The sequence below is a fragment of the Amblyomma maculatum genome, chromosome 1, assembly GCF_055883805.1.
Source record: "Amblyomma maculatum isolate TAMU_Amacu chromosome 1, ASM5588380v1, whole genome shotgun sequence".
Classification (NCBI taxonomy): domain Eukaryota; kingdom Metazoa; phylum Arthropoda; class Arachnida; order Ixodida; family Ixodidae; genus Amblyomma; species Amblyomma maculatum.
Window position 1 is genome coordinate 466,826,849 of NC_139344.1, and position 72,089 is coordinate 466,898,937.

Genomic DNA, 72,089 nt, shown 5'->3' on the forward strand with positions numbered 1-72,089 from the left:
AGTAGTTTCGACAGTTATACAGGTAAATAACTCTACATCCCGCCACTCCTATGACATAGAAATACGCCCAGTAAAATTTGTTGTTGATGTTATGAAAGTGCCGCTCACTTACATTGTGAATCTCTGCCTCACGAAAGGCTGCTTCACTGAGGCTTTGCAAAATAGCCAAAGTTTGGCGTGTGTTCCCTATAAATAAGGCGATAAAAATAATCTGAATAACTACCGAACCATATCGGTATTGCCAATGTTTTCTAAAATATTTGAAAACATTTTCCTTTCACGCTTAGTACGGTTCACAGATAAGTATAACTTGATAACAATTTCACAATATGGCTTCCGCAAAGATCGTTCCACGGAACTTGTCCTGCTTGATTAGAAAAAGTTTATCCTTAAAGCAATTGAACAAAATTGTTATGTACTAGGAATTTTTGTTGATTTAGTAAACCATTCGACTCTCTCAACCGCAGTTTACTTCAACAAAAGCTAAGATTTTGCGGCGTACGTGGTACCGCTTATGATGTAATTCAGTCATAGCTTGACAATCGTAAACAATACGTAGCTTTAAATTCATTCTCATCCTCAAATAAAGATAACTTTAAAGCAGTACCGCAAGGCAGAAATTTAGGTCCATACCTGTTTATTATATTTATAAAGGACATTGTCAACTTAGATAAATCCATAAAATTTGCCATCTAAGCAGATGGCACCAGCCTATTTTTAATAAACGTTGATTGCAAAGTATTTACCAGCGGACAACAGACACGTTAAAGGAACTTCGAGACTGGGCTTCCAGTAACGCCTTAGTCATTAATGCTCAATAAAATTAAGGCAGTAATTTTTCGAGCAAGAGGGAAAGAAGTTGACCTTAGTTATCCCTTAATGTTAGATTGAAACAGTCAATATTTTTAAAACACTAGGCGTATTTGTTTTTCGAAATATATACAAATACATATAAAAAGAACACAGACGTGGCATGTTTTAAGTAACTCGGCCCGTGTAATAGGCATATTGCTTCTCAACAGGGATCTATTACCCATAAACACTAGACTAGTCAACTATCCTGCCCTTTTCCTTTCTCATATACAGTATTGTCTTTTGGTGTAAGATACAGCGACGGCAACAGATATGTCAAAACTAATAAAACTGCAAAATAGGCTGATTATATTTATCTCAAATAACTTTTCAACACAAACTCCTAATGGTTTTCAGAGGAAGTTTCATTTATTCGCAGTATCAGACCTGTACAAGTATTGCCTTTGCAAAACATTCAGAAGTCAATAAAAATATGAATTAAACTTGCTGACACGTAGAGCATGCCTAAAAGCAAACAGTCATTATTACTCAACGCAGCATTCCGAATTTTGGTTTGTGCCTCGTTCACAGACCAATTACGGAAATGAAATGTTGAGTTTAGCCGTTCCAAATGTGTTGATATGCTTTCAAGAAAGAGGGAATCAACATAGAGAACTGACCTTGCGATCACTCAACTGATTGTCTTTGTCATGTTCATCGTCATATTTATGAAATTATTGACGTACTCTGATATGACTACCTTCCTGCTATATTATTTCTGTGCTTTTGTTTTCTCAATTTACTGGAAAGAATTCCCCTAGTCTATTTTTTATTCGTTGTAAATGCTTTTTTTACTTTATTGATTGTAGGTAAATCATGTATATCATTTATTTCTCTGATACTTTGTGCATTTGTAGCTGATGCTGTTCTCAAGTATAGGAGGTGGGAGCCGAGTCAAGCTGCATGATTGCAGCTTTTTCTACCATGTCCTCATGTATGTACTCATAATGCATGAAAATAAATCTAGTATATTCTATTCTATTCTTCCGTTGGTGCATCAGTAGAGGCCCGTGACAAGCAGTCTGCTTGAGAACGCTTGCGACCATACTTGTTTACCACCAGTATGGCAAATTCTTCAAGGCGTAAGCTCCTTCGTGCAAGGCGACCGGAGGGGTCCTTCAAACTAGCGAGCCAGCAGAGCGCTTACTACTTTGAATGGTCGACCGTATAAGTGAGGGCGGAATTCTGACATGCCCCAAATGATCACAGGGCATTCGTTCTCGGTTTTCGTGTAATTGGCTTCGGCTTTTGAAAGGGACCTGCTAGCGTGGGCGATAATATTTTCTATTCCTGTATTCTTCTGGATGAAGCTTAGGCCCACGCTGCTTGCGTCCGTATCAATTTTAGTCTCAGCGTTTTTATCAAACTCCTGGAGACAGTTGAGGACTACAAGCGGTGCTTCAATTCCTAGAAAACTTTTGGTAGCGGTGCTTTCCATTTAAATGGCACGTCTGCCTTTGTAAGCAGCGCCAAAGGTTCGACGAGGCGCGAAACGTTATGGACGAATCTTACACGCACAAAGTCCTAGGATTCGACTCCAAGATTTTTTGTCAACTGACTGAAAACTGCGCTATCGCAGCGGTTTAACGTGGCCCAGGAGCAACAGCTCCTACGTATTAATAAAGATTGCCTGCCTGCCTCCGTGCCGGCCCTCCTTAGGGTAACTAAATGGATTGCAAGGATGGAAAGTGTAGTAGGAGACGGCAGAATGTTAGTTGGCCGAACGGGGTTAAGAAGTTTGCAAGGGTCAAGTGGGCAGAGCTAGCATAGGACCCTGTTAATTGAAGGGCTTTAACCCTGAAGAGGGTATAGTCACTGTGACTACACCCTCTCATCACTATGACTTTCAATCATTTTTCCTTTTTACCATGTGTTCATACGGCAAATATTTCCTGACGACGCGTCCGGTGGTCACTTACTGCTTAAAGGTCCACGGAAACGGCCCCCAAGAAACCACTGATAAACGTTTTCAGTGTGTAGAACACATCCTTTTGAGCATTAACGCAAAGTATAACTACTTGGAACAAAGCCAGCAATTTTATTATTAATTTTTAAAAACAGCGTTTTTTGAAATTCACGGGCAGAGGGAATGTCGCTTGGCGGTGTCGCATGGAACTATTTCCTAATCCCGTGACGTCACGGGTCGGTTGACTGGCAAGGCTTGCTAGATGCTGCCATTCGCTGCGGTCACTGCAACCATGCTATCACGAACACACTTCCGGTAGCTGCGAAAGTCGTCTGCTCGTGCGCTGCTCGAACTCTGTGCGGGCTATTACAGCTCGCCGCCCTTATCGGTTAGGTGGCCATTGCCCATTAAGTGCAACAACCGAAGCGACGCAGTGATCGGCAGAACGAAGCTGCATTTACAAATATCTTATTTATATAACGTGGTTTCAGGAGTATCGGAGTGTCGTCCGACGAGGCGTCAACAGCACGGTCAAGCACCGCACAATAGCAGCACCTCCTTGACCGCCGTAAACATCGCCGCTGTGGCCCCTCCTCCCGCATACCGTTCGCGAACCACACGGCGGATCGTTAGCACTGATGTCCGAAATAAAGCGTGCTAAAATTTGTTGGCGTCTGGAATATTGAGCCGAATATCAAGTATGAAGCCCTCGTGAGGATCGCTGACCAGCAGCAAATTGCTGATAAGAGCGATAGCCGTGATACAAGCTAGTTTATGCTCAAGCCAGCTGCCGCTGGTGCATTTCGGCTGATCCGATCTGCTCGTACTAGCTCTGCGATTAATGCGTCGGCAGAGTTAATCCTATAATTATTTTACTATGGCAGGATAGGAATCACTATAAGGCAGTTTCATAAGTAGACGATTTACGACAGCGTTGATTATGTTCCAAAGCGTCGACCGCCGCGGCTTCGAAGCGAAACAATAGGCCTAGCGACGACTAGGGACGGTCACGCACGGCGCCGGCGTTCGTCGCGCTCGCACGTTCCACCCCCGCGGTAATTGTGTAACGTACCTCAGCCTGCTCGCGGCATCCCGTGCTGCAAGCGTTGCAAACTCGTGTACTTTCACAGCTAAGGCCACGTATTTTTTGGCGTTCTGCTCAGCAACAAGCCGTTCAAACGATACTGTAGGCACGACAAGGCTTCAGTACGCAGTCGCTGCGCTGTCGGCCGTAATCGAAGACGTCGGGCGGCACCATAATCTATACATCGATCTTTAAACGTGATACAGTGGGCAAATGAATAACTTTGTGAAGCAGACCCGCTCGCACGTTTCGCGCACTCGGGCGCCGACGAGTAGCTTCCGTCAACAACGCCGTCATAACCTCGGTTAACGACGCAAACCGAGGTCGTCAAGCTCGGTTTGCGGTAACCGCGGTTAGTGGTGCAACCATGGTTTGGTCCGCCGTGTAACATAGGATAACCACGGGTTCGCGGTTACACTAACCGTCGCTGCGCGAACTGGAGAACTCCTCAGGCGTGTGCAAGCGAGGACGGGTTGGCGGAGTACGCCCAGTACGCCAGCGAGCGAGCGCGCGGCAACCGGAAGTTCGTCGAAGTGACGTATGTCTGGGCGGAGCTTTGAACTTGCTTGTATTCTTTGTTTTTTTATGGCTCCCTTAGGCTTACGAGTTGAGAGGGAAAATTGGAAGGGTCATTTTTAATCGCCGATATCTCTGGTGTTGCAGAAGCTAGATCGAAAATTTTTGCGGGAGAATGATGGTTGGTTCAATAACTATCAGTGTTATGGCGTTGTTTACCCTTCTTGGTGACCCCATTCTGGGGACCTTCAACGCACCATGAGCTTAAAAAGGCTTTCACCATAACATCTTTATATTATACTCAGTAGTACTTACTTTCCCTTATTTTTAGGTAAAACTTTTGTTAGGCTAGTAGGAGCCAAGCTCATCGGCGCCACTATTCCACCTTGAAGTGGAGGAGCGGCGGGGTATGTCATTGGAATGGACATGGTGGCACCGCAGTGAATATGTCGAGTAATCTTCTTAATCCAGGTTCTTGGTATCCTGCTGTCTTACATCCGTTTTGCGGACAGGAGCCGGACACTGCACCACACTTCAACAGAAATACCTGCTCCGCTGTATAGCGACTACTGCAAAGTCCCGCTTGACGAGCTGTGTTACTTCGGTAACACAGTACTTGCACAACTGGACCTACTGGCTACCGTCCCATTCGCCGGCACAACAACCACAGCCACTGTACAGCAATCGACGTCGTGCGGGAATAAACCGCTCGACGCGCCCGGCAATGGCATTGGGCATGGTGGCACCGCAGTGAACTTATTGAAAATAATGCCTTCTTAATCGAGGCTCTTGGTCTCCCACTTTCTTAGATCCGTTTCGTGAACGGCACCCGGACACCCAAACATATACTAACAGAACAACCTGCTCCGCTCTATGACGAGTGCTGCAAAGCTCCGCTTCACGAGCTGGGTATCGCGCAGTACCTGCATAACTGGACCTACTGGCCTCCCCCTTTCGGCGGCACAGCAGCCACACTCACTGCACCGCAATCAACATCTTGTACCTGACATCCTGCACCTGGAATGGGCACGGCGGACTGAGCCGGAACTCCGCACTAAGCATGCCTGCGTTTTTTTTATGAGGGTTTTCTGCCCGGCGTTGTCGGTATCAATAATCACATGCGTATTGACTGCCTTTCACTGCTATCACCTGAGGGCTATAAATATGACGCATCAGCTCCCGAGCAGCCCCCTGCTGGCAGTATCATTTGAGAGGCGACGTTTGAAGTGGCACGCGTCTCCACTACTTAGATGATATCGCGGTCTTTTCATCCGGCTTCACGACCCACCTAACTCGCCTTGAAACTGTCTTGCAATGTCTTAGTGACGCTGGTCTGTAGCTAAATTTGAAACAGTGCGATTTCGCCGCTTGCTAGCTCACTATTTAGGGCATTCAGTGTCCACGGATGACATCCTTCCTGATCCGCCTAAACTCCGCGCTGTCGCTGAGTTCCCGAGGGCAGCATCTATCAAGCAATTACGCAGCTTTATAGGCTTGTGCTCCTATTTTAGACATTTTGTTCGGAACTTTGCGACCATCATTGCCCCTCTGACACGATTTCTCAGCGCTCACAAAGATATTTCTGCCCGGTCGCGGCTTGCAAAACTGCTCTTATGAAATTGCGCACGATACTTACCTCACCTCCCGTATTGAGCCATTTTGACCCGGCTGCTCCTACCGAAGTGCACACCGAGGCCAGCGACGCCGGCTTCGGCGCTGTTCTTGCCCAACAAAAACCCGCGGTTGATGAATACGTTGTGGCGTACGCAAGTCGAACCCGAGGCCGAAACCAACTACTCGGTGAGAGAAAATGTTTTGCCATTGCTTGGGCCCTTCAGAAATTTCGGCCATACTGGTATAGGCACCCATTCGATGTTACACACCACCACGCTTTGTGTTGATTGTCTTCACTAAAAGACCCCAGCGGCCGTCTCGCCCGCTGTGTCCCTTAACTGCAGTATGATAACCGAGTTATCCATCGTACAGGGCTCAAGCACTCCGACGCAGATGCTTTATCTCACTCGCCGGTGCCGCCCGACGCTCCGTTGTCCCCTGCCTCCAGCTCCGCCTATCTTCCCTGTGCGTCGACGACATGCCATCAGAACAGCGTAAGGATCCGTGGCTAACATCACTAATCGAGCTTCTTACGAACTCGTCACTTTCACCGGCTCCTCGCACCCTTCGTCGTCAAGCACAGCATTTCGCCCTTCGTGACCGTCTCCTCTATAGACGCAGTTATATGCCAGATGGCCGTAAGTGGCTGCTCGTCGTACCTCGCCACCTCCGTAGTGATATATGCGCATCTTGCCATAATGATCCGCAGTGTGGTCATTTGGGTGTATTTAAGACTTATGGACGGTTGCGACAGCGGTTTTACTGGCGCGGTATGTACACCTTCGTCAACAAGTATGTGCGTTCGTGCATCGATTTCCAGCGTTGCAATCCTCATCCTCTCTTTCAGCCTGCTCCTCTACAGCATCTTCCGTGCCCATACCGACCATTCTATCGTGTTGGCATCGATTTGTACGGACCTCTGCTATATACGCCTGCAGGGAATCGTTGGACTATCGTGGCCGTCGATCACCTTACTATGTATGCAGAGACAGCAGCACTTCAGGGTGCCACCGGACCCAATATCGCGTCCTTTCTTCCTCACCATTTCATTCTGCGGCACGGGGCCACTCGTGAACTTCTAAGTTATGGAGTTTCTTATCCGAGGTTGTCGAAGCGCTGCTATGCGAATGCAAGACCATCTACCAGACAGCCAGCGCGCACTACCCTCAAACTAACGGCCTCACAGAGCACTTTAACCGCACACTGGGTGATATGATGTCCAAGTACATTACCTCCGACAACTCGGATTGGGACAAGATTCTCCCATTTATAACTTATGCCTACAACATCGCCGTTCAAGAAACTACCGGAATCTCGCCATTTTTTCTACTGTACGCGAGTGAACCTTCGTCTCCACTCGGCACCATCCTCCCCTACCGTCCTGATATCTTAGAGAGTATACATCACTTTCAGCAGCTGCCAGGCACGCTGAAGAATGTCGCAAGCTGGCTCGCTCGCTTACTTCGGACGAGCAAGCCTAGAAGAAAGCGCACAGCGTCAGCAGCCACTCTGTCCACCAATTCTCTCCCGATGCTCGTGTATGCATCATCGACACCACGAGGTCTGACCAACAAGTTTACTGCCAAGTACCACGCACGTTGTCTAGTGCTCCAACAGACTTCTCCCGTCAATTATCTAGTTGAACCGCTAACCACTTCTATCGACCTTCTCTGCCGTGGGCGTGAGATTGTTCACGTCGACCGTTTGAAGCCTTATTACGATCCCGCTATCATTTCGTCTTCTTGAGTCGCCAGGGTGGCTCCTCTTTTCTGCAGGGGCCAGAGTGTAAAGAAGTTCCAATAAGCCGACAGATCGTCGAGAAAGAGGAAGTGCTTTTGTGGACTAGCTGTGTACAAGTTAAACCACCACCGCTCCGGCCTTGCTCGCTGCCAGTGTTCGCTACCAGTGCCTGGATCCCTGCTTAACACACGATTTATTTGCCAACTAAGGCCGAGGTTCTTTTGTGCTTAGAAAAGTAGCTGAGAACAGTGGCGAATGAAACTAAATTATTTGTTCATATGTGAACACATAGATAAATGCCATTTTATCTGTAAATAGATTAAAATCCCCTAAAGTGGGCTTTAAACAGTAGTTGTCTCAGTGCTCGATCCGTGAGCAGAAGTGGCAGGGCGTTATAATATCCTCAGATCTGAGATCAAACTGTCATGTCGACATTGTCATTGCTGCAGGACTAAACTAGCCAATTATATTAATGCAAGGCTTGAACTACCATTATGTAACACAGTTCACTGTGTTACTAGACTTGTTGTGCAGCACGCTGACTTCTCTCCGTTAATAAAACGCTCCTAAGCATCGCATTGTGCACAGGAGGGCTGTAAGGTGCAGAGAAATGGAGGCGAACTGACACAGCGGAAAAATTGGAAACAAACTCTTAACCCTTGAAGAGCGGCAAGAATTGTGTTCCCTAGAATCACTCTCATATAAAATCAATCAAAAATTGGATATATAAACATGTACAAAAACACCAGCCAAAATGCCACATAACATCTCAAACTGCTGACGCTATTTAGTGTTCATTCGTCATCATCTTCTTTATTTTCGTTGGGAAATACATGTACAAGATCATCGGTATTACAGAAGGGCGTCCCGAAATATGCACTGTCTGGGGACCTCCTATGTAAAAATAAAAATAGTTCGCGGGTAACCTACTAGGCAGTTATTGAAAAAAAGAATACACAGGCTTGCTGGGAGAAAGCTATAGTACAATGCTAACGAGAAAAATTACGGAAAATTCTAAATAATCAAGAACTGCAAACAAAAATGCACTATTTTCAGAAATCTGAAAATGCAAAGTACTAAAAAACCAATGAAATGATGTAAACACGGAACTTGAGAGCCCGAGAAACATCATTTTTCGGTGTAAAAAAAAAGTCTTTAATCAATGGTGAAATGAATGAAGAGTAGGCTGTGATTTGGTTTCGAATGGCAGTGAAATTCACACAGACATACCGTACTCCATGGGCTTTCATGTACGGAAAATGTTTTCTCCTGAATAAAAGGCGTTAATTTTATTTTATTTTTCGCCATTATCATCTTTACTGTCGTTGTGAGAACTGTGTTATGTGCACAGTTCGGGAACGCTACATTCATTGCTGTGCCGCCAGTACGTGTGACCTCTTATATACGTCTATTTCAATTGTTGAATGGCAGCATGCATGATTTACCCATATATTCTTTTTTTTTCTGCTTGTTGATTGCAAACACTTATTCGGCTTAGCTCAAGACACGTTCCTTTCGTTCAAGGTATATAAAATTAAAGAAAGCAGGGGCATAATATCAGTCAAAATAGTACCGTGTAACTTATCTCCTTGCATGTGACTTCAATAAGAGCGCAGGTAGAAAGAAGGGACGGGATAAAGCACAACAGAATAGAGCGCTGATTTCTAACTATGTCACCAAGCGTGCTATGTATATTATGCATGCGTATTTACCGCAAGGCGCTTTATTAGTGTGTGTAAACAAGCCATTGTTATTTCTTGTCAGAATAACTCTGGTGTAACTGCAGACAGGTTTTTATAATTACTCAACATATACTTGCATTAAACTTTGGTGACCTGGGACAAGGGTAGCTACCTGCAAAAGTGCGGAATTTGCATTGGGTCTTACGTGTTGCTCAAGTACTAAGTGGTCTTTTTCTTGCCATGCATAATAGAAATGCTGCTTAGTGTTCTGAAGGGAGCAGCGTTAGAAAAGTGTTTAGATTCGTGGACGACTTTTTAATCCTCATTGACGACGCCAAGGAAAATTTTACACTTTATGCTGAAAACATATGTGATGTTTTTAAACGAAACTTATCTGCAATTATTCTGACGCATGAAATGCCCCATGAGAATTCTATCAGATTTTTACATGTAAGACTCAACTGTCTTGATGATCACATTTGTTGGGGTTATGAACCTCGAGCGAAAAAAGCGCTTCTTCCTGCGGTAGCGGCACATTTTTAGCTGGTCAAGCGAGGTATAACAAAATAATGTGTCAGCAATTCCCTAAATAAGTCTTCAGTGCATATGCTCCGTGGAGCCCTAGCGCTACAGATTAGTCCGCATTGAGATGGTGGTTACCCTGAATCCCTTGTTTGCGCTTTTGGCTGAGTTTATGCTTAAAAAGAAAAAAAAAGAAATGAGAAGGATGATCGCAGAAAAGTGGCTGTAATACCGTATGTACCCCAGACATCACATAATCTGAAAAAAAAAAAAATTGGAAAGCGAATAGGTGTCAAAGTTGTGCTTTCTGCTCTGTTGAAACTATCAGCATTATGTAAGAAAACAAACCCATTCGTCATTAATAAGAGCCCTTGCAGTATGAATCATGAGGACCGCTTCTTCAGTTGTGAAAAAGGTATAGTAGATCGCGTGCCTCTGTCGTGTGGCGGCGAATATATCGGACAGACGGGCAAATGTGTTAATACAAGATTCAGACAACATAACAACGTAAAAGAAGGGAACCGAGATCAAACTCAGCCTCCACTGCCTTAATTGCGACAATAAATGTGAACGTCATCATAAAAAAAGCTATGCATGCGAACTTTTAATCAATGCACAATTGAAAGTAAACGTAAGGATAAGGGAGTTAGAGAAATAATCCAGGCGGTGAAGATTGCGCGTGCGAGGAAAAGTGTGTGAGCTTGCCATTGATCTTTTTGACCCAGAAGGAACTAATATTTTCAGACGATTGGAATTGGTCTTCTGGTGCAATGGTGTGACCTCATGAGGGTCGTTTTCCTTTTCCCCTTTTATATGATTTCACTCTTGCTAGTGTATATATACATGGCATGTTTGGTGAAATAAATAGTTGAAAGTCAACGCTCCATTCTCTTTTGCTCTATCCCATCCCTTTTTTCTACTTGCGCTGTTACTGAAGTCGTGAATAGCCAACTGGCCCAACAAGCATCAATCTTGCATGTGGCGTTATAACGCGTTAACTTCATTGTCAAAAATGTGTAACATGATTTATTTTTTTAATCATAATAGTTAATAATAATTGGTTCACAGGAGGGGAAAGGCGCAGTATCTATAACACTTGCTATGTGGACACCTGAACGGCGCCGTAAGGGAAGGGATGAAGGTGGAAGTGAAAGTGGAAAGACAGAAAGGGGAGTCGCAGTGGAGGGCTACAGAGTAATTTCGACCACCTGGGGATCTTTAACGTGCGCTGACATCGCACAGCACACGGATGCCTCTTCGTTTCGCCTCCATCGAAAAGCAGCCGCCGTGGTCGGGTTCGAGCCCGGGAACTCCGGACAGTAGTCGGGCGTCTTACCACTGCACCACCCCGGCGGGGCTGATTTTTTTTTTATTCTGCGATCCCTGATTGGAGTCAAATTCCCAGAAATAAATGCTGAATCCGCCAGCCGCCAGCAGTCATGTTCTTTCAGAAAGTGGCAGCAGTCATACGAGTTAGTTGAAGCCTTTAGTTGGCATGTATAAGACTTAAAGATGCAAGGGTTATACACCAGGGCTGAGCAATCAGGTGCACGCCACTAACGATTTCAGACTACAAAATATCTTTGCGAAAAGCATATTACACAGTATGTATATATGTGCTTGCTACTGAACTGAAAGCGCGAAGTCACGGCCGCATAAATCCAAACTGATTCAATATCCGGAAGGAGTTCATTCAAATTTGATCCCTCTGATACTAATAGTGTTTCTCAAACAAACAGCCAGTCTGTGTGACTATATCGGCTAAACTAAGCAGGTGCAACTGCCATACGACTTAACTCGTCGAGCGGCTGCGGGGAGAAACGGTTGTCTGTTTTCGCCTTCATCTGTTCGTTTCTTGATTTCCAATGGTTCCATTTCCAGCAGTGATCGGTGCCGCCTTGTTGGGAGCCATTAGCATTTCATCATCTTCATCGTTCTGAACTTCCGCTTCCTGTGATGAAGGGCCAACCTCCACCTGCGTTCTCCCAAGCAATGAGTCCGTGTCATCTTCAGTTGCCGTAATCTTTCTGATGTCATTCGCTGTTGTAGAAGGTTCAACAGCCTCAGTCATTTCGGTCGTGGCCATTCTTTGATGTGCGGCGACTCTGTTCTGGGGCGCATTGACTTCGGCCGTCGCATAGACGACCCAGAACACCAGGAGCATTGCGGCATACAACAAGAACGCAATGCATACTACTATATCAGTGATACCAACTGTGGCCTCATCCTGCTTTTGGAAGACCTCGCTTGGCGCCGATACTGTTGAAAGCCTATTTGGAGCTTGACCGGCACGCAGATAAGGGGGGAAAGGCGATTGAGGCTCGGACTGCTGAGCCTCTTCGTGTTGAGAGTGGACGTCTTGGGGACCGGGAGGCGCTTTCAGCTGTCGTAGCGAAGAAGATACGCCGAGGCCACTTTCAAAACAGCGAGCTAGAACCTTGCCTCCGGACCCCATGGGGTCAGAGGTGGTGGACACTTGGGTGGGTGAGCCATGGCGGCCTCGACATATTGGTTGCCCTGTTTCGATTCCTCTGCAATAATGGAGAATAAAGTATGTTTATATCGGCTGATATTAGAGATTATTTTACTTGCTTTGAAGCTGTAAAGCGGGCGAGAACATCGTCAAGCGTATGTCCATTTTTTATCTGACCCAATACATCACTCATTATCAATGGGAATAAAGACCTATTATGGCTATTGCCCTCATTTCGCACTTCACATCAGAGAGTTATTGTGGTGTGCATTTCTTAAATTTATGCCGCTCAAGTTTATGCCACTGTTTGAAGTTTTGAAACGAATCATAAATACCTGCAGCGGAAAGGCTGTTTGCTTGCTTCTTTCTACTGTGCCGCCAACGAATTCGTTCAGTCGCTGTTTTGAAGAGAAGCCTGATATCAGCGAATATAATAGGGTCCACACTCTGATCTTTGAAAGAAAAGACAATCAAAATAAGTCAATACACTACGGAACGAAACTCACTACCCTACAAGCATCTTGGAGTGGTATTATGAATGTCGCTATAAAATATGGCCGTACCAGAAGAAACAGTTCAAAATTAGACCACAGCTGCATAAATTTTGCACCCAGCTGCCCAATACAAACATTGCGTAGCCGCACTACAGGATTCAATACAGGTTACGGGTACTGGAACCTGAAGAGGCGAGCATCCGACCGCGGCGAGTGCAGAGCCACTATGAAATTGTGGAGCGGAATTTCCTGCGCTACAGCTTGGTGCCCGACCAGCTCACGTGGTGTTGTAGATGTGATTCAGAAAATTGGGCAAATGCGTTCACATGCAACCTCTCAGACTGTAAGTTATGCAGTAGTGAAGGACTTTGCATAATGCTGACCATATCCCCTCTAAATGCAACCGCTGCGACCGAGATCAACCCTGGGTCGCCTGTCTCGCTCCTTGTTATACGGCACAAACACAGCTTACATGATTATGGCGAGGGTATATTTAGTATAACTAAGCGAAAAGGAATTCTTTTATTCTCCTTGACAATATTGGACTGCATTTATTAGTCTGGCTCTTCGCAAGCGTAGGTGCGAAATTACATGCAGCCGGAGAACTGATTACTGCAACACTGGCGATAAAACTCGAAATATTTCTTTTCACTTCATGATCAGCCAGACTATACCCATTTCAGGGCGAACGCTTCTTCCATACTCCTCCAATTACCCCAGTCCTGTGCTAGCTACATACAATTTACCCCTGAAAAATTTACCTCAGCCCCCAACCTAACTTTCTGCCGCCCCCTGCTACGCTTTCCTTCCCTTGGAATGCAATTTGTTACAATGAGCGACTATCGGTTATCCTGACGACGCACTACATACCCTTCCCATGCCCATTTCATGATTTTCGCTAGAACGTCCCTAAGTCAAGTCATTTTTCTGACCCACTCTGTGCGTTTCCTATCTCTTACATTGCACCTACCATTTTTCGTTCCATGTCCACTGCGATGTCCTTAGGTAGAACGCTTTTCTTGAGCCTTTACGTTTTAGCTCCATAGGTGCATTTACACGTGCAAAAAAAAGGAAAGAGATATCCAGATAATCGAATTCATCGACGTCAGCCCTTCAGCGCCTGACACTGTTCATGCTCAGTTCAGTTCAGTTCGGTTCAGTCGTTCAGTCGTGTCTGACTCTTCGTGACTCTATGGACCATGTCACGCCACGCTTTCCGGTCTCTCACTATCTTCCTAACATCACATAACTTCATCTGCAGCGCCTCGAGGATGCCATCTAACCATCGCGTTCGCTACCTACCCCTTCTCCAGTGACCCTTAGCCTTTCCGACATCAAATCTTTTTGCAGCGACTCCTCTCTTCTCATCAGATGACCAATGTAGCTGAGCTTTAACTTTAAAATTTGACCCTCCAATGAGCAGCCAGGGTTTATGACCGACAGTATCGACTGATTTGATCTTCTGGCCATCCAAGGAACTCTCAAGAGTCTCCGCCAGTATCACAGTTCCAACGCGTCAATTCTTCACCAGTCAGCCTTCTTCACAGTCTAACTCTTGCATCCATACATCACAACTGGAAAGACCATAGTACGAGTTATACGGATCTTGGTTGGCAGTCTCATGTCTGCTCGTTACTAGGCGGTCAAGGCTAACCATGGCTCTCTTTCCCAGAAGCAGTCGTCTCCTAATGTCATGGCTGCAGTCTCCTTCCGGGGTAATCTTGGAGCGCAAGAACAGAAAATCTGTCACAGCTTCCACTTCTTGTCCCTTGATACTCCAGGACTTGATAGGGCAAGACGCCAAGATCTTTGTTTTTTTAATGTTCAATTATGCTACACAATAATTATTTGGACCGTACTCACGTCTACATGGATGGCTCGGTAACCCCTACTAGTTCTGCCTGCACCGTCATCTTTTCTGTGAGACGGGCAAGCATCTACCAACTACTTTCGCAGAAGGCTATCCCACTGAAGCTGAATTGGCCGCACTTCGCGCTGCTGTAAAGTATATCTGTGAACAAATTCCTCAAAATTAGGCTGTTCTGTTCTTCTAAACCTTCCCTACATTGTCTTCAGTCGGTCTTGAGCCATGATAACCATGAGCATCTTGTAGCGCAGGTGCAACATATGCATCTCCACGCATTACAAAAGGGGCACTAAATCATCTACCAGTGGCTATCAGGCCATAGTGAAATTGTTGGCAATGACTTAGCTGACGATGCTGTTTCATCGGTTACCTATACAATCAATATTGTCCAGTTAGGATCGACAAGAGCCAACGCAGCAAGGCATACTGGACTGCACACCCAAAACGTGACTCGACAATCATGGTGTACACATGGAGGCTGGACGTCCCACTCTCACTACTTTGACCATTTGAGCTTCATATATCATTAGGGCTACCCCGCTATGATGCTACAATGTTGTGTCGCCTATGGCTAGGAGTAGCGTTTACAAACGCCTATTCCCCTCTCATCGGAATGGCAGACTCTCCAATGTGTGAGATATGCAGATGTGATTAAACGATTGCGCCTATACTTTGTGACCGCCCTCAGTTTGCGCGTAAGCTTGCCTTCCTTGCTGCCAATTGAACTCTCGCGCTCTTACTGAAGCTAAGGTTCTGGGACGACACCTTCATCAGAAAGGAAAACAGTTAAGGCCGTCCTTAAGTTTTTAAACGCCTCGAGGTTGAGTACTAGACTACGTTTACGCTCTCTACCCATTTTACTATAGATCTGTGGACATGTGACAGGCTTTTTTACCTTGGCACATGTTTTTGCCTTTTCCTCCCCTCCCGCGTGTAGGGTAGCCTACCGGCATAGCCTAGCTACCCTCCCTGCCGTTCTATTCTACTAAATCTCTGATTATTTATCGTTAACATACAACTCGATTCTAGAACGTATACATGTGAAAATGAATCGAACGCCGCGGTTTTCGACAACCTAAGAGCGCACAGCAGAATTATGATGGGATATAAACTAACAAAACGCAAGGCCAGAGCCGCCACACAAACCACCTCCAGGGAGCTTCGCTAAGCTTCTTTGATGTGTGGCGCCCTTTGCGGTCGCAGTTGTAAGCTATGCATAACAATCTCCCCAATGTGCCTTCTGCGCATCGGCAGGCTGTTCCTACGTGGTATCCAGAAGATGCTTATATGTTGCTTGGAACCCTCAGTCAAGGGATCGCCGATGCACCTCCTGGACTTGGGCAGACGACGCCCCTTGCAACTCATGCTGAATGCCTCTAGGTGCAGTCTACCCCTCTTGCTGCACCTTGTAGCTGCTGTCCTCCTGTTCTCATGCCATCAATCGGTTCCCGACTCCAGTCAATGTCGGCTACCTATCTCCTCGCCCCACTACTGACAACGTGCGGATTGTGTACGCCCGCGGTTTTCCGAGCCATGTCGTGCGCTTCGGTCGCCCTGCCCAATTCTTGCGTAAGTAATGTTGTTGTTGCCCTCAGCCTATACAAGCTGGGCTAGACCTAATTTAGGCCAACATCTTTCTTTCACATTTGAGGCGGCCTCGAAAGACCCCTCCCCAGAGCTTATCGTCTCACCGTTCACCGTCCTTATTGCCCATACGGCATTACTGACTCAACGCCCACTAGAAAAACTATAAGCGCCACTCTTGCGGCATAAACTGAGCACGCGTCGCCCAGTATAAGCTATCGCCTCTCATAGCCCGATTTCAGCGGCGTTTCTCAACATGTTGTTTAAGGACATTTCCTCTCGTACACTGATAAAAGCGTTTCTGGCATTAGCGAAAATTATATGCACTTGAATCTAACCTACTGAACGCAACTGTTCGTTTTTGAGTGTTTATTTCGCCGACAGTATCAGGAAGGGTATTCTTTTCGTCAAGGCAGCTTTACAATCCTACAATTTCGTGACCACCGGCTTCAATACAACGACAAGGTGACATCCCCACCCGCAGCTTGCTCAAGAGTGAGGGCGAGACCTCATAGCACGCCACATTCAAGACTCCGCTGCACTAAACCCATCAACAGCGGACATTGCAATAGTGCAATAGAACATGACGGACAACTCGAGTCGAAAATGAGAGAAAAGAAGAAGAATATAAGTAAATAGAAGACCCAAGATTGTGGGGAAAAGGGGGGAGGGAGAGGGAGAGAAACTCTGACGCGGCTCCCGACGCGACCGAAGGCACCAGGCATCAGTGGGCGGCCTGTATCAGGTGTAATGACGCGCGCTTGAGGGGAGATGCTGGAGCGGCAACCGACAGCCACTTGTTAGAAGCCGCAACAGCCGCTGGCAGCAGCTCTATTTGTGTACTTCCGCTATACACCACCTCTTGGGTTTAAGCAAACTTGGTTCCAGACCATGCGACCCCCTTCCTCCCATAAATATCACAGCAGCATTTCAAACTGTGCTGACTCCGCTTTTTATGTCGAAAAGCAGGGCGATATACATGTCAATCACCATGCATCCGTTGGCTGGTGATATAAAAGAATGACCGAGGGTATATATTCCAGTGTTGCCCTTGAAAACTAGAGGGAGGAAACCCTTGCGCAGAAACAAATTCCTTAACACTTACCTGAGAGCAGGAGCCTTGGCTACCTTCCTGGCGTTTGCTCTGCGAGCACAGCGGACATCTTGTGGCGAGTGTATCCTGCAGCTGCCTCTTCCCAAGTATGATGATGCAACGTCCTTGGGGCACTCTGCCGCGCCCGAGGCACCCTCGAGGTGAACACAGCAACGCGTCGCTGTAGTCGAGTGGCCGTTGTTCATGGAGATCGGCTGTTGCTCATGAGATGACTAGTGACCAGCGATGCTCAGCGATATCAAAAATGCAAGCTTGCGTAAGTATTATTGTTGTCGTTTACCAAATAACATATGGCACATACCGACACAAGAGGATCGGTTCTGATGCCCAATTCTTGTGTTAAGTAATGTTGTTGTTGCCCTCGTAGCTCTAATGCTAGTCTTCTTCTGTCTTTTCTTTAGCGCGTTCACTTCACTGTCACGTGAATGGCTTCCAACCATGATTCTATTGTAAAACGTCTTTTTTCAACTTAGCTTGTTGCTTCAAGGCATAAATGAAGTTAAGAAAGAAAGGGCGTTGCTAAAGCAATGAACGATGCTTAGCCCATCGAATGAAGTCGAGGAGCCGAGATGACGGCGCCCCCTGCGTCCAGACAATATATAACGTTGGTTGTTCGGTGTGAGAAAAAACGTTTATTGTCAGCATTGAGCACTATGTGGGTCCTATACAAAATGACTTCGAGCCCGCATTTCTGGTAACTCACTGGCCCGTACCTCCGTCAACGGATCTCAGCTAACCATTGTAGCCTTCAACCGCCTAAAGCAGGGACCCGTAATAAGTTGAACCTTTTCTGGGCTCCGGAAATCGTGGCAGAAAATTTACCTTTTCGACCAAGAATCGAGCTCATATCCCTCCCATGCCCAGCTGAGTGCTCACGCCAGGACGTCACGCGAGGCTCGTGAGAAACAGGTCGCAGTTATTGTATAGTGTAAACATAATTAACTGCAGTAAAATGGCAGTTTGGGCGAGTTGGTTATGCATTTCCTACAAAAAGACACAGAGACATTTGACAAAAACGATGAAAAGATACACACGGGTGTCTATAGTCCCGTCCCCGTGCGCTGTTTTGCAAGAAATAAAGCTGATTTTAGCGATGCCAACGTAGATGGAATCAGCGACAATTATAGCGATGATAGCAGCGATGACAATACTATTTTAGCTAGTTCACAATGATAATAGCGACAGTGACGGTGGTTACAATAGGGATGTCAATGACGATCTGAAAACTGTCCTGTGAATTCGTTTCCCTATAACCTCTCTGTTATTTATCTACCTTTGAGTATATTGTAAAAGAAGGCTAGGTCGAGACTGCGAGGTCGCGACGGCAAGGACAGCGAAGCCTTGTCTAGCGTTTTTAATCCGATCACGAACCCAGGCTCGCGCCGGAGCCGGCGCCGCGGGACGATGATGATGGTATGTACAAATGAAAGAAGAAGATCATGGCATGTACAAATGAAAGGTCCACAGAAGGCTCACACAATCTGCCCGGGGGTCGGAAGCGGCCAGTCTGGTCGCGCCTAATTAACCGATGTATCGCGGCGCACAAACAGTTTCAAGCGAGAAACATGAACAATTTCAGTTCCACGGTGGCGTCGATCGGCTGGGGGATCAACAGGCGTGACTTTGTAGTTAACTGGAGAAGTTTGGCTGATAATCTCGTAGGGATCAAGGTAGCGGTGGTGGAATTTAGCACTAAGGCCAGGGGTGCGCAGTGGTGTATACAGCAGTACTTCGTCACCGGGACGATAAGAGACCACGCGATGCATAGAATCGTAGCGATTCTTGCGGTCTTCCTGGCACGCTGCTGTGTTGAGGCGGGCAAGATGACGCCATCTGGCCACACGAGATAAGAACTGGGTAGGTACTGATGTGGATTATTCGGGCGTAGAGAAGAAGGAAGCGTCGAGAATTGTAGTGGGAGGACGGCCATAAACGAGGAAAAATGTAGAATAACCGGTAGTCCGCTGTACTGCTGTGTTATCGGCGAAAGTGACGAATGGTAGAATAGTGTCCCAATTTCGATGATCCGGTGTGATGTACATGGAGATCATATCCGATAAGGTGCGGTGAAATCGCTCAGTCAGCCCGTTAGTCTGGGGATGGTAGCTTGAGGTTGTCTTATGAAGGGCGGATGACGCGTGAAGAACTTCGGCAACGACTGCCGATAAGAAGGCCGTCCCGCGATCACTTAGGAGCACCCGAGGAGCGCCATGACGCAATACAATTGATCTCAAAAAGAAATATGCTACTTCTTGAGCGGAACCGGTCGGTACAGGTGCTGTCACAGCGTAGCGTGTAAGGTGGTGGACAGCTGTTATATTCCAATGGTTACCCCCATCGGAGAGAGGTAGGGGACCATATAAGTCGATGCCGACTACGTCGAATGGCGTGGCGCGACAAGGAACAGGTTGTAGAAGGCCAGCGGGCGAAGACGTCGGCCGTTTGCGACGTTGGCACAGAGGGCAGGATGCGACGTATTTGGCAACGCAGGAAGATAGGCCAGGCCAAAAGAATCGTTTTTTCACTCGGTCGTAGGTTTTGTCAACACCAAGGTGACCTGCAGTAGCGTCATCGTGGAGAGGCGCCAGTATACGTGGACGAAGCACACGCGGCACGACTGGGATCCAGCGAGTTCCATCAGGGCAATACACGAAGCGGAGTAGGATGCCATCTTCGAGCTTAAAATTGCGAAGTTGTCGGCGAAGCCGAGCATTGGGTGGGTCCGAAGCGCCAATAAGGCGTTCGATGATGAGTCGGCAGTAGGCATCGGCTAATTGCTGTGAGCGGAGAACGTGTTTGTTTTCAGAGTCATCAAATGAACCTGTTGGGATATACGTCGGGGAATGAGATGGTCGGCGGCGGTCATAGGTGGAAATGCATTGGGAAGAAAAACAGCAAGCCGATTCCGAAAGTGGACAGCGGGAAAGAGCGTCGGCGTCTTGGTGTTGGCGACCCGATTTATAAGTGACGTCGAAATTGTATTCTTGCAGGCGTAGAATCCAACGGCCAAGTCGGCCTGTCAAATTTTTGAGCGAAGACAACCAGCAAAGAGCATGGTGATCGGTCACAACTGTGAAATGCCGACCATATAGGTAAGGGCGAAATTTTTGGACAGCCCAGACGACGGCAAGGCACTCCTGCTCGGTAATGGTGTAGTTTTTCTCAGCTGGAGTCATAGTCCGACTGGCGAAGGCAATCACTTTCTCACGCGAAGTTGCATCGCGCTGCAGGAGTACAGCTCCAAGACCGGGACCACTAGCATCAGTGTGCAGGATAGTTGGAGCGCTATCACTGAAGTGGCCAAGAACAGGGTCTGATGTGAGGGCGTGCTTCAGATTATTAAAAGCATCTTCGCACTGTTCAGTCCACACGAAAGTGCTGCGTGCTTTAAGTAGTTCATGAAGTAGAGCAGCAATACTTGCAAAATGCCTTATAAAACGCCGGAAATAAGACGCCAGGCCGAGAAAACTGCGCAAATCTGTAATCCGTCTTGGACGAGCAAAGTTCATGACCGCGATGATTTTTTCAGGGTCTGGACGAATGCCGTCGTGGCTGACTAGATGTCCCAATATTTTAATTTCCTTCTGTTCAAAGGGGCACTTCTTGGTGTTGAGCTGAAGGCCCGCTGAAGCGAGACACGTGAGGACCTCATTCAGGCGCGTGAGATGGTCGTTAAATGTTGACGAAAAGATGACAATGTCATCCAAGTAACATAAACAGGTTCTCCATTTTAGGCCACGAAGCACAGTATCGATCATTCTTTCAAATGTCGCTGGTGCGTTACAAAGTCCGGAAGGCATAACATTAAATTCGTAAAGGCCATCGGGAGTTGAGAAAGCGGTTTTTTCTTTATCGTCCTCGTGCATAGGTATTTGCCAACAACCTGGACGGAGGTCCAAAGTCGAGAAATATTCGGCGCCTTGGATAGAGTCAAGGGTGTCACCAATTCTTGGCATTGGGTATAAATCTTTGCGGGTAATTTTGTTGAGTGCCCGGTAATCAACACAAAAGCGTACCGAGCCGTCCTTTTTTTTAACTAACACTACTAGGGAGGACCATGGGCTTGTTGAGGGAAGAATAATATTGCGATGGAGCATGTCATTTATATTTTCTTCAATTACTTTTCGTTCAGAGAGGGAAACCCGATAAGGCCATCGGCGAACGATAGAGTTACCTTCAGTAATGATGCTGTGGTGCGCAACACTAGTTCGTCCCAATGGTGGAGAAGTGGCATCAAAAATGGCTTGGTGGTGTCGAAGCAATGTCAGCAGTTCTTGGCGTTGGTTCGGCGTGAGGTTAGGATTAATAGTCTTTGTGAGAACAGAAAGCGAGACGTCTGGCGAAACATGGCGCTGAGGCAGAGGGGCGGTGAGCACCATCAAGGACAAAGGTTGAACATCCACCATGCTGGGGAGAGAAGTTCCTTTTGGGAGCACGAGGGATTCACGTCAAGTGTTAGCGGCCGCTACTGTCGCTGAGCCGTTGCAGAACCTCACAAGACTAGACGGGAAGGCGATACCGCGTGCAAGATGACGATGAGATGGTGCGATGAGTACGTCCCCGTCAGTGATGTGGTCAGAATCGGTAAGCAGTTTTTCGCACTGAGGAAGCAAAACAGTATCAGCGGCGGCAACGAGGGGATGATGTCGTTCAGAAACTTCAGATGAAAAATCGCTGTCTGTCATATGGATAACACGGTCGCCACAAGAAATTAACGCCGAAGCGGTTGACAAAAAATCCCATCCTAAAATCATCAGATGCGCACATGGTGAGAGCACAGCAAACTGCACATGATGGCGGACGCCGTCAATAACAATTCGTACGGTGCACTTTGCTAAAGGGCGCAAAGGGATGTCATTGGCTCCACGGAGTTCAGGCCCATCATATGGTGTCGTCACTTTTCGCAAACGGTAGCACAAATCAGCGTGAATAACAGAAATTGCAGCTCCTGTATCAATCAATGCTTCGACCGGTAATCCTTCTGCGAAAACAGAAATCACATCATACGGGCGATCTGGAGGACTTTTGGTAAGTTCGCAGAGTGCATTTTGACCTCTGGAAACTGCAACGCTTAGTTTTCGGGATGGCGGACAGGGATAGACGTTGCGGGTCTGAGAGGGGAAACTGAGCGGCGGTATGGAGATAGGGACCGACGTCGGGATGCATGGGTTCCACGAGGCTCAGACGAGGATTCTGGATGTGGGGATGATCTTCGAGGTGGGCTTGGAGTAAACCGGCGTTGATAATATGACGTTGGAGGGATGTCACTTTCAAAGGTATCGTAACCACGGCGCTCGTTCTGGAGGCGGCGACGACAGACGCGAGATATATGTCCTCTAATGCCACAGTAATAGCAGATTGGTCGGGAGGGGCGCCAAGGTGCGTAATAGGGTGATGCAGGTTGAGCCGTCGTTATTGCATTGACGTGATTGTAGTTTGGTGCCGGTCGAGGCGGGGGAACTAAAGGAGGGGGGGGGGATGCTGCGACATGCGCGTAAGTCGGCACTGAGCGGGGTGCCGGAGGTCCAGATGTTATAGGTTCGGTGATTGTTGCCAGTCTTCTTTGATGATTCAGCGAAGACCTGCGTCATTGATGTTGCGGAAGAGTGTTCGCACCCGTGTCGACAGACAGGCTTGAGCGCCTGGAGCTCCTCGCCGATGATGGCTCGAATAAGTGCCCGCAGGTCGAGATCAGCATAGGTCGGGCAAGTAGCGTTGGCGGGCTGCAATCGGGAGGACTGCAGCTGGTCGATGCGTTGGCATGTCGTAATAATGGAATCAATAGTTGAAGGATTCTGAGCAACTAGGATGTTATATGCCGTAGAATTGATTCCTTCGAAGACGTGGTGTACTCGTTCATGTTCCGCCATGGTGGGACTAATACGCCGGCAGAGTGCAAGCATGGCCTCTATGTAAGACGCATATGACTGATCAGGACCTTGACGGCGTGAAGCGAGCTTGGTCTTCGCGATCTCAGTCCGAACTGCCGGGTCGGCGAAGTACTGTCGGAACTGCTGTTTGAAGGCGGTCCAGTTAGTTGTGTGGGGCTCGCGGTTGATGAACATAAGGTAGAAAGAGATGAGAAATTTCAGAGCATCGTCCCACCGGTTGTAGGCACTGCAGCGTTCGTAGGTGTCAAGCCAGTCATCGACGTTTTCATCGCGACGACCAGCCAACAGCGGCGGGTCGCGCTGTCGTGTGGGCACAGTCGGAGGGGGTGGTGCAGCCGAGGTAGAGGGTCCGGCTTGTTCGTGGGTACTGTCGGTAGACATAGCGATGGTGGCAGTTGCCAAACGGCGACCCGAACGTACAACCGCGAGCCCCACACAACTAACTGGACCACCTTCAAACAGCAGTTCCGACAGTACTTCGCCATATATATATATATATATATATATATATATATATATATATATATATATATATATATATATATATAATGTATATATATATATATACAAGTGGTGGAGGTGAAATTTGATCCCCTTGCTGCCTTGTGCCCTGCCTCTCGCTGGAGCTACGTTCCGGTCGCCGTTTGGCAACTGCCACCATCGCTATGTCTACCGACAGTACCCACGAACAAGCCGGACCCTCTACCTCGGCTGCACCACCCCCTCTGACTGTGCCCACACGACAGCGCGACCCGCCGCTGTTGGCTGGTCGTCGCGATGAAGACGTCGATGACTGGCTTGACACCTACGAACGCTGCAGTGCCTACAACCGGTGGAACGATGCTCTGAAATTTCTCAACATCTCTTTCTACCTTATTAAGGTCGCCAGGACTTGGTTCATCAACCGCGAGCCCCACACAACTAACTGGACCACCTTCAAACAGCAGTTCCGACAGTACTTCGCCGACCCGAAGCCAAGGAAAGCGTTGGGGATGATACTTTGTCTTTTTTTTATTGTTTTTTTAATGTTTACTTGGATAATCACAGAAATTAGTAATGTAATCTGTTTAGGGGAAAGATAATTAGACACAAAGTAGAAGAAAAAACAACGTGCCGATGGTGGGAACCGAACCCACGACCTCTGAATAACGAGTCCGGCGCTCTTCCAATTGAGCTACATCGGCCGCTGTCCCCCCTGCTACTTTCTTGGGTATTTATGTTGTCTGTATATGAACCTTGAGAGTGTTCACCAGCGCCACCCTCAGCCACTATATATATATATATATATATATATATATATAATGAAATGTGGATTTAATAGATGGTTTGAAGGTCTAGCGCTGGCAGTAAATCGGATACAGCAGGATCGGGATACCAGCCGCAGGGCACAGCTTCAGCGCGAGCGAGATGGGCGCCGGAGCCCAGCGATGGTGATGGCGATGCCGCAGCGTTTTCAGTTCTCTGTCTTCTTTACATTTCCCCCGCGTGAAGAAGTCGCCATCCTGGCGACTCAGGGAGAAGAGACGACCAGAGGGTTGTAATATGGCTTGAGGCGGCTAACGTGGACAACCTCGCGGCCGCGACGGCGGTGGTCGGAAGAAGGGGTGACTGGCTCGATGACGTAGTTCACAGGGGATGTGCGTTCCAAGACGCGATAAGGTCCATGGTATTTGGTGTCTAGTTTGTTGGTGGCAGGAACGCATAGCCAAACGAAGCTGTCGGCCAGGAACGTGGGAGCAGGGGTATCGGTATCATGCTGATCTTTGCGATCGCCTTGAGTGTTGCAGGTAAACGTGCGAGCTAGCTGACGGCATTCCTCGGCCTTCTGTGCAATATCTGACTAAGCACTGTACTCAGAGGCATCTGGATGGTATGGCAAAATTGTGTCCAGAGTACAAGATGGTTCACGGCCATATAAGAGAAAGAAGGGCGAAAACCCAGTTGTTGCTTGGGTGGCAGTGTTGTACGCGAACGTTACGAATGGCAGTACCTGGTCCCAGTTGGAGCTTCCCGATTCAGATGTAACATACATTGCGAGCATGTCCCCAAGCGTACGGTTGAAGCGCTCCGTGAGGCCGTTTGTTTGTGGGTGGTACGCAGTTGTAGCCCGATGTATCGATTTACAAGACGACAGGAGCTCTTGAACTACTTCGGAAAGAAAGACACGACCTCTATCACTGAGTAGCTCGCGAGGGGCGCCGTGTCGAAGAATGAAGTGGTGCAGAAGAAAATGGGCTACCTCTCGGGCTGTCGCCGCGGGAAGTGCAGCAGTCTCGGCGTAACGGGTTAGATGATCGGCGGCGACGATCACCCATCGATTACCAGCGGCACTGCATGGTAGCGGACCATAAAGGTCGATTCCCACGCGATCAAACGGGCGAGCTGGACACGGTAAAGGCTGGAGAGGGCCAGCGGGGTGGCGAAAAGTCTTGCGTTGTTGACAGGCAGTACAAGAGCGAATGTAGCGCCGTACGAAATTGTACATTCCCCGCCAGCAGTACCTCTGACGAATTCGATCATAGGTTTTCAGCACGCCGGCATGAGTGCTTTGCGGGTCAGTGTGATGGTGGGCACAAACCTCGGAGCGTAGGTGGCGCGGAATGACAAGAAGCCACGTTCTGCCGTCTGAGTTGTAGTTCCTTCGGTAGAGAAGGCCGTCCCGAATGGTGAAATGGGAGGCCTGTCGGCGGAGTGCCCGAGGATGCGTAGCCGCGGAAGTAGTGCCAAGGATATCTAGCAGGTTAGAGACCCAAGGATCTTGTCGTTGCTCGAAAGGCATATCCTCAATGGTGAGTGGTGACAAGGATGCTTGGGGAGGGGCGATGAGTTAAGCGAGTGCACCGGTGACCGAGAAAGAGCGTCGGCGTCAGAGTGCTTGCGGCCAGAGCGGTACACCACACGGATGTCGTATTCCTGAAGCCTGAGAGCCCAGCGCCCGAGTCGGCCAGACGGATCCTTGAGAGACGCGAGCCAGCAGAGAGCGTGATGATCTGTAACTACCTCGAAGGAGTGGCCGTATAAGTAAGGGCGGAACTTCGTTATAGCCCACACGATTGCTAAGCACTCCTTTTCGGTAACGGAGTAGTTGGACTCGGCTTTAGTAAGAGCACGGCTTGCGTAGGCGACAACGTATTCGGAGAAGCCAGGCTTGCGCTGGGCGAGGACGGCGCCGAGGCCGACACCACTGGCATCGGTGTGAAGTTCTGTAGGTGCAGTAGATTCGTAATGGCGAAGGATTGGCAGTGACGTCAGAACATTGCGCAGTGTCGCGAATGCATCATCGCAGGCTGGCGACCAAGAGGAGAGGTTAGGGGTGCCTTTCAAGAGCTGTGTAAGGGGGGCTATGATGGTTGCGAAATTGCGAATAAAACGACGAAAGTACGAGCAGAGGCCCACGAAGCTTTGCAGTTGTTTCAAAGTGGTCGGTTTCGGAAAGTCAGCAACGGCGCGGAGCTTCTCAGGATCAGGCAGAATTCCATCTTTGCACACAACATGTCCGAGTATTGTGAGCTGGCGGGCACCGAAGCGGCACTTTTTGAGGTTCAGTTGAAGACCGGCGCGGGTTAGGCAGGTGAAGACCTGGCGAAGTCGAGTCAGGTGGGTCGGGAAGTCGGTTGAAAAGACGACGATATCATCGAGGTAGCATAAACAGATGTTCCATTTTAGGCCGCGCAGTACAGTGTCCATCATTCTTTCAAATGTGGCTGGGGCGTTACAGAGTCCGAATGGCATAACATTAAATTCGTATAGTCCGTCTAGAGTAATAAAGGCGGTCTTAGCGCGATGCTCCTCTGCCATGGGCACCTGCCAATATCCAGAGCGCAAATCGAGTGAGGAAAAGAATTCTGCGCCTTGCAAGCAGTCTAGGGCATCGTCGATTCGTGGGAGGGGATACACATCACGACGAGTAATTTTGTTGAGGCGGCGATAATCAACACAAAATCTTATGGAGCCATCCTTCTTTTTAACTAGGACCACAGGAGAAGACCATGCGCTACAGGATTCTCTAATTACTCCGCGTTGCAGCATGTCATCGACTTGTTGGGCAATAACACGGCGCTCAGTCGGGGACACACGATATGGCCGCTGATGGAGAGGTGGATGAGCGCCAGTGTCGACGAGGTGGGAAACGTTCGTCGTGCGACCCAAGGAAGACTGCGGGATGTCGAAGGATGAGCGGAATTGGCGTAGAAGATTAAGAAGTTGCTCGCGGTGGCGCGGCTCTAGAGCGCTGTCTACAGAATGGTCAAAAAGGTCCCGTTGTAGCGGATCGGAAGGCACACAAGTTGGGGTCAAGGCGTCAACTTGGCAAACAGGGAACGACTCATCATCAAAGGCGAACAGAAGGTCCACGGGCTCGATGCGGCCAAGGCACTCCCCTTCGATCAACATAGCGGGAGACGCAAGAGGATTGGCTACCAGGAGTGTGCTAGCGCCGTTGTTCATGTCAAGGACGGCAAACGGCAGCGGTAAGTGGCGGCGGCGGCAGACAACGTTAGAGGGCACAAAGAGGACCGTAGCGGCGGTAGTAAAAGAGGCAGTGAGGGGAACCAGAACAGCGCTAACGGGTGGGATGGTTGTGTCATGAGCTACGAGGAGTTTGGCCGCAAAACGAGGACGCGGCTCGTGGAGCAGGGCATCAGACGGTGCATCACTCGATTCAATGAGCTCTACTTGAGGACTGGCGCAGTCAATGATAGCATGATGCTTGGACAGGAAATCCCAGCCGAGAATGACGTCATGAGAACATGTGGGGAGGACGACGAATTCGATGATGTACAAGGCTGCAGCAATGACGACGCGAGCAGTTCAGACAGCTGTCGGCTGTATACTGTGAGCGGGTGCGGTACGAAGCGATAGTCCCTCGAGGGGCGTAGTCACTTTTCGGAGGGAGCGGCAGAGTTTTTGGCTGATAACTGATACAGCGGCATCGGTGTCGGCGAGCGCAAGAGTATAAACACCTTCAACGATGACAGCAGTAGCATTCGCGGGATTAAGACGAGGACTTTGAAATTCTGTCGAATACGCAGTTGGTGCCTCGCGAACTGCGGCGGTTAGTTTTCCGGCTGAGTAGCGGGTCGTCGGCGCATTGGCGAAATGGAGCGGCGACGTGGTGATGGCGAACGACGAGGCAGGAAGTCCGGAGGATCGGGGGATGCTGTTGGAGAACCCGATGGAACGGGGAACTGGGGGCCCAAATAAGGTGGCGCAGGCCGTGCAGCAAAGGCCATATTTATTCGGCGCCGGCAGTAGCGTGTAGTGTGTCCAGGGATGCCGCAGTGGTAGCAAATAGGCCTGTTGTCTGCAGTGGGCCATGGAGATGGTGTCTGACGCAAGGGGGGAGCAAAAGCTGTTGGTGCGGACCGCATGGGGGGCGAAGCATAGGCATATGCTGGCTCAGGCGGTGGACTTGAAGTGACTTCGGCATACGTGCGACGCAATACTTGAGGAGGAGCCGGCGCGAATGCTGGAGCGTAGCTCAGTGGCGCAACGCCGGACGATGACATTGTAGGCGTGGGGTACGGCATTGAGGGTGCGACCGGAGCTGATTGAGGAACAGGATTAGGGACGACTTCAGACACATGCTGCTGGATTGCACGGCGAAGCTCCGGAACAAGGCCAGTTGGTGTCGACTCCTTAATATATGGCTGCAGAGACAGCTGCCGCGCGACCTCCTGCCGTACAAAAGCCTTGATGTCTTCAGAGAGGCTAGATGACTCTCTCTCCGCGGCAAGTTCAGCAAGTGATGCTTGAGACTGGCGAATCAAAACACGCTCCTTGCGGAGTTCGTCGTAGCTTTGACAGAGGTCGTATATTTATTTGACCGTAGTGGGGCCTTTGGCGACGAGCATGCTGAAAGCGTCGTCATTAACTCCTGTGAGGAGATGACGTATTTTAACGGCCTCGGTCATGGTCGGGTCAATGCGGCGACACAAATCAACAATGTCCTCAATGTAACTGGTGAACGATTCACCGGGCAGCTGCAGTCGCGATCGAAGACGCTGTTCCGCGCGGAGTTTTCGGACGGTGGGGCGGCCAAAGACATCAGAAAATTTGGTCTTGAAATGCGCCCAGGTGGTAAAGTCGGACTCGTGGTTTCGAAACCACAGATTAGCGACGTCGCTCAAGTAAAAGATGACATTATTAAGCTTACGATTGTCGTCCCAGTTATTGTGGCGGCTGACCCGTTCGTAAGTGGACAGCCAATCGTCGACGTCGTCATCGCTGCTTCCACTGAAGGTAGCGGGGTCCCGTTGGCGAAGGGAACCTGTGCAGGTGACTGGCGGATGTAGGTGCGATGAAGTAGGCTCCGTCATTGGGGTAGTCAACGTTTTGCTTCGAAGTTCTAGGGCGAGATGGGTACAGGGAACTTCAGCTTGACCTCCACCAAGTGAAATGTGGATTTAATAGATGGTTTGAAGGTCTAGCGCTGGCAGTAAATCGGGCACAGCAGGATCGGGATACCAGCCGCAGGGCACAGCTTCAGCGCGAGCGAGATGGGCGCCGGAGCCCAGCGATGGTGATGGCGATGCCGCAGCGTTTTCAGTTCTCTGTCTTCTTTACAATATATATATTGTGAAGGAGAACAAGCAGAGACGCGGCCGTTCTTTCGAACGCCCAGCTTTATTCTATCTTCATCGTCGTCTCCTTTTCTCCTGCACTGTTCACTTCGTCGTCGCCTTACACTCGGCCACGACTGCGCTCGTCCCTAAATGGAGTACCACGGCATCGCAGACATCTAATCTGCTGCACATGGCGTTTTTCTTGGGCGCTGTCCTCCTGTGTAGCCATGATGATATTCACACCAATAATCTTTGCTTATTGTCTGTTTCACCGATTGGCGCGTTGCTCTCTATGCGTGACTCTTTGGGCAGTTGCCGTTTGGGCCTTCTGCCGAGCCCTTGATAGTCATGCTCCTGAACTTTTCTCCAATGCCAGTTATTTGCTGTTGACTTGCTCTCCTTGCGCGGTATTCGATGCTTTTCCCTGATCTGGTACTGCCATCGTGAGGCATCCGCAGTGGTGACAAAAATTGAAGAAGCTTCACCACAATACTTCTTGCTGCTGCCATCGTTTCCACCGGAAGCACCGTGCCATGCACAGCTTCCCTGAGTACGCCGGTAGGTGTGGTTCCTACCTTCCCGATGAACTTGCGCGGTATTCCCATCTCGCACACTGACATTGGCCGCAGTGAGGCCTTTTTTCCCTGGAATTACTTCACATTCAACTTCCTGCCCTTTCCGGATGCGGCGGAGTTTACGGGAGTGTTGTAACGCGGTGCGGTGGACAAAAATGTCCTCGCCAGTGTCTGTTCGGTTGAGGAAGCCATAGCCGCCTACCACGTTAAACCATTTCACAGTCCCACTCATGCGATCTCGGGAAACAGAGGCTTTCTTTGGGTGTTGCACCGCTTCTTGTTGGTGTTGCATGCGGTTAACCTCACTTTTAGGATGCTCGCCCACGGGCAGGCTAGAGGCGGTACGGCACGAGCGGAGCTGCACATTACCGTTTTCGATGGAGAGAGCCACGTCCCCGGACATGAGGTAGTCTGCGCCCAAGATGAGGTCAGCCGGCAAGTCCGCAAACACCGGGACGCCCACCAGGACCTTACTGCCAGCCTCAGTCCGAATGCAGATATCGACTGCACCGACGGGAACTGCACTTCCCTCCAAGCCTTGCAGAGGAGACGAGGTCCATTGACTCATCGGGCCTGGTGCATGACGTTGAAGCAATGCCGTTCGCTGAGCACCGGTGTCAACCAGTGCGGTCAACTCGCCGATGCCGTCAACATGAACCAGCAGGAAGGGAAGAGGGTGGTTCTGGAATTGTATGCGTGGGCGGGCAGCATGAGGACAATCTTTGTACATGTGGCCCTGTTGTCCGCACGAAAAGCAACCGCGGCGTTGCTGTGGTGCTGCGGCAGATGTCCCGGCGGCAGCAAGGATCCCGCGACGACTGGCGGTGTCGTGCAAGGAGGCCGCTCAGTAGACAAAGACGGAAAGGCTGTCAGTGTCCACTGTAGACATAATCGATGCGTGGGTGGCATCGTGAAGCCCGTCGACGATGTATTGTTTGGCTGCGGACGTGGGCCACTCGATGTTGCAGGCCTGAAGAAGACGGACCTTTTCATAAATGTAAAAGGCAACGTCTTCACCTGGAGCCTGGCGCCGCGCTCTCATCATCGTGAGTTTGGCGTCGTGCGCACTGGCCAGAGGCGTAAACGCAGCTAGGAGGGCAGAGGTCCAGGCCGACCAAGTGGTGTAGCGGCGGCCTTCGTACTGGTGCCAGGCGCGGGCGGCACCACGGAAATGGTCTTCCGCGACGGCGAGCGTGGTGGCTGGGGACCACCCAGGCAGCACACCAACATCGCACCAACCCCGGCCCAACGTCGACAAAAATTGGTACCAACATTGGCGTAACACTGGCTTTTTGAGAAATTACTACATTTTTATATATTGGTCCGGCTTATATGCCAACATTGCACCAGTCTTGGCACTGCCAACATAGGCTATCAGCTGGCCGTGCCCCTTGTGTCACGTATTGGCATGCCACTAGTATCCATTGGCACATTTACATTGGCAATAAACCGGCCGTGCCGCTAGTATCACATATTGGTATTTATTGGCATGCAACAAGTATTCATCGGCACACGTGGCACTGGCACTGCCACTGTTAGGCCACCTTTAGCCATGCAGTTATTTCACCCTTGCCCTTACTGCTGCCATTTGCTTAATTGTCACTCTGACAATTGTGGCTTTCTTATGCAGTCATTTCCCAATACCACCTTGCATGTCATCTCCGTAAGGAGCCATAAAAACCATGCAATTAAATGAGGTAAGCAAAATATTTTCCGAAAACATTTTATTGAGAGCTCATATACATGTACATGCCACAAGGACATCAGAGGGCCAAAATTCAGTGCAGGAGGCATTCGGTACAGGGCTAATATGGGAGATGCTAGTAGGTGTAATTGGAAACAGGGCACTAAGCAGCACATGACCAGGTAGTTCAGCTAGAGGTGATGGGGTGCAGTGTGCATTGCTCATGATGAAAGGGGCTGGACATGTTGAGCAGGGTTGATGCACTATAGCCTTGTAGTGCAAGAGGTGTTGCAGGAATAGGAGGCTGAGCATGGGTGCACTCCAGGGCAGTGTCCACCATGGATGGAAAATGGCAGTGGACTGTGTTGAGCATGATAGTTGGCAGTGAAGGGTCAATGGATCAAGTGATGAGGTTGAGGGGGCGGGGGAAGCACATGGCCCAGGTAGTAAGCTGGGCACCCCGCAGGAAACAACCATTCAGGAACAGTTTGTTGAGGAGATTGGCCCGTGGGTGTTACAAATGACATCTGCACAGAAGAGAAGCATATATCACCATAAGATTTAAACTCACCTTCTCAACACTTATTCAAACACATATTTGAAGTCTGGGTGCTCTATACGATTGAGTACAAAATACAGAACCCCGCTATAGTAAAGCCTTATATAGTAAAGTGAAACTGAAGTCCCAGTTCATCTTCCATAGGCAACTGTACCTTTTTCCCCTTTATAGTGAAGATGTTTTTGGTAAAAAACGGTTAAAGTGCTTCTGGCCATGGCGACGACTCCCGCGCACTACCTAGAGTCGCGAGGCCAAGACTTTTTGTATTTGAAAACAGAACAATAACCCCGAGTGTTCGTTTAGGTGGCTTTACTACTAGCCGTAGCAGAAGAAGCCTACTTTACAGAAGCCTTGGAGCCGTGAGGGAAAGCGCGCAGCGCGAAGAAGAAAAAAGTAAAGCTGTCTACAAACATAGCAAGGAGGCGGCGTGTTCCATTCAGAAAGTAAAGGAGTAAACGTGCAGCAAGAAATAGGGAAGGGAAAGAAATGGGTCAACATTCACTGCAATCTGCAATGCAAATCATGAGGCAGTGGTGGCAGAAAGTGGAGGTGCAGCGAGTAAGGTCTTACAGCCCTTGAGTGCCATGCAAATTACCATTTATTGCCTTTTAAAGACAGAAAGAGCAAAAAGAGACACACTGTTCATGCAAGGCTTTAGTTTTTTACATGAAATCGAACTTGGTTGCATTCGTAATCACGTCTTCATGCTTCAGAGGTACTTCCACAAGATGTAGAGACATTTTATAATTAAAAAAATCACACAAAGAGATGATAAAAGCGAGATGGAAGGTATTTAGGTTTTTTTTTTTTCATTAAGCAACAAGACGTGTTCAGTAAGTGCCTATTTAACTACTAGACAGCACTTTCAGGACCATGCCATCACAGACCACTGATACAGTAAAGACCATAATATAGTAAATATTTTCGCTGGCCTCAGTGGCTTTACTATAAAGGGGTTCTACTGTATATATTGAAGGCCTATTGCCACACATTCTTCTTTTAGAGCACTTTGCGACAGGTTTCTGGGCACGCAAGGGCATGCAGCATCTTACAACGTAGGGATAATAAACATATATGCAAAATAATATCCATTCCAGATACAAAAGAAAGATATTTGGAATAAAAAACCTGCTTCCGGCAAACCGATAACTTCAGGTGGATGCTTAGTGTGCATATAGAATTACATTTCCTGAAAATATGACGGTTCAGGCTCCAGAACGTTCAATTTTTAAAAACTTCTTAAACATTCCTGCAATAGACAATATGGATTACTAAGCATGCAAACTGGATATTAAAGAACACATTAAAGAATATTTTTCTGGAGTACACCAGTTACAGGCACGCATACATTACTGCGGCCAGATTGAAGAAATGATTGCCCTGACAGAATCGATCAAGCTATCTTCAATCAGCTGAGAGAGATGTGTACATCGCAGATATTCTCTAGGCTGCGCACACATATAATATTCTCAAGATAACAGTACCATTTCAAGTTCCAGCTTTTTAGTTTTCACAGCTTTATTGCTTGCTGCATTCTACTATAAACAATTGCCTTACTTGTAATGTACCAAGGAATAGTTTTCATACAGTGCTCATTATAAATGAAAGACACCAGAACAACATGCACACAAACAAGAAAAGAAGAACGGGACAGAGCGCCATTCAAAACTGATTTATTGTGCAGAATAAAGTACATATATATCTCACTGCCGGCATATGCGCAAGGAACCCATTCAGCGTCATGTAATTTAAGATATGTTCAAGAAGCCCATGCCTCATACCATAGCCTCTTTCTCTGAGAAGCCATTCTTGAACATAGCTTATCTTAAACTACAAGATGCTGAATGTGATGTAGCTGAATGTGTTCCTTGCGCATGTGCCGGCAGTGAGATATATATGTACTTGTTCTGCACAATAAATGAGTTGTGAGTGGAACTCTGTCCCGTTCTTTTCTTGTGTGCGTGTATTGTTTTGGCGCCTTCAGTTTATAATAAACACGAACAATCCCAACAAGAAGTTCTAGTAATCATACAGTGCATGCTTGTTCAGCTAAAATTATTACAGTCAGCCTGCAATGAGCAATTGAGCAAGTACTAGAAATTTACTTTGCATAGGCAGGAAAATTTTATGCTAGATCTGAGTACAATGATATCGTACTTCCTTATCAGCTAGCAGCCTACCAGGTATGCATTTTCCCTCATCGCAGTTAATCATATGGCCATACCATCGGCAACCTTCCACGTGCAAGATTATATTCAGTTAGGCATACCTGGGTGATTTTATGTCCAGGTACCAGGTGTGGTGCTCGGGCATCTGATTTCTTCAAACCAATTCATAGTAGTTGTTGGTATAGAGAATACTAATCTACCTGAATATCTGAGGCCAAATATTATTTCATTGCTTAAGCACACCTTAAAATACAATGCATGATGTGACTTTGGGATCATAAAAAAACGATACATCTAGGATGACAGTGATTTTTCACTTCCACCCTATGACAAGTTCCTTGAAAAACCAGTTTAATCCTGAGCTGAAAAGTTTTTTCGCACACATTTTATATTTCAGTATCTATAAAATGTTGATATTTTGTGAATATATTTCAAAATCAAAATTCCTTAACAGCCTCACAAATTATTTTTTTTTTCAAAAATGGACAATATTTTGTACTCAAATTAAAAATAAGGTTGTGTCTGGAGAAATAGTATTGTTTGCAGAACAAAACAGCACAGACGCAAAAAAGCACACATATCGCTCAAATTTAATGTGAAATACACGAACTGAGAGTTCACCTAAATTACAAGTACAATAGCCTTGTATACATGGACTCGACAGAACGGGTTGAATCAGCGTTGAGTAAGCAAGGTCATCATTCTCGACACGGCTGTCTACATGAACTCGCTTTCTAGTGAGTAAGTATCGTAGCAGAGCGTAGCATCGAGATTCGAAGTTATTGTGCAAGTTCTTACTCGTATTTGATCCCATTGACTTTTACTATCGAGAGCTTCGATTATTTTTTATCGTTGATGAGTGCTAAAAAGCATTCATTTCGAGTGACGCTCGTCGCCGCTCCAGAGGCTTTTTCCTATCCCAGAATTCCCCATAACTATACTCCCTGACTGGACAGCGTCTACATGCATAACTAGACTCCCTGACTGGACTGCGTCTACATGCCTTTAGATAAGCGGGTCAAGCGAATTAACCTACCCCCTGAAATCGAGTTAACGCGATCCGCTCCGCCGCCTATTTTACTCGACCCGACTGTGTATACATGAACCCCACAACTGATTTTTCACTCGACAGACGTACTCGACGCAATTCTGCCGAGTTCATGTATACAGGGGTGGAACACACGTGTAACAAGTAACAATGCAGCTAAGAATCCAATCTGCTTTCTTCTGGCTCATCCAGTTTTCTAAAAAAATATCTTGTCTGACAAAGGAGGATATTTGGAGTTAAGCAGCTAAGCAACACAAGATCCATATGCTTGCTCTAACGCATGACTCCTCAGTGCACTTACAGTTGCAATTTGCTTGGTCATGTAGCAGTTCACTAAACCGTCTGACTAGATATGACAATAAAAAAGAACATCGGGGGATCATTTCTACTTTTATTAAGACATGCAAAAGTTTTTTTGTTGTTGACATAGCATTCAGAGACTGCGGGAGTTTGGCAGTTTTATACGTCTTATTTCGTTTGGCACTTGCAAGGGGATGTAGAAAAAGAAATATGAGTAAGGAATATAAGGGGTGACAACATCTCGAAATGTAACTAATGGACCAATGATGCACACTGCGTATCTTAAATGGCGTCACTGGTAACATCAAACACAGAAAATCGTCCTTGAGTATGACAAATTTGAAGCCCAGGAGGTGAGTTGGTTGTGAGCAGGTAGTTAGAAAAGGGCAGCCCCCCTGAGAGGTAGGCGGCAAGATCACTGCCACCCATTATGGGGAAAGCCCTGGCAAGCATGCAGGCAAAGGTGCACATATATAAGAGCAATAAATGCACAAGGAATGCACGGCTGAATGAGCAGCTGCACTAATAATTTCCTTTTGTCTTTCAGCTCACCCCTCCTGCACTGTAAGCAAGTCTGCTCTGTTTTTCGAACACAGAAGCATATGCAAAAACAAACAATGTTCTCTAAAATTTACAAAATTTGAACGAGTATTGCATGATGATCTTTCTGCAAATGTCTTGCTCTAGGGTTACAGAATAAATTCATTGCAGCTGCGAATAAAGCGAGTTGGGAGCTAATGGCGAATCTCAATGGCTTGGGGAGAAAATTATTTAAAATTGTCACTTTGAGCAAAGTAAATAGCCTGGTTTAGATCAAAGTAATATTACATCTACATGGCTGAAGCCAGTCTAGGCAACCAGAAATGTACAAGCAGTCAGTAACTGCATGCCTGTATGAACAAATACATACAGTGCAGGCAGCAGTAATGAAGGGAGAGTGGAAGGCAAATAACCTGAGCAATACTGAATGGCTTTCTTCTCTGCAACCTCAATACAGGCTTCCTGCGAATTCTTGTAATGCAAGCATAATCAAGTATGCTAAATATTCCATCACTTAAAGCACCTGCACTCCCGTGTTACGCAAATGACAACTACTACTTCAGTTCACAAGCTATGTCTGTTATTGTGCTATTACACCACAGGTTCACTCAATCATGCCTCAACTTGAAATAGTCACATACTGTTGAAATAAAGCAATGAAATATAGCACCAGCTGTTAAAGCACTGCCAGGGACATGGAGGATATTATTTTCTGCATACTGGTGGGCAAGACTTCTAAACAAGTAAGCCTTGAGCTAAAAAGCCAGAAAAAGTCATATAGCATGCAATCATATAGCAAAACGCCAGCAGAGCATTTAAAGCCTTTATATAATGCAAAACAAAGGCAATGTGTCATACCTACCGAGGCAATGTTTCCTTACACACAGCATGTTTCATGGCAAGGCTCCCACAGTTGTTGACAGGTTTGCAGCACCAAAATGTTGACGATGCTGTCTGCCTCACATTCAGGCAGCACCCCTTTGAGGGCAGATGATTGCTTGTGCAAAAGCAGTGCGATGATACAAGTGGAGCAGCTGGACTGCGGGCGTTATAGAGCAAAGAGCCCTAAATGCAAGGAAAGAAAGTCTCCATTAAATCGATGCCTCTAAATCGTGATAACAGCATACCACGGCTCTTCTCTGTTTAGTTAATCTATAATTTCAATTCAAAGCTGTCTCAAAAAATGGACTAATTGCAACTCTATGTTACACATGGTATAACATAGCTGTGCCAGGGCGGTGGGGCGATCAGTTAGCATAACGACCGGAAAATGCATACTGATGTTTCATGCAGTCTTGATGCTGGAGCAAAGTGTCATGGTGCGAAGGACAAAATTAAAAGCAGGCACGGGCGCCAAACGTGTGCTACACAACCGACGCGACTAGAGGTGTGCACGGGCATAAATTTTGAGCCCGACCCGGGCCTCATGCTACAAACCCGAACCCGGCCTGGAACTGAAATTGCCTGAGCCCACCCAGCACTCACCCTTAAGGCTCCGGCCCTGCTGGAGATGCTATAACAGACCAGTTGCAAAACCTACAAGTCGGCTTCCCTGTGAGGCAGGAATTCGTGCACAGTGGCGACAGAACCTGATTCAGGGATAATAGTTAGGTGCAGTACATGCATCTACCACAGTCCAAGCTGCTTTGGATGCAGTCCCCCACGCACAGGCCATTGTCAGAGAAAGGTTTTTGGGCATTCTTAACGCTGGAATAAAGGGAGGGGGGGGGGGGGGCGCACTGTCACCCTAGGGGTGAAGAAAATTTAGAAAAGGGACACTAACCGGAGAGGGTAATAGTGGGGCGACAATGCGCACGCGAATAATACTGTGACGAATGGGCAAGAGGTACGGGAATTACCCTACCCGTCAGGCGATGTGCTAGCACTGTGCCCAACTATTACCCCAAAGTCTATGCCGCCAATGTGCAGGAATGTCTGCCGCACCAGGAAGCTGACGTGTAGGTTTTGCAACTGATCTATTGCAACTGAAGCAACGATACATAAAGATAAAAATAGGCGACAATTCCTGGCGATGCATCGCGCGACGACGACGCCAACGCCTGTCGCTGCTGCACATTGCACAGAGCGAAAGACCTCAGCGACAGAGACGCGTTTTCAGTCTTGCTTTGTTAGCGCCGCCTCCTCGTTTGGTAAATGAGTAGTTACGCTATATCCAGTTTCTTGCACTAAACAGCAACACTGATGAAATTTCTTGAAAAGCGTCAAGCCCCTAACCCCGCCCCCCCCCCCCCCCCCACAAAAAAAAAATGGTCCCAGCGCAGCGGCGTGCTACTATACTGCGATGCAGACATGATTTAAAGCAGTGGCGTTTTTCTGCAACTTTCCAAATTAGCAATATCTAGCCACACTAGCATTTTTTGTTTTGCAATACTACCCTACCAAGCTTTTACTAAACCGTCTCGATGCGCTCATATATGCACGGATCAGACGAAATGAGCGTCTGCAGGATTTTCGCTCATACCGGACTAGGGAAACAAACTTTGCATGCAAAAACAAAAACGAAAATAAAGAAACAACTAAGGTGAGTACCCCGAAGCCTTTTGCGATTGGCTGCCTCGCGAGCTGGTTCCAGCATCATGAGCGATTTGCTAAAAACCCAGAATCTGGGCGACAGCGCCGAGCGGCAATGCTTTAGCGGTCCTCAGCGCACTGCGCATCGTGCTGGCGCGCGACTCATGCGGTTAGCGTTTTATCGCACCAGACACGAGAAAATATGCTTTTGCCCGGACTCCGCTGACTCCGCTCGAGGTCACCCGAGGGAACCCGAGCGGCCTAGCCACGCAACGGCTATACGCCGTTCCAGCCACTGTAACGCCGTGAATACCCGAAGTTGGCTTTTAGGGCTACGATGCCACGCAGTTGTTTACTTTAGAAAATCAGTACTCTGCAAAACAGTAACGGTTTAACTTGAAATAAGCTGCAAAATGATCGGCATCAAGTCGCGCACACTTGAGAACCACTTTTGAAAAGTTAACAACGTAAGAAATATACTAAAAGAAGACAAATCTCCCTAGCACATGGCTGACGCAGCCTGCAGCAACAATGAAATGTAAGACAATGCTTGTAATTTAAAAAATGCTCAATCTAAGAGGCTAATATTTTGCTCCAATATACACAAACGCTTTATGAAATCTGAATGAAAAAATTTGAAAACTTACATGGAATATTTCTTGAAGAAAGAAGCATTTTCCGTGCGCGGTGCCACCGAACGTCGAGCCGAGCGAACGAGTGGCCGTTGGACGAAAGAACGGAGCGCCCTCTTTAAAACAAAATACGACTGCCGCCGTCATGCCGGCTAAGCGATTGTCGCGTCATCCTTCGAGCTTTTTAGTAATCGCCTTTTCAGCAGCAGCAGCAGCAGCAGCAGCATAAATGCGCTCTGCGGCTGCTCATCTATGTAGGGCTCTGTGCCAGCAGCGAAGCTCGTCGTCGCCCTAGAGAGGCGCCTAGCTGTTTTGTTTCTAACACCCAAACCTGTTCAAGTTGTATTTTGTGAATGCTGTGTTCTACTACGAATAGTTTGCTCACTTTTAGCATACCAACGAAAATTCTTTCATACAATAGTGCTCAATCGAGTGGAATATTTCAATCACCCTGAAATGAGGATTTGAAGCAAGTTTGTTGAAAATTATTGAGCTAAGCATCTCAGTACCACGACTTGCCACCTCTTTATAAGCTAGTTGCATACGATGCTTACATTTTTTCTCATATATCCGCACCGTCAGCATCATTCTATCTCATAGATTAGTCGTTTGCTGGCCCGATTCATTAGGCGCTTGTTTCTTTCTCACAGTTTAGTTTCTCGCGTATATTTTATTGGCCAAGAAAGTGCGGTAAAAGCACATTTCTCTACGCAACATGTTATGAGAGCCCGGAAATGTTTGAAAGAAGTCTCCAGTCTGTTAGCGTTCGTGTTTTTATTACTGCGCAATTCCCTTTCCTGGGCGGCGGCCGTCCGCCCCTTGGACCCTGAGTGGTGCGTCGACCCGTCCACCGCTTTGGCGCACCTGCGCGGATTTCGACGCGCGCATGCAACCTCGGACCTTGCTCGCATCGCATGCGGTGAGAGAGTGCGATCCGGGGAACGACAGGAGTGCGAAGTGCGCGAGGACGGGATTGAGCGGTGCGTCAGCACGGAGAGCAGGCGGTGGAAAACTGTGTGAACGAGCGTGTGCGAAACAAAGATGTGTCATTTTAATCCAGTTGTTAATACACCCATTGTACCTTTTCGTATTTTATTTGTGTTTCCAGTCTTTTCTTTCACATTTTTTTTCGTTCTAATGCGAACAAGTCAGTTTACATGTGGGTAATCTTCTCTCCATACACAATATTTGTAAAAAAAAAAAAAAAAACTCCCTTCCCCGCGCACGCCTGTAACTGTCCCACCACGAAGGTAGTTAGAGAATAATAAGCTTTGATACCGAATTAAGCTTAATTGTAAAACAACGACTGCTTTATTTAGTTTTTGAACTCTACAGTTATTCCTTCTTGCCATTTGTAGCGCAAGCATTGTAATGCAGTGAACGACGACGGAATCGCGAAATTGGGGGTGTGAATAAAAGCGGAGAAACCTTACAGACTTCTTTTTTTCGCACTTGTGCAAAAAAAAATAATCCAGAAATTCAAAAATTATGCTTTCAATGCACTTGCATGGCGTCCAATCAAATGGTGCTCTGCTGAGCTGCCGTTCTTGTATACTGGCTGCTACACGAAGCTATTTTGATTTCCTATAAAATTCAGTGTGGCAAAGCCCCACGCGGATATATTTCGCGTTTCAAGTTCTTGTGAAATGTGGAAGCCGGCCCGTCGCCGTGCCGCGGGCGACTCTAGCTGGCTCTGCGATCATTTTTGCCACTGCAGTGATTTGAATTTTCGCGGCTTGTTTAGCAAATAACTGGCGTACTCGTTTGCCGAATGAGTGTTTCAAGATAATCATAGAGCATTTACCAGTACCGTATGTGTGCGATATTCCATTATTGATTATTGCGCCATGGCCATTGCAGTTGTATTTTTGATTATACACGTATGGAATGGTCTACTCTCGCAAAGCCTAAGACGTAAGTTACGCTAGCTCTACGTATGTCAAATAGGTATATGAAAGAAATAGAGCCTTAAAGTATAGCGGCTGACGCATTGCGTCGTAAATTCCCGCCCGGGCGGCGGCCGTGTGCACCTTGAACCACACGTGGAGCGTCAGGGCCAGCGTCTTGGATTGCATCGCGCAGCGTGTAACCCGACAACCCCACCTGCAGAGCGCATCCACTCGGGCAAGTCGGCGCCGCTGTTGCTGGCGCCGTGCCTTTCTTTTCAGTCTGTCTGTCGTCGTCCCTTCTTGTGGTTCGCGCTGTAATACAAGTTAGATATGAACCAACCAGCCCGCCAAGCAACCAGTGCCTCCATGTTTTTCTTCCTTTGTTTGTGATGTTTTCAATGCACCTAGCAAGCAGCGAACAGAGCGTTCATATTTCGGCGCGAGTGAGTGCCATCAGTGGACTGGAACAAAAGTGCGCGGTGTGTCGTCAACAAGGGCGGACGCTTGAGAAAAAACAAATGTGCGAACGAGTGCGATGAAGAAAAGTGAAACTGTAACCCAGTTATTTGTTTCAGCATAACCTTAATATTATTCATACTGAGATTGTACCTGCAGTGTTTTCTCTCCATTTTTTTTTCTAATACTTCCCTTCTTAGAGCGACAACGAAGCAGGAAGCGTCGATACGATTTGCCATATGTGGGAACGTCCATGCATGTGCGGACCGACGTTTAATTTACCGCTCAATAACCCAGCTTTAATTTAGATCACCATTGTTAAATCGTTTATGCGAAAGTATGTGCTGCGATGCTTCGTATTCCTATAGCTTAAACGGACTAGTGTATTTTTAAAGTTTATTTCGATGGAAGCGCGCTCGCCATAGTCGATCTGAGTCACGTACGAGCCTTAATATGCCGATGCTTATCGCACATTTTTTGCATCGCACTGCATGCGTGTCCTGCGGTAATCGTCTGTTTGAAGCCACTGTTGTTAAACCTAATACACTCGGGGGCAAAGAAATTTGCTATAACTTTTGGAATTCTCTTCACCCAGAGCAGCAGGAATCGCCACGGGAGCAGCTATGAAAGAACCTAGACCATTGCCGAAGAGAATACAAAAAATAGCAACCATTGCCTACGCACGATATATGACATGTCGTTTTGATTCTTTCTAATCTACCGGTCGGCGTGGAGCTATTTATCGCCGCCGCCGCCCTGACGGACCAGCAAACGGGGGTGAACTTATTGATATTTGACGTCGTTGACCGATTGTCGGTCTCATCCAAATTCGTCACAGTATACATGTGGATCGATTACAGTGCCAGCTTAAGTCAATGAAGATCTAGTGTAAAAGAACATGGTGTAATCCCGAGCAACATCAACAACAGCTAAGTGGGATTAAAGCAAACGCGACTGAAACCAGCACCGCGGAACTTCACAAGACTATTTAGACACAAGATTTCCGAAGTATTTAAAATTGCAAAGGTAACTTGAAAACATCGATTATAACAGCACAGTTAACGACTCCAGGTATTAAACGAGCCTGCCAACCGCAAAAGCATGCTAATGCGGTTTCCACGGAATATTTCCACCACATGCTAATTTGCATCTAGTAGTGACCAATAGGTGAAATAGACAAGAAAATGTTGACTGAAGTGTGTGCTAATGCATTTGGCGGGACATGGTAACAGAACTGACAGTATTGTCCAGCATATGCCATATATTAGCCAACGTCAGTGGAGTAATGGCTAACGCTGTTCGATATAGCCATCCTTATGAAAGGGCAATGCCAATACTGTTGATATGTAAGGTATGCCAGTGTATATCGGACATTGGCGGGCCATTGTAACAGAGCTGACATTATTGTCCAGCATATGTCAAATATTGGCCAACATCAGTGGACTGATGGCTAAAGCTGTCCGTTATAGCCATCCTTATCTCGTGGCAGCGCCAACACCGGTGATACGCCGGATATCCAGGCCCATCATTGCCATCCTCGTATAATGGTACCACCGATATTGTCAGGGCATCAGATATGACGGGCCAATGTTGTTATCAATATAAATAGGTACGAACAATATTGGTTACCAATGGAATTCTCAGGGCCAGTGTTGGACGTGTTATAGAATGGCACAACCAATACCAGCCATAAGATGGCAGCGCTGGGCCTACATAGGGCTGATCTCTGCCAACTCATTGACAATATTGGCCCGGGCTCTTGTGCTGCCTGGGCAAGCGAAACGCCGGGCCGCAGCGTCGACAAGTTCAACTCATGCTTCGGCGTCATCAGAGAAGCCACGGAACTCCGGAAGCGGTACCGGTGGTACTGGGCACCCAGAGGACATCGAGACGCGGCCAAGCGCTGCGGCGAAAGTGGCGGTTACCTCCCGGATGGTTGAGAGCACTTCGGGAAGGAGGGCCGCCAGAGCCGAATCCGCCGAGGAGGCATGGACGCCGTTCTCTGGTGGAATAGGGGTCCCAGGCGCCGAATGTACTGGCCGTGTGACTGCCCGGCCGCTTCGAAGGAGGAGCGGCGGGTCGTGGAGGTCCGGGTCGGGCCCGACGTTCGTCGACTGCGCCATTGTGAAGGAGAACAAGCAGGGACGCGGCCGTTCTTTCGAACAGCCAGCGTTATTCTATCTTCATCGTCGTCTCCTTTTCTCCTGCACTGTTCACTTCGTCGTCGCCTAGTACATTACAATATATATATATATATATATATATATATATATAATCTGTTTTTACATCCCTACATTTTGCTCTTAACTACGCTTTTTTACTTTAGACATTTATTGTTTTTGTTTTATCCTAAATTGGCTTAAGCCCGGCAAAGCTTTGCTGGTCCGGCCTCCCTCTCTCGGTCTTCTACATGTTTTTACAGCGCAGCCCTTTGGGGCCCGTTACTGCGTTTCGTGTCGCCGTTGCCATTGGTCTCGTAGCCTGGTGACGTCATCGACAGTAACATCATGACCGGATGTGACATCATTATGGCATCATATGTATAATAACCGGCCGTGTCTAATAACCGGAAGTGATAAACGTCACGTCCGGTCATCATGCCATGGTGGGTGATGACGTCGGCGCAAGGAGGCTTACGCATATTCGGAGCTGATGTTTATCCCAAAGGGGAGGAGAACAAAGGCGACGACGTAAAAAAAGGAGCATAAAGACTGGCAGCTTAACACGAGAAGTCGAGGACTGAGAGAGCCACGGGTCGTGTTCCTTTGTCCTGTCTCAGCACTGTTGATATTGTTGTCTCAGCACTCTTGATATCATAACCCACAGGGTGCAGTTGTCTGACATAATAGCCAGTGATGGCGATCTCTGAGCGTCACCCTGGCTTCGAAACCTATTAGTGACAAACTTTCTATTTTAGGCCTGCTTCTCGAAGTAGCCGTCGAAGTGGGTGAAGTTCTCTGTTAGTGCAAAAATAAATAAATAATGAATGAATGAATGAATTGCTTCTGCATCAAAATTCTGCTTAAGAGTAGGCAGTTCGCTTTAGTGCGCAGTGACATGGGGGGGGGGGTATGCGCCATTGAAGCAATGCTGCGAGCAGACGCCGTTTTAACAAAAATCATTTTTGTCTGTATAAAGAGAAATCAAGTCTGTTCATATTTCTTCTTAAACCCTACTTTCCAAATAAGAGCGCACCTGTTGACTGTATACTTTGTGCGTCCATACTGCAGCTGTTACTCAAGAACATTGGTTTTATAAGTGAAATGGTGCTGGCGTGGAAGTAGCTTTGTTCAGCAGTGTCTATAATAGCCCGTTGCTGTTTGTGTCGAACTGAGTTCCAGGGACATGTTCCATGTCTTTACTGCCTCAAAATTTTGTTTCACGTCGAAACGTGCTTCAGAATTGCTAAATATATCTTTAAAACTAACATATCAGGCTTTAGAGATGTTTAGAAGTGCCACTTATATAAGCTCTAAGATAATTTGCGCAAGAATTACAGTAACCAAAGTTAACGACACTGGCCGAGACAAATACCTACCTTTCATCCTGGATGAATTTCGAGAGATTTATGGCATTCAGCGGTCGATTTAAATGCTGTCACTCAGTTTTGGTCAGATCACGTAACGTTTGGATTATCATAAGGACTATATTGAAAACGCGAAACACTCAGCGGATGAAACTGAATGTCTGTAGAGTCTCCCCGAGATGTCTTAGCCTAGGTCTGAAGTAGAAATGAGCATGTGCAGCTACAAGGCTAAATGGTCAAGTCTACAAATTGCCTTGACGAAAAATAAAGCATGCGAGAAGAGATAAATGATCTCTCAGAAAGGGTAGAAATCTCATTGTCACTAAAACAAAAAAACAAAAACAAAATGCTGCAACTTTGCAAAGGCTGTCTGCTGCGCTGGGCAAGACACCTTATATTGTATTACGCATTACTCGTGACACCTAAGAGTTTTAGCGAAGAAAAAGTCGAGCAATTTGTAGGCTAGCTGTTCATGATCAATGGGCAGGCGCTATCGAACACAGGGTAATAGCGAAGAAAACTCGGAATCGGCGTGCCAATGTTTTTACAGCAACATCTTTCCAAGCTAGTGCACGTGCATCTCTTCGGTGTTCCTAATTCGGATTCAATAATCGCCTTTCTTAGAGACCAAAACCCCTGAACAGCGTACGCGTACAGCATAGATATATAAAACATATACTACTCCTTACCACATGACCGACTGTTGTCGTCTGGGAAGTCGCGCATCACGGAAGCAAATGATGAAATGAACTTTGTACACGAATCAAAGTTTCATTGGCAGCGTTTTGGAACTCTTGAAAGCGTATTTCTGCTGCACAATTTCAGGGTGGGGAGATAAGTTTCAGAAGGGTAGATCCTTAGGTTGTGTGCGTGTGTGCGTGTCTGTTTGTGTGTCCTCTTTCTCGGTCCTTGTCTTGGTGCGCTACATTCTGCTCCCTTAGATAAGACAATTATCTACAGAAGTCTGGCATTTACATTGGCTCGCGCATAGCACTGGTTTTAAATGACACTTATTTGAGCAAAGGGGGTCGTGTACTCAGCTGCAAGCTGGAAAGGTTGCATAAATGCATATTTCGCTATATTGATGATTGTTTTGTTTTTGTTGGTAGAACGGGGTTTAATAACCGCGTGGTAAACATTTGAAAAACTTCAAAATGTGTGGCTGTGGTCTCAAGTTCACTCTCGAGGCCCCAAAAGAGAACCAATTACAGTTCCTAGACATCAAGATGCACTTCGAACCCGCGCATGTTTGCTATTAGTATTGGCCTAGGTGGAAAAAGCCACTTCTCAATTATAGCTCTGGACATTCGAAGCTAGGGGAGAGCGGAATTCCTGTTTCCTCTCTCACCACCAGCCTAGCTAAATCTTACCTATATTTTCTCCGAGATAGCTTGAACGTCTAAGTTTGTAGGTTGATGTACGCTGTCTACCGTAACTATGTAGTCGCCCAGTGATGCGAGCAAATATTGCGATAGGTTAAAGTCTCATCTCCTGCAAAAAGGCACCAAAAAAAAAAAAAGCATGCTGTCATTCCTTATATACACTGCTTATAACATTTGTAAAACACATTGTAAAAAAATCTAAGATGGCTTAGCTCTGCTATGCCTGGATATACAGTCGCGGACAGAATAAAATGGACCACGGCTTCAAAAGGAAAGCACTTGTCAGCGCCATCTAGGGAAACCGCTGCCTGGCGTCGAGACGTCTGTGTGACCATGCGCGCGGCGCCCTCTTATCTCGCAAGCTGTCAAAATTCTCACTTCCCAGGCAGCACAAAGCATTGGGCCAATGTTGTAAGTACGACGGCAAGCAGTGGCCCTACATTGGGCCAGCCTAACCAGCATGCTCCCAACATAGGACATGCCAGTCAACACAATGTCCAACAATGGCCCAGTCTAGCCAGTGCTCTCCCAGTGTTGGCGCTGCCAGTAGCCAACACTGGCTAGCTTGGGCCAAGATGTGCAGTGAGTTCCCGATATTGGCACTGCCGTACATACAGAATGTCTATGTTGGACCGAGATTGCCGTTGTTCCTCCAATAATGGTCGCACGGGTTTTAAAACTGGCTATAATGGGCCAAGCTGTCCTGCCTTCCTCCGTCATTGGGTTTTCCGTTTTTTAAAACTGGCTACAATGGACCAAGTTGTCCTGTGTTCTTCCGGCATTGGATGTTCCGGTTTTTAAACATGGCTACAATGGACAATGTTATCCTCTGTTCTTCCAGTATTGGATGTTCAGTTTTTTAAAGATGGCTACAATGGACCAAGTTGTCCTGTGTTCCGCCGTCGTTGGCCGTTCCTTTTTTAAAACTGGCTACAATGGACCATGTTGTCCAGTGTTCTTCCGGCGTTGCCCGTTCAGTTTTTAAAACTGGCTACAATGGACCAAGGTGTCCTGTGTTCTTCCGACGTTGACCGTTCCGTTGTTTTAAACTGGCTGTAATGGACCATTGCAATTTGTCTTGTGTTTTTCCAGTATTAGCTATCCCTGTATGAAAACTGCCCACGATGGACCACTTTTTCCCCTGATCTCGCAAATGTCATTGCCATCCTAAAAACACAGCTTTAATGGGCTGCCGAAGTGAATATTTTCCGTTGACCATTCAATCAAAACAAATTCTCCATTTTTATGGTTGAATACACGTGCGCTGGACGCCAAACCGCGGCATTTAATTCCGACAACATTTCAGCCGATCGTTCGGACCTCACCAAGTACCACGCACGGGACGACAATTAATATAACGCATTCAAGCACGTACCGCTGCAACTGTCTGGATTCGTCTTTTCGGTGCGCTCATATGCGGCGCATTTTTGGGGGTCAGCTATATGTGTTTATGGTTTTAGCCTATTGGCATGCATGCAGATTTTGTCGCAGGCGCATATGCTTGTCGCACAATTATATCTAATTATAGCACGACCGTGCGACCACATAAGTATACCCCAGACCGGCTAGCACTCACGACCCAATATGCCTGTATTGGACGCCGATTACATCCCTGCATCTATACGTAACCTATAGTACAAATCCAGTTGTCAGTGAGAACGCGCATAAAAACGAAATCGTGTCGCCATAGCATGTTCATGTGACATTAAATTAGTGATTAGAAGGTAGCTTTTTCATTGCCGAGAAGGAAAACGATGCCTCAAGTTGAAGGAACAAATGACCATTTTCTCAGCGATGTTTTTGTTCTAGTGCTTTTGTATTATCCATAAGGAACTACACGCAGCATCGTCTGTTTACCTGGAGAAAGGACCGAATACGATGTGTGTACTTTCTAGACGCAATCACTGGAAAATGAAAAGCCGGAAGACTCGCGAGGTTACCATTTTAGTTTTGGGCATTCACGCGGTGGTAAAAAAAAGATGACAGTTTTTCGTGCAGACTGCGAGCATGAAGGCCCCGGTACATTTATATGGCGCACAACATATATATCGCCAATAAACAAAAAAAATAGTTTTTTCCGCCTATTAGTTTAGAGTTTGACCATTCCAACCGCGCTAGGCGGTGGCAAAGGAATAAAAAAAAACTGTACAGGAATGAAAATAATGTGCGCTGTCGAGTCATTCGAAAAAGCGAATGCAGCCTACAAACACTGTTTTAATGAGGCAGTTTTCCATGCCCTTTCCAATTCTTTCATTCTACTAAAATGATTTGGAATACGTTGCTTGCTCATTGAACGTTATCGTCTTTTTGTGCAATCCGCGTTATGGGGGAAGGTGATTGCGAAAAACGTCTGTGTATTGCCTGATGCCACAGCGCTTCAGCACCTCGACGCGCACAAAATTGATTCTGAATCATTCATTGCTGTGTCTGTCACCGTCGATTTGCGAAGTCGAGACAAAACATGAGCGAAGAAATATTGTTACAGCTGGAGAATGATGAGGACGAAGTGGCGCTCTCGTTTGTGGAAGATTAAGAAAAAGAAGTGCGTCGAATGGGCGGCCCTCGTAGCCTGGCTCCTTGGCTGTTCCTCAATGTATATATCTTTAATCCTCTTTTGTAAATATATTTCTCCCTGTTACAGAATTATATGCCAAAATTTAAAGACCTTGAACAATTCACAAATTCCGTAGAATGTTCAGAACAGCGCGGTGCGCTATAATTGGAAAAAGGCTTTATCGATGTGGCCATAATTACTTGCGCAACAAAATTATGCAAGGTGTTTTAATGGTTTTGAAAGCTGAGGTAGTGTAGAATAGGTGGAAAAAGTTTAAACAATGTGAAAACTGTTTTTGTTTTCCTAAAAATTTTCAATGTTCGCTGTTTTCTGTAAATTAGCGCGATCGTATCTCTGTATCCAAATGTCATAAAAATATGAGCTTTAGCTGTTTGCGGATAATTATGCTGAGAACATATTGTGGAATTATTGCTGCTCTACCATGAACCTTTTCTGAAATAAAGGCCTGCAAATTAGAAAATTTTCGTTTCCTGGGCCGATGTTTAGAATTTTTATAAAAACATCTACTCATACCCGAAAAGCGAACATTAACTGAATACAAATAAAAACATGTATATATTTAGTCGGATAATTTTCAGCTAGCTAACTTGAGCATAATTTGTATAATCTATAACCAAATTTGGCCAGAATAGAAGAGAAGCTCGGAACTCCGCCTCTTTGACATTATTAATCAGTCATCACGCAACAGTATATAATATTTTGAAGTAGATATAAAAGGTCGAACGACCATCCTTTGTTCGATCATAGGTGGCGAAAGGGAGGGGACGCGCGCATTTGTCGATGCACCAGCTGTATGGATTTACGCAAGAATGTGGATGGTAGATGGGGAGGCTTTCTATTTTTTTAGAAAATGTTTGTCCGTGGTTGGCTTGAAGAAACAATGCGTTTGCGAACACACAGAACAAAACTATTTATTAGAACTCGACTCGAGCGGTGCGCGCTGGCGGCCGCTCATCGGCACGGTCCGAAGTCACGGCTGGCCGGTGCAAGCAGAAGAGGGCTGGGTAAAGGACGAATGGAATGTTGAGAGGGTCGTTGGTCTTTCGTTCCCACGCGCAGCCCTTGCGAACACAACACCGCGGCGGGAATCACGCGCTGGTTGAGCGGGTCGTTGTTCCCCCTCGCCTACGCGTCTACGTGCAAAACACAACAGACAGCATCCCCAGCTGCGCTGCTGCGCGGCCTCCTCCCGAAGCGTTCATTTCAGAGCTTGTTGGAGACGCTACAAGACTTGTGACAGCTTCTTAAACCTTTCTTTAATTTCTTCCCTCATTAATTTTGTTTTTCATTGTGCTGTGCATAATTTTCTCTTGCGCCTATACATGTGCATGTGCTCCGGTTGGTGCTTGCTACATATCAGTGAATAGCTGAGCTGTGAAATGTCGCCGGAGTACGGATTACAGCAACGGCGGGATACCATCGGCATTATCAGACTCAGTGAACGCCGTCATCTTAGACCGTGAGTATATATCTTTGCAGCATGCCATTGCTTCATAATTGGTTCTATATAATCTCCTACCAGTCCCAAATGTTCTCTTTCCTTATTCTCCTCGAAACAACTGCGCGAAGCATGACTTCAAGAACTAAGCGAATTTTCGTCCGGGTTACATGCAAGCAAGTGCGTGGACTTATTTGCTGGCTGCGATATGAATAGCATTTGCGCCGAAAATAGAGGAGCCGTGCGTAACAGGTGTGTATGCCACCAACACGTGACAGAACACTGCAGGCAGCCATTTGCGCAGTTTTTTGACTGTGCAGCGCGCCGCAATCAATTAGTAACCAGATGCTATGCGCCCGGCTTTGTACATATATTTTGGACAGCCTCTCTTCTGCGCGCAGGAAGCCATGTTCACACAGTTTTTGGATTTTGTTAAGAGTTAAGGGCAGTTTTTTGTTTTCAGATGTACAAACGAAGTTTTGAAAACTGTTCGTGCCGTCTGTGCAAGCGAATTTTACAGTGGGGCAGACATGTGCGTGATGCCGCTTGATGACTAGGCTATAATTAAGTCATAATGAACCTCCACTTTTATAATGGTTAATATCATATTGAGGAATTGAAAGCCGTGAACAGCGCAAGTGAGCCCCTTTTCAAAATTTTCTTAATCGACGCCCCCCTTCTGAGCACGTGCCTTCAGGTGAGGGCGTTATCAGAAAGCGGCGACAATAGGAGAGCGATTTCGCAGACGCCCTTCGAGGGCGGGGGAAAATAACAATACAAGCAAAAAGGCACATCAGCCGTGTGTGCACTGCGTCCCTGTCACTGCAAAGTAAACAACGTGCACGCGGGACACAATGTACAAAACATTGACGGCCGGTATGAGGCAACCATATCGTCCGAAATATATTGCTCGCGAAGCGCTCGATGACGGCGCGCACTTTCAGGCGAAATGGGACAGGAAGTCAGGTCCGCCTGTTCGGCAATTACAGCTCTTTGTACCTCACGTGCCGTACCGTATGCATGAAGTGCACGCCATAGCCATCGTGCAAGAATGTTGAAACCGAAGCAGCGATCCACGTATTCTAATTCTATAGGAAATCATTTGGGAGTAGAAAAGAGCAACTTAATATGATGTGCATGGTTCTTTAATGAACGATATGTACAAATGGACGGTTGAATAGTTACAGTAATGGAGTGTTCCGCTAGAATTGTTTACGGCCGTGACCGCAATAAACATTACTCATATTGCTCTTAGCTTTAAGCTCTGGCATTGATAAGCCTATCTAAAGAACCGACTGGCAGTGACAGGTTGTTTACAGCTGTTGATCAAAAGGTAGGCCATCATGCTATTATTGCAGGCATATTTGCTTCTTTTTGTACCTCTGTTTACTAAAACTTAATTTTGTTCCCCATTCCTAGGGACGCTGCACCTCTTACAACACTCACTGTTCAGTCGCTTTTATTCAAGTATACAAAAAGGAGGAAATGCGCATGCACTCATAGGATAGCCTGTCTTTCCGTTAACAGCTGCAAATAACACGCCACTGCTCCTCGGTACCTTGGAGGAAGTTTTCAATGGGGTTACCTGAGATGCCTAGCAATTGCTGTAATATTTATACCAATCACTGCAGTGAAACAGAAAGGTAACACTGCATCACTTTAACTGCTGCATGCACCTATAAACGAGCCTTAATTTATTGCCTATTCTTATAGACGCAGGACCTCTTACTATAGGCTTTGTTCAGTAAGCAACCGTCTTTCATTGCTTCAATTTCTATCTCTCCACCACTTTCTTGTTGCTCTGGGTGTGATCATTTGATTTCATTGTTCAAATCATATTGTTTTATCATGTGTGAATGATTTAGCCTGCACATACATGCTTTCATTTTTTTAGATGCGCATCGGGAGCGTTTTTTACGTAGAAGTGGATCGATTGATTTATATCACTGGTGCGAAAACCGACAACCCCCAGAAGATATGTGTCCTGTGGTTGGAAGGGCAATAAAGAAGAAGAAAATCAGCGGAAAAGCCTGCCTAAAAAAAGGTAGCACTGCATCACTGTAACTGCTGCATGCACCTTTAAATATGCCTTATTTTTATTGCCTATTCTTATAGACGGTGGACCTCTTGCTATTGGCTTTTTGCAGAAAGCAACCGCCTTTCATTGCTTCAATTCCTATCTCTCCACCACTTTTTTGTTACTTGGAGTGTGATCCTTTGATTTTATTGTTCAAATCATATTATTAAATCGCCGGTGAATGATTTCACCTACACATACATGCTTTCATTTTTTTTAGGTGCGCATCGAGAGTGTTTTCTACGTATAGATGGATGGTTTAAGTTGTATCACTGGTGCGAAAACCAACAGTTCGGTATACCCCCAGAAGATTTGTGTCTTGTGGGTGGCAGGGGTATAAAGAAGCGGATAATCAGTGGAAAAGCCTGCCTAAAAACTTACAAAGATGGTGCAAAAGCGAAATTCTGATCAGGGTTAGAGTCTGATTACTTCTGTTATCCCATTTCACTTGCTAGGTGATGTGACATATATGAAGCACCTTAGTATAATTTGTGGTATACTCACTGAAAATTGTGTAGACATTAACTTTTTTCTCGTTCAATTATTTTGAGTGACGCACGAATTAGAATAAAACGAAGTCATCCACACGTCTAATGCCCATAGACATTAGATGCGTGGATGAGCTCATTAATTGTGTTCCTATGTGAGCATGCAATAGTTTGTCGAATATATTATTATGTTAAAAGTTGATGTTTTTACTGTTAACCGGAGTAATACATATGCTCCATATCATAGCATTATTCGCCTGTAGTTTGTATCTACTCTTTCCTAAATTGTATTCTACAAAGTATACGTGTGTCATCTCGTACGTCTATTTAACTAGCGAACAATTTGCAATCGAATCCCTTTTGTAATGTTTCAGCTACAAATAATGTATGACAGTTGTGACAATATAGGTAGCTTTAGGTATAACGTATAGCGCGAAAATGTTTAATATATGCGATGATATTTTTATTCACCGCATTGGCTAAACCAGCCTGTTGAAGAGACGAAATGAAAACAAATATGGATGTCTTCGGACAGGAACAGTAATCGTGGTGCCATGACCATTTATTTAATTAAATTCTCATATGTCGTGGGCTAATGTCTCGACACAAAGGAATGACCCTTAGGTTTGCCAGATGCGGCGTAGTATTCTCGAAAAAAAAAAACGCCTATCACTAAAGCTGGAAAACGCCGTTTTTGTCGTTTCAAAAAGTTGCACGTTTGGAGGCCGGCTGGTTGCGTAAAATTTTGTCATCCACTGTTTTTTACTCACCGCATTTGGGTAACGTTTACTTGTATAAGAAGTATTAAAAGTGTGTTTCATTGATGCAGTTGATTTAGTAAAAAATCGCAAACTTTGCTTCAAGAACAACGCGCTACAAAAATGTTAATGTTCAACCTTACATACTGGCGTGACGCATTGCGTTGTTTGCACTAAAATATTCTGTGTTTATTACGCAGGTCATATTGTTAATTTAAGGCAGAATTTGGAGCTCTAAGCTGCTATATGTGTTCTCTGTAACGCCACCAAAAGTTATGCTGGAAAGCGATTTGCTTAAGATTGTAATTATAAAAACTACACATTGAAAAATCATCTTCAAAAATATAGTATTGTTAGTGGTGGTCAAAGCTGACAAATGGAATAATATATTAATAACCTAGATTGAATACTATTGCACCTAGCAATAAAAAGAATGCAGGAAAGAGAAAAAGTTCAGCCTTCACTTGCGTTCTGCCATGAAATTGACAGAAATAGTGAATTAATACCATTTTAAGCTATATTAAGTATTTGTCCCAGAAGCAGAAAAACGGTGTTAAGCGCTGACAATGTTTTAAATTTTACTTAAGGTAAAATGTTACTAAATTAAGCAAATACTAAATTGAAGTTTTGATGCCTATTCCATAAGGGGGAGCGATATAAGCACATCTATAGAACAAAAACAAGCATTTTTATATTTCTAATATTACATTTTGCAGAATTCAATATATTTAGTGACTCAAATTAACAAAGTACTTTGCATTGTTTCCACAGATTTTGATAAAAATTGATGTTGCGGCCGTTTCTTCAATTCTAATCGGTTTTCCTTATTTTACCATTTTCTTACTTTTGTCCAATTTCAAAATAATATGCAGATACACACACAAATGTAGAGCTTCAAATTTTTTCAGAAATAATGAATGGAACCTAGATAATGTAGAAAAATAGTTTCTGTGCCAAGATATTATTGGATCTTGCAAGAATGCAGGCTGAGTTTGGCCATTTTCAGCACAAGCACTTGGTTTAATATTTAATGTTATATTTTTAAACAGTATAACGCAACACTTTTTAGTCCGTGATATTTTTGAGGTACTGAAGATTTTTGAGACGGATTTGAATGAAAATCGAAGATGACCTTTTTTTAATTGCAGCAAATTTGCCCTTTACTGCTGTTTTCGAATTCTGAGCAATTTTGATGCGTTGTGGAGAACACACCTAGTGGTCTGGAGCTCCAGATACTGCCTGGAATTAAAAACATGCGTCAGGAAGTGAAAACATATTTAGTGCAACCAACCTAATGCATCATATGCCAGTACATAAGGTTAAAAATGAATATTTTTGCAGCGTATCGCTCCTGAAGAAAAGTTTGCGATTTTTTAATAACACAACTGCAAAAACAAAATAGGTTTCTAATAGTGTTTGTAAATATAAAACATGCATATATTTAGTGAGTAAAAAAGAGCAGATGACAAAATCATGGTTTCCAAACTTGCAACATTTTGAAATGGCAAAAACAGCGTTTTCTACCTCTAGAGATGTGCCATACAATTGTTTTTTTTTTCGAGGAAACTACGCGTATCTTGAAAAACTAAGGTTAATTCTTTTGTGTCTAGATACTTGCCCACCACATATAAGAATTTCATTGGAAACGAAAGATGGACCTCGATTATGTTTCTTATCTAAGGCACCCATAATACGCTGTGAGAAAGCCAATATCAAGGGCATTTTTTTAATATGCCATATTTCGAACGGTTGTGCCATCTAAGAAAATTAGAAAGCTAGGCACACCTTAGGTGTAGCCAGCCCTCACTTTCTGTTACAGCTGCATTTGCTAAGCTGAATTAATGCGTTGATTACTTTATTTTAGCCACGAATATAGCGCTATTACGTGTCAATTTTAAAGAAAGGCCGCAGTGACGCGATTCCTGTAGATTTTGTAAGTGAAATCTGTAAACCTTACAAATCTACCCATATATATGATCTCTTGCACGTTTTACTCAAGCTACATTACACCTGCTGCGCCCCATAGCTTGAGCCAAGGGTTATAAATAAACCATTAGAAACAGACGATGGAAACCGGTGGTGCATTGCTGGCAGCCACTTAGGACAGCGCAGAAAATTTTTATTTTTTTACGTGGGGAAGTGAGGTTATTCGCTTCAAGTACTAAATATTCACTTTAGACAATAAATAGGACTTACAGAGTCGGTGAGCACGTTCGGAAACCCCTGTTTCAATATTTGCGGTTAGAAACCTCATGTGTACTTTTTTTTCCAGCTGTAGATAAATTCCGGGTTATGTAGATACCGAAACCGTTACCAGCCCATTCGCGCACCTCAACTGTGCTGCTCACAACATGATTTTGAGCGGACAAAACAACCTGCCGCTAAGATTGCTAGCCCCATGCATGAGTAAGGGTGATATGCTGGCGATGGTTGCTTCGCGTCGGCCCTTTGGCGCACATGAAGGCTCGAGTTACAATGAGCGCGCCGAACTTTGCAATGCGCCTAATGACTACAAAGCGGTAAGGATATAAATGAGTTTAACAGTATTTTTCAGCTGTAAAATACAAATACAGTCTTGTTGGACGATGTGCTGGCGCGGACGAAGAAACCATAGGCAACTTGTAGTTCTAACGCTACACAGGGCTGTCGAGCCAAGCCAAGTCCTCAATTGTATTGTCCGGGAATCAGATTTCTGTATTTTCGGGGTTTTCTATTGTATCTGGCGTTCAAAATGCAGACGTGAGGGTTCTTTATCACAAATATTCAAACGTGTATTGTGCCGGTACTCTTCAAAGTAGCAACACCATTTATTGTGTAAGGCATTAATCTGGAATTTAGGTAAATAATGTCAATAAGGATTCCAAACAAAACCTTTTCTGTGGCGCTCAAGGTAGCTTCCAGCAATATATATCTGGTTTCCTTTGCCTGCCTCCTAAATGTTTTTTTTTATCCCTTGGATCAAATTTGCTTGGACAAGCAGTATATGTGTAAAAATGATGCACCTGTGAGCTACCCGTTTAAGTGAGCTCCCGTTTAAGTGAACTACCCACAAAACCAGTCAAAAGCGTATATCAGCTAACCAGCGGCCAGTGCAGCAGTCGTGGGCTTAGATCGCTTGTGTATATTATATCTAGCCATTTAAAAAAAAAATGAAAATGGTCGCCGAACATTCTCTTGGTAACGATTATTAATATAAACTGTTTGCACATCGCAGAAAGCGTAGGAGCGGCAAAAAACTAGCGCGCCAGTCATATGCGGAGACAGCCGATAATCAAGCACTAATTCCTAGTGTGGGATGAAACACTGGCTGTCTCAGCCGTATTGCTGTGGAGGCGATCAAAATGCAACAGGGCACATGCTATGCAATGTATGTGCGTCTTTCATCCTAATAAACCTAAGGCAGCTGAAACTAGTCCGGAACTCATCAGTATAGTGTTTCTCATTGACCATAAATTTCGGTACATGAATCCTGGAATTTTCTACATCTTCCTAAAATAATGCGCGCGATTTTATATGCCTCGTAATAGTGTTGTAAATTTTGTTTCCTCATTGTTTTTGTGCAGGTGCCATTTGCGAAAAAGTTGGGGTGGACGATTTGGAGGCACACGCATTTATTCGCAGGTGGCTGCCTGGTTCCTGTGACAGGGGGGGTGGAAGAAAAAGGCGTTATGCTGAAACCTCCCCTGGCGAACCAGGCATGCCACCTGTGAATGCAATTGCAGGGTCAGCCTCCTCACTACGCCTATGAATGTGCCCTCCAGCTCCCTGGCCCCTTCCACTTCCCGAGAGCCCGCCCTGCCCTGACCAACCCTGCCACTGCCCCGCTAACTGCTGCTGTGTGTGCCCTCAGCGCTGGCTAGTAACAACTGCCGTCTATAGTAACAATTGCAATAAATATTATCTTTTTGTGAACCATGCCCTTGTTTTGTGAATATCTACTGGTTGCTCATGAGCAACAATTTGAATTTATATGGCCACTCCTATTTGAAAGGCCAACATTGTCCCAGCAAGTTCGATGTGCTGTCACGAATATGGCTAGAATGAAAAAGGCTGCATTTTATGGCCTGCACAGGCAGTGCCACAAAATGTGTAATCTTGACATCATCAATGGCACATGAATGGAGTAGCCGGTGTACTCAAACCATTGGATTAATATTGGTATCGACAATATGCGGCATGAATGGAGTAGCCAGTGCACCTGCAATGGCTAACCATTGGTATGATATTGGCATTGACAATGGGCCATCAATGGAATAGCTGGTATTAAACAAATATTGGTAATGCAATGATGGTATAATGCTGGACAGTATTGGCAAGAATCATGGTGCATGAATGGAAAGTCTAATATTGTGCCTACATTGGTGGCTCCAGCTTGGTTGAACACTGGACCAATCTTGGAACGAAAGATGGTCCAAGAATGAAGAATGTAGTAAAATGCCCAAATGCCAATATCAGTCCAATATTGATGCCATTCTTTTCCAGTGATGAACCATTGTTGGACCAATGCTGGTGTGCTGCTTGGGCCGTTGTACACCATTTAATAATAGCAACTAGCTCGAAGGGACGCAGTCGAAGCCGCCCCTGCTGATGCGAAGTCGGAATGGCTGACCGTCCCATATAGTTTTCCGCTCTCTACTCTCGCGCTGAGGACTGCAGCTTTCATTTTTCCGGCAAAAGCATTGCTGACGTACAGATAAACGAGGTGAAATAAACAATGAGGACATTAAGCAGGAAAGAGTAATAATAATAATAATAATAATAATAATAATAATAATAATAATAATGTTTATTTGTCATCGTAATTTGGTGGGAGGACGTGGGAAAAAAGCTGCTTGAAGGCAGCTTGAACAGCCCGCAGCCCATGTTTCTATTTTTTTTTCCTTTGGCAGAAGCACAATATTACTCAAATTGTACATAATTTGGCACAGTAAATGAAATTGACATTCGCTACAGCAATCTCGTCTTGATCAAAAAAAAATATCAAGTCACAACAAACCACAGAATAACAGAGGAAAAAAGCATACAAAATTATGAGCTATACATAAGGCGGAGATTCTTGTAAGAGCAACAAAACAAATTGAAAACATCTAATGTGTACATGTTCAAAAGAGAGGGTAGAGTGTACGATAGGCACTGTTTACCAGTGTTCAGGCGAGGAGTAGGAACTAACCAGCGTTCTCCATATCCAGTGGGATATCTTGGTAAATTTATTTGCAATCTTGCAAGGCCTTATAAGCTACTCAAGTTTTGTCTTAATTCTGTTTTGATTTTCACACTCAGTCGGTATTTACGTAAGCTGTATATACTTATTGCCTTAGCATTGTGAAAACGTTCTGCAGTGTGGGATCGGTGCGATTCATTATTTATTTATTTGCAATACTGCCAGTCTCTAGTTGAGACCATAGCAGGTGGGCATTACATTCATAATATCGACAAAATGATTATGACAAGAATGACGCACGGTGGACCCGGCGCTGCAACGATGCTGACCAGGCAACTGTTCTTCGTTGTGCAGGCTTTGCTAGGAACCGCCGCAGTATCAACGGCTTCGAACTTCAACTGCGCAGATCACCATATCAGCATCGACAAGAGCGAACTCGTGCGAACCATCGAACACTTTGCAGTATCAGCTCCTCGCGGCCTGATCTACTGGCGACACCTTTTGGTCAGCGCCGCGTGACATCATGGGTAGCCATACCTATAAAAGAGACCCTCTGTTGCTTATGCCTCAGTGGGCACGGTGGACCCGGCGCTGCAACAATGCTGACCAGGCAACTGTTCTTCGTTCTGCAGGTTGGTCCTTCTGCGACATTTAGCAGCGTTCGTAGTGACAACCGTTGCATTGTGGTCCTGCCGTGCCCACAGCAGTGTGCCAGTCTTGCTTACGAGTGTTTTCTGGTGTGTAAATTAGTTCTATGCGGCGATGTAGAAACAAATCCAGGACCAACGCAAAAGAAATTGTACGAACAAATATTTGAGGGCCAAAAAACTATTCTTGATGAAGTGATTGAAATTAAAACACAGCTATGCATGCAGCCTTAAAAATGTACTTGCCACCCTACAAAGTGCAGTAAAAGAAATAGACACTAAAAACATCAGTCTTCTACAACCGAGTTCCAAGCTGGTGAAGTAGAAGCGACGCTGAAATCTTTAGAACAAGTGATGTCCTTTCAGACAAAGAAGCTAACCAGTTTGGAGGACTATAGCAGGCGTTTCAATCTGATTATATATGGAATTAAGGAGTCGGATGATGAAACAGAATCTACGATAAAAGAAAAAGTATTCAATGAGGTATTTCAGGACAAGCTGGGCGTGAAGTGTGAGTCAATTGGCCGAATACACAGGCTAGGAAAAGGCAAGGAAAACCGACCAATAATTATCCACCTTCAAGATTACAACGAAAAGAAGGCGATTTTTGCAAACTGCAAGAAACTAAAAGGGTCTAATATTTATGTCCAGAATGATTATTCTCCATCCACATTAAAAAAAACGAAAACTTCTCTGGGAGAGTTGTAACCGGGAAAGAGATCTTAAAATAAAAGCTTCACTAATCCATGATAAGCTTAGAGTAGGTAAAAACACTTTTTATTGGGATGAAAGTTTAAACAAACGTGTACAAATGTCCCTAACAACCTCTCCCGGAACGAACATGTCTAGCGATTCCTCAAACATACAGGATTGACGGGACACTGAAGGACCTCTTAAGCAGCTCAGGCCTATAAATGTCAATGCCCGCAGTGTGAGAAATAAAACTGATGAATTTGAAATGTTACTACTGAAGCATGATCCTCATATTACAGTATTAACGGAGACTTGGCTAAATGAAGAAATAGGTGACGATGTATTTTCTTCACGCTATACTGTTTTTCGAAAAGACAGAGGCACCAGAGGTTGCGGTGTAGAGATCCTTATCAAAAATAGCATATCTGCCTATCAGCTGGAAGATATCCCTGATCTTGAATGTTTGCGTGTCAAGATAAAGTGTTGGGGACACAACTTTATTGTTTATACTACCTACAGGCCACCCGATGCCCCTGTTGAATATTTGCAGAAATTGCAAGAAGAGATGGTCAGACATGCGAAAAATAATATTGTATTATGGGAGACTTTAATTTGCCAAATATTGATTGGGAGCGCCTTAATGCGGGGAATGTGCAGAACAAAAACATTAGCCTTATTTTCAACATTATGCTGCGTTACAACCTAACGCAGGTGGTACATGAACCAACACGTGTGCAGGGAACATGCAGCTTAATTCTGGATTTGGTTTTTGTTAGCCGGGATTTCTCAGAATATTTCTTTTCTATAGAACAAGGACTGTCTGATCACTGCATGGTGAGCGTTACCCTTCCACTTATGCAAATAGCGGAAAACTATTCTTCAGTGCTTTCTTACAAAGAATATTCTCATGCTGATGACGTTTCTATCATAAATTGCATGGAAAATTGTCTTCCCGATTTTAACAGCGCCAGTGTCTGTTCCCTTTGGAATACTTTCAAACGTATGTCTTCACTGCGTAGAAAAATTCATACCTACTAAGAGAAAGAAAGTTCATAAGCGCACAGCCTGGATGACACGCGATGTGACTCATGCTAAACGAAAGTTAAAAAGCTTAAAGAAAAAGCATATCAATCGGAATAAAATAAAAGAAACTCAGGATATGCTTGAACAGAAGGTGAACGCAGCTAAACATTATTACTATAATACTTCACTGCCCAACTTCATTAAAAATGATCCTGATAAATTCTGGAAGCATATGAAGGAGAAAAAGAAATCAATTCCACAATTAACAGTGGATGACACACTGATAACTGATGACATAGACATAGCGCAGCACTTTAATGAATATTTTCAAAGTGTCTTTTCAGTATCAAATGGTATTACCGGGTTTTCCAAGAAGCGTGAATTTGATGCCAGTTTTGTTTCTTATGCTGGTATTGTCAATATTCTGGTAAAACTCAAAACCAAAACTACATGTGGCCCTGACGAAACTTCCTAAAGCGGTATCCTGAACATGTCGCGAAATTTCTTGTTAAAATTTTTTCTGTTTCACTTTCGTCGGGGGAGCTCCCGGCTGACTGGAGGGTGGCCCGAGTTGTTCCGGTATTCAAAAAGGGAGATCAAAAAATACTTCAAAATTATCGCCCATCTCTTTAACATCTCAATGTTGCAAGCTCTTGGAGCACATTGTGGGAAATTGCATTAATGAATTCTTGGCTGAAAACAATGTACTTACAGAGTTTCAGCATGGTTTCAGAAAGGGTTATTCGACTGTAACACAACTGGTATCCGTAATTCAAAATTTTGCGTTATCCCTCGACAATAATGGACAAATAGATGTAATAATTTTTATATTTCGCCAAAGCGTTTGATAAGGTTCCGCACGACAAATTAATATTTAAACTAAGAATGATTGGCATACCTGACATTTTTGTACACTGGATTATTGCTTACCGCACTAAATGAACGCAGTACGTTAAAATTGGCGAATGCAGCTCGGCCATTCTTCCAGTCACGTCAGGGGTGCCCCAAGGTAGTGTTCTGGGTCCCCTGTTATTCCTGATATATATTAATGACATCGTGAATGTTGTGAGTCCAGGTGTTCAAATCAGACTGTTTGCTGATGATTGTATGTTGTATAAAGATGTAACAACTCCACATGATCACATTGTCCTACAAAATGATTTAAGCAACATATTAAATTGGTGCAGTGAATGGGAGATGTTGATAAACGCTGACAAATCAGTATTCCTCCGTGTTACTCGTAAGAAAGCCCCGCTTGTTTTCTCTTACTCCCTTGGTTCCTCACCACTACGCAGTACTAACAGCTACAAATACTTGGGTGTTACCTTAACTTCTACTCTGTCCTGGAGCTTACATATTAACACTATCTGCTCCTCTGCCTTCCGCAAACTCTGTTTCTTGAGACACAAACTAAAAAATGCACCCTCTTCCTTAAAGTTACTCTCTTACATCTCTTTCATTAGACCTAAGCTAGAGTATGCATGCATAGCATGGGATCCTCACACTAAGTCAGATATCAAGCACCTTGAGAAAATACAAAGAAAATCAGTTCGGTTTATATTTAATAAATTCGCTAGGTTTGACTCACCCTCTCAAACAATGATAGAAAATTTTATTCCCACACTTGAATCCCGCAGAAAACAGCTGAGGCTAGAATTCCTTTCTCTCCTGATAAATAACAAGCTTGCAATAGACCAGTCCCCTTATATATCTCCTGCATCAACACGCTATACGAGACACCATCATCCTGACTCACTGACGCCCTATTATGCTCGAACTAACACGTTTATGTTTTCTTTTTTCCCTCGCACAATATCAGATTGGAACACTAATTTACAGATGGCTATGCATTGCGATTAATATTGTATAACCTCTTATTACTTTTGTTGCTGTTGTTTGCTTTTTTTTTTGTACCAACTATGCCCCTCTGCTTGGACCCAAGGGTCTGCAGTATGTAATAAATAAATAAATAATAAAGCAGCTCTACAAAAATACAGTATTAGGCACTTCTTAAAGCACAAAAAAGACTGAAAATGTGTTATCAAATTCGCACAAACAGCTCACGAATAAAAAACACATACAAGTTCAAAAACGAAACAATGGGATAACAGGCTGTCGACTGCGTTAAACAAACGAACGAAGAAAGAAAGCGAAATTTGTAACCGAATAATGTCAGCTTACACCGTAGCCTGTAGTTAGTAACAAAAACTTGAAAATGAATCAGCGTTATTAACCGATGAGTGCAGGCAATTCCATTCGCTTGTTGTCAACGGGAAGAAATAATGTTTAAATGCATCACTGTGACATGAAAATTCGGTTAGCGTGAACGCGTGATGGTTTCTTAACTCTCACTTATGTGATAATGAAACATACTTTGATAAGTTGATGTCAAAGGCGTTATGTAGTAGCTGATATAAGAATTTTAATCGCGCCAACTTTGCTCTTGCTGATAGCGTTTTGAGCCTAGATATTACAGCTAGTTCGGTTGGTGAATGCGTTCGCTTGTATTTGTTATGAATGAATATTAGTGCTTTACGCTGTACTCTTCCAAGCCTCGAAGTGTTAGTAAGGAAACCAAACTGTGTTAGCATATTCTAGTACTGGTCTAATAAAAGTCTTATAAGTTAAAAGTTTAGTTTGTGTAGGGGCTAGGCGAATACATCTTCTAAGAAAAAATAACTTGTGCAATGCTGTAGCAGTGATTTTACTAATGTGTTCGTTCCATCTAAGATCTGATGTCAGTGTGAAACCTCAATATTTGTGCTTGTTTACAAAGGTAAGTGGAATGTCAATCATTTTATACACGAAATTAGAAGGCTGTTTAATCCTGGTTACTGCCATTGCTACGAATTCCTTTGTGTTCATTGACATCTGCCAGTTATTGCACCATTCAGCATTTTTTTCTAATTACCTGTAAAGAATGACATGGCTTCTTATTTCTATGTATATTATGCAGTCGTACGCAAAGAGTTTGATCTTACAATTAATATTGGCAGTATTATGGTTAATAAAGATAAGAAATAACAGGGGTCCTAAGACAGAGCCTTGAGGAACTCCGGATGTGACTGCTACCAATCTGGATTGCACGTGGTGGTAGAATACGAACTTTGACCGTTGATGCAAAAAGTCCAAGCCAATATTTCGCTATCACCAATGAAGCCCCGCAACTTTGCGATTAGTTTCGAATGACACACGCAGTCAAATGTTTTAGCGAAATCGCGTAACATAATGTCAGTTTGGCTGTAGTTATCAATATTTAAAGCGAGGTTGTGAACAACTTCCGTTAATTGAGTAATGGTAGAAAGGCTGCGGCGAAACCCATGCTGATGACGTGATAATAAGCTAAAGCGTTCAAAGAACTCAATTAGGCGTTTAGAAATTATATGTTCCAACAATTTACATGCAGTGCTAGTCAGTGATATTGGCCTAAAATTCGATACTAAAGAAGTACTGTCTCATTTATGAATTGGTAATACCTTGGCTATTTTCCAGTCATCTGGCAATTTGCAGGTACTAAGGGATTTACGGTAGATGAGACCTAGGAACGTGCTGCATGGTTCGGCGTATCGTTTCAAAAAGGCGTTTGGAATTTCATCGGGACCGGTTGCTTTCTTATCGTCCAGGCCAAGAAGAAGATTAAAAATGCCAGCGTCGGTAATGACAAGAGCATCAATTTTTGGAACATCATATATTTCTGAAACGCGTATAGAGCAGTTATCGACTGTAAACACTGAGCGAAAAAAATCATTATGCGCATTTGCCACTTTAACCCTCTCCCCGACTGGTAGATGAGAGGCATCGCTTTTATCCCCGCCAAAATGTTTCCAGAACCGTTGTGGGTTATTAGTAAGGAAATCTGGAAGTGTAATCTGGAAGTAGTGTTGTTTGGCTTTTTTTGCTTTGTGTTTAAAGTTTGAAATAACGTTTGTTAGTTTAGATTTTTAAGAGCTGTTGTTCCTTTCGATTTAATGTTTTGTCGAAGCCTCTTAACACGACGTTTTGCTTGAATGACCTCACGAGTAATCCAGGGATTTTTTGTTGCAGATCTTTTTGTTAACAGGGGGACAAAATGAGATATGCAGCGAGTTACAATCTTTTAAAACATGAGCCAAAGAGCGTTGATATCAGTATCTATACTAAAGTAAAATGCGGAAAAGGAGTTAAGTTCGCATTCTAGATAGGTAAGGATGCTTGCATCGTCAGCTCTGTTGAACTTCGGTGTTATTGTTAAAGCAGTTCGAGGTATGTCGGTAATTCCCAGGGGTAGAATACAAATCGGAATGTCATGGTCGGAGATACCTTCGATGATGTCGTTCTGTACCTTCTCCAAGGGAAAGTTTTCACTGAGAAATATTAGGTCAAGCACCCTTTTCGATGTATCCTGTGTTCGTGTTAGACATGTCACAGTTTGGCGAAGGCTGAAACTTAGCATTAAATCGACTATCGCATGAGATGCAGGGGATGAGGGATTCATGTGAGTCCAATCCATTTCAGGAAGGTTAAAACCACCCATGATTATCACACGTGAATTTCTACTGCGAATGTGGCGTTGCATGAACTGATTAATAAAACATATGCTCTCATACCCCGATAAAGGGCTTCGATAAACACATCCTACAAAAATATGACCGCCATTGGTTGACACCTTACAACATATGTCCTCAGCATCCTCAACTTCTAGCAATACGACGAAAGAAATGTACTTTTTTATTAGTAATGCTACACCACCACCACATGTCTGTCTATCTTTACGAATTACGGAATAGTTTGGAGGGAAGGTTTCTCGGTTCGAGATATCTGTCGACAGCCAAGTTTCAGTGATGCCTACAATATCAGCTTCGTATACTAGAAGCAAGTTTTCCAGATGATCACTTCTGTTGAGGATGCTTCGGGCATTTACATTTAATATGTGCCTTGCGACGGGTGACTGGTCCTTTTTTTTCTAACGGAACTATGTCGCCTCTTTCATCATCCCATACATATATGCGGCTATTGATATAAAGTTTGTCAAATGCTAGTGATACCTTTGCTTTTTTATCACGGTGAGGTTTCGATTTTTCCGACAACGTCTTGCGTATTTATCTTATTTTTGGCGAGAAATCTTCCCCGATCGAGAAGTCCGTATTCTTTAGTTAGAAACCCTTTTTCAGAATTGCGTTCTTTTGTCTCCAGTCCAGGAGTTTAAGGATGACCGGACGCGTTTTATTTTGTCCTGGTCTTCGTAAACGGTGAATCCGCTCGATGTCCACTGGGTCTAGTTCTAGGGTGTCCTGTATTATTTCTTTATTCACAGCACTTTCAAGAATTTCGTTGGTCTCTTCTTCAACTTCAGGTAGGCCGTATATGATCAGATTGGAACGCCTGCTACGATGGTCTAGATCGTCAATTCGTTTTTCAAGCTTATCGATGACACATTTCATATCCGCTAACTTTTGCTGAAAGGAGGCAACAGAATTTTCCAGTCTGGTAAGAGTGTCTAGTTAATTATCAATTTCGGCTAGTTTTATCTCCTTAACATCTTTTATGTCTAAAGCCGGAACCGCATGGCGCGATTTAGGGCGCGATTGCCGCGCGGATGGTGGGACGCGCGCGTCATTCTGACGCGTGCCACTAGTTCCCACTACGAAATCGCACCGCCGCGTGGTTCTACGCTTCGTAGAAAAAAATGCCTCGCGCGGCGCGTCCACTGACGTCAAGGCCGGCGTACACTAATCAGCGTGCATCATCATCATCATCATCATCATCATCATCAGCCTGATTATACCCACTGCAGGGCGAAGGCCTCTCCCATATTTCTCCACTTAACCCGGTTCTGTGCTAGCTGCATCCACTTGATCCCTGCGAACTTCTTAATCTCATCCGCCCACCTAACTTTCTGCCGCCCCCTGCTACGCTTTCCTTCCCTTGGAATCCAGTTTGTTACCCTCAGCGACCATCGGTTATCCTCTCTTCGCCCTACATGTCCTGCCCATGTCCATTTCTTCTTCTTAATTTCCACTAGAATGTCGGTAACTTGAGTTATTTCTCTAACCCACTCTGCACGCTTTCTATCTCTTAATGTTACCCCTACCATTTTTCGTTCCATAGCCCTCTGGGTTGTCCTCAACTTAAGTAGAACTCTCTTGGTTAGCCTCCACGTTTCAGCCCCATAGGTGAGTACAGGCAAGATGCAACTGTTGTATACTTTCCTCTTGAGCGATACCGGTAAGCTGCTAGTCATAATCTGCGAGTGCTTGCCAAATGCGCACCATCCCAATCTTATTCTTCTTGTTATTTCCTTTTCATGGTCCGGATCTGCGGTTACTACCTGACCTAGGTAGACATATTCGCCTACTACTTCCAGTATTTCGCTACCTAATGTAAACTGCTGTTCCTTCCCGAGGCTGTTGAACATTACCTTAGTCTTCTGCATATTGATTTTCAAGCCTACCTTTCTACTTTTTCTGTCTAGGTCATCAATCATTATTTGCAGTTCATCCCCCGAGTTGCTTAGCAAGGCAATGTCATCAGCAAATCGCAGATTACTGAGGTATTCTCCACCTACCCTTATCCCTAACTGCTCCCATTCCAAGTCTCTGAATACTTCCTCTAAACAAGCTGTGAATAGTACTGGGGAGATTGTGTCTCCTTGCCTAACACCTTTCTTTATGGGAATTTTGTTACTTTCTTTATGCAGAACTATGGTTGCTGTGCAGCCACTATATATATCTTCCAGCACTTTCACGTACGGCTCGTCTACCCCCTGATTTCGCAATGCCTGATTTCGCAATCGATCATATCCATACCATCAACCAGGTGATAGAAAAATGCTCGGAATATAACCAGCCCTTATACATAGCATTCATTGATTACGAAAAAGCATTTGACTCAGTTGAAACCTCGGCGGTGATCAGCGTGCAGTCAAGCGTCATTTCGGTTTTTTGGTTTGCCAACAGATGGGCTCTGCTCTCCGCGCATCTCGGCGGAACCAGTTTGGTGGAACTTAATTGTTTCCTCGGGATAGCTGGTGCGCGTCCACGTGCTTCACGTATCGTTTTCGTTCGCACGTATAGTGTTCGGCCAAAATGAACAACCTTCAACGAGGCCCTAATTACCGAAGTTGAAAAGCATCGCGTCTTATGGGACATATGCGACAGAAATTATAAAAATAGCAGAAAACGTGACCATGCTTGGAGAACCATAGCAGATGCCCTCAACGCAGACGGTGTGTGCCAAATTTGTGCATGCGTGATGTGGTTATCTTATTTCCCTGCTTATTCAATGTATGTACATACGTCTCGAATTGCGCGTGAGCGTGGCATGTTTACGTGCCGTTTTCGTACGCTTCGTTTTCGTACGCTGGCTGGCACAGAGCGTGCCGCCGCACTTCCTTCGTTTATTTGCGAGAGAACAAGTTTGATCATTGCAAGCTGTGTTGTTTCGTGAGCTCTGATTGACAGGAATTTGCCTGTAAGAAAATGCCGACAATAAAAAGCTAGCGCGGATTAATGCAGGCTTCTCGAGTTTTTTTTTTTCATTTCCGCGGAAAATAAATTTCTGAAGTACATTTCAGAAGTTGCATTACCTTCCTGCGTGCGCATATGCGTAATTGCTCCGAGTAACACTTTGTACTGCTTTACAGTGAAGCAAGTGATGAAGCGGTGGAAGTGTCTGCGAGATACTTTCATGAAAAAACGAAAAGAAGCGACATCTTCGAAAAGTGGCCCCGGCGCGGACATTGCCGTCACTGTGCGGTGGCCGCGTTATAATCAATTGCTTTTTCTGTTTGACACGATGGAATACCCCGAGTAAGTACTTCTTTCGAATCATGCACATTAAACAGTCATATGTGCGTAAAATGTACTTTTGAAGTGTACTGTGTACAATTAAATTATTCCTGCTTGTAATAGTGTCGAAGTGTTCGCAGTAGCTTGAGCTTCATTTCTCTGTATGTTTCATTTTTATTCTTAATAATCAGCTTCAAGCAAGTTGCGAAATTTCTGGGCTACAAGTCGTGCTGGTTTTACAAAAATGTTCAATATTGTGCTTTTGCAATGTTTGTCATTCATGCAGAACGGAAGGGAACCTCGTAGATATCCAAGACGTGGACCCGTTCAACGAAACGAGCGCCGCGTGTCTCCAGACTGAAAGGCCCGGTACCATTGCCACTGAAGCCGATCTGTGTGCTTCCGGCTTTTCTACCACCCCTACACAGGAGGGTGGGAATGGATGTTCCAGCCCCATATCAGCTCCATCACCAGCCAGCAGCACATCATGTCGGCCAGAAAAAAAGAAAAGGCTTTCGAAAAAGAAATAGGAATCTTGGGAGAATTGGCTTCACAGCGAGCCGACGTTTCAGAACTGTTCGGGCTTTTCATGGGAGACAAACACAAACATCTGCGAGGACAGTTCGAGATGGAACTTCTCCAAGTTGCAGCTCGCTATGTGCACAATGAATAATGCCGTCAGTGGAGAAAAATGGCGACTTCTCAGTTTATTTTGAGAAAGAGATTAAAGAAACCCATATTACAATACAATTTCTCTTCTGACGTCTCACATCTTTTTCCAAGAATTAGTTCCACAAAATTGAGGCACTATTCTTGCACTTCCTTAGAATTGGATTCATCAATTTCCAATAATTTCCATTGCCAGTGCACTTTTTCTTCGTTCACTAAGTATGCAGCGTACTGGTTGCGCAGCTGCAACGCTGGTTGAGCACTCTTCCGTGCATGAGTTGGATGCAGGCCAAATGTGGCCAAATCTGTCTCACCTGATGCTCTCCACGCAACGTCATTCATATTACCATATACATCTTCGTGGTCGGCAAATCCAACTGGACTGTATGAAGAGCGTCCATCGGACTACATGCGCAAGAAATTGTGCAATACGCACGCTGCCTTCACGGCCCGTTTGGCCTTTTTAGGACACAGGCTGATGGGGCCAAGAAAGATTCTGAATCGTGCCCGCAGGATGCCAGAAGCATTCTCTGCGCATCTCCTGCAAAAAAATAAAGACGGAAAACGCATTCACAAGATGAGTCCTTCAAACGACAAAAATCAGACTTTCATCTGCAAATATTTTTTAGTTGCGGCAAGTAAACAAGTAGGGAAATATGTTTGGAGTTGTGCAGCAGGGGAATAAAATTTGTCGCGGCGATAAAAAAGCAGGAAATCGAGTCTTAAACCGCTTATTACAGACAAAGGGAAATAGGTAATTCATTGTACCGATTAGGTGAGGGGTATAGTGTAATGTTCAAACCGCAACTTTTTCTGTCTCAGCTTTGCAGTAATACTTGCTGCAAGTTTTTTCAAGCTACCGCTTAGCTATCCGGTGTTCTCATACTGAATAAAAGGGGGAAAGGAGGGGGAGCAACCCACAGAAAAAGAACAGACAGCCCGCCCAAATATTCCATTTGCGTGATCTATTCTCCAGTAGATGTTTTTGTCCACTGCTCCCCTATTATTTATCGCGGATGAACACAGAACCAGCCTAGTTATCTACCAAAGTTTTCACTTCGTTACACTCATACAAAGAAAATTGCTGTGCGTGACAGCATAATTATGACGTCCAAATAAACAATAGCTGAAAATGATGTACTTTCCCTTTGAAGAGGAAATGGAAACTACAGACACACCGAGCACGGCTCAGACGGTAGTTGAATATTCGTTCAGCTGGGTCATCCCTAGATCCAGGAAATGGTCTCATAAAGTATTCTCACAACTGGAAGGCCTCGTCTCCTATGAAGGCATACGGGAGTCTTTTGTTGGAGCCAGGCAGCTGCAGCAGACTAGCATGCAGTTGTCGGCCAATCGGAGAGCGTTTGAAGACGCCTCCATCACTTATGCGGCCAGGAGCCCTAGCGTCGACGGGGTGAAACAAATATCCACTGTCTGCTACAGCCATAAGCACGATCGAAAATGTGCCCTGTAACAAATAAGCACAAAAAGGTACTGTCGGTCAATAAACATGGCCACAAGAAATGTAAAAAAGAATTTGGACAGTAGGGAGCACTAAGACGTAGAAACAACAGAAACAACGTAGAAGCTGCTTACAACCA

General features: G+C 45.4%; 2 long non-coding RNA genes and 1 pseudogene across 2 annotated transcripts; 2 read left to right on the top strand and 1 right to left on the bottom strand.

Moving 5' to 3' along the window:
• Window positions 1-32,253: 32,253 nt before the first annotated feature.
• LOC146209875 (uncharacterized) lies at window positions 32,254-40,153 on the bottom strand. The gene is made up of 3 exons (XR_014707708.1): window positions 39,956-40,153; window positions 37,639-37,841; window positions 32,254-32,688 (listed from the first exon to the last, which is right to left on the bottom strand). It is a non-coding gene; the product is annotated as an uncharacterized LOC146209875 (long non-coding RNA).
• A 9,851-nt stretch (window positions 40,154-50,004) lies between these two features.
• LOC146209876 (uncharacterized) lies at window positions 50,005-58,441 on the top strand. The gene is made up of 3 exons (XR_014707709.1): window positions 50,005-51,227; window positions 53,101-53,250; window positions 58,093-58,441. It is a non-coding gene; the product is annotated as an uncharacterized LOC146209876 (long non-coding RNA).
• Window positions 58,442-69,124: 10,683 nt separating this feature from the next.
• Window positions 69,125-70,492, top strand: LOC146209877 (uncharacterized; annotated as a pseudogene).
• Window positions 70,493-72,089: the final 1,597 nt, after the last annotated feature.